At 28.0% G+C, this 68,569-nt stretch overlaps 6 protein-coding genes and 2 long non-coding RNA genes across 10 annotated transcripts; 3 read left to right on the top strand and 5 right to left on the bottom strand.

The window, feature by feature from the left end:
* Positions 1-2,738: 2,738 nt before the first annotated feature.
* Positions 2,739-6,797, top strand: LOC137830281 (uncharacterized). The gene is made up of 3 exons (XM_068637532.1): positions 2,739-3,749; positions 5,005-5,179; positions 6,029-6,797. Exons 1-3 carry the CDS (start codon positions 3,063-3,065, stop codon positions 6,556-6,558), a joined length of 1,392 nt encoding a protein of 463 aa, XP_068493633.1. The 5' UTR covers positions 2,739-3,062; the 3' UTR covers positions 6,559-6,797.
* A 5,805-nt stretch (positions 6,798-12,602) lies between these two features.
* Positions 12,603-13,392, top strand: LOC137830283 (dehydration-responsive element-binding protein 1B-like). The gene has a single exon (XM_068637533.1). It carries the CDS (start codon positions 12,711-12,713, stop codon positions 13,284-13,286), a length of 576 nt encoding a protein of 191 aa, XP_068493634.1. The 5' UTR covers positions 12,603-12,710; the 3' UTR covers positions 13,287-13,392.
* Positions 13,393-16,463: 3,071 nt separating this feature from the next.
* LOC137828429 (uncharacterized) lies at positions 16,464-17,314 on the bottom strand. The gene is made up of 2 exons (XR_011083877.1): positions 17,095-17,314; positions 16,464-16,995 (listed from the first exon to the last, which is right to left on the bottom strand). It is a non-coding gene; the product is annotated as an uncharacterized lncRNA (long non-coding RNA).
* Positions 17,315-19,614: 2,300 nt separating this feature from the next.
* Positions 19,615-21,247, bottom strand: LOC137828329 (ethylene-responsive transcription factor ERF024-like). The gene is made up of 2 exons (XM_068634849.1): positions 20,713-21,247; positions 19,615-20,265 (listed from the first exon to the last, which is right to left on the bottom strand). Exons 1-2 carry the CDS (start codon positions 20,993-20,995, stop codon positions 19,916-19,918), a joined length of 633 nt encoding a protein of 210 aa, XP_068490950.1. The 5' UTR covers positions 20,996-21,247; the 3' UTR covers positions 19,615-19,915.
* Positions 21,248-29,825: 8,578 nt separating this feature from the next.
* Positions 29,826-30,378, bottom strand: LOC137828937 (uncharacterized). The gene is made up of 2 exons (XR_011084001.1): positions 30,246-30,378; positions 29,826-30,092 (listed from the first exon to the last, which is right to left on the bottom strand). It is a non-coding gene; the product is annotated as an uncharacterized lncRNA (long non-coding RNA).
* Positions 30,379-47,457: 17,079 nt separating this feature from the next.
* LOC137830284 (trihelix transcription factor PTL-like) lies at positions 47,458-51,157 on the top strand. The gene is made up of 2 exons (XM_068637534.1): positions 47,458-48,354; positions 49,496-51,157. The coding sequence occupies exons 1-2, from the start codon at positions 47,849-47,851 to the stop codon at positions 50,787-50,789; spliced, it is 1,800 nt and encodes a 599-aa protein (XP_068493635.1). The 5' UTR covers positions 47,458-47,848; the 3' UTR covers positions 50,790-51,157.
* A 7,830-nt stretch (positions 51,158-58,987) lies between these two features.
* LOC137830285 (fructose-bisphosphate aldolase 6, cytosolic-like) lies at positions 58,988-61,046 on the bottom strand. The gene is made up of 3 exons (XM_068637535.1): positions 60,728-61,046; positions 60,115-60,342; positions 58,988-60,026 (listed from the first exon to the last, which is right to left on the bottom strand). The coding sequence occupies exons 1-3, from the start codon at positions 60,753-60,755 to the stop codon at positions 59,209-59,211; spliced, it is 1,074 nt and encodes a 357-aa protein (XP_068493636.1). The 5' UTR covers positions 60,756-61,046; the 3' UTR covers positions 58,988-59,208.
* A 4,091-nt stretch (positions 61,047-65,137) lies between these two features.
* Positions 65,138-68,212, bottom strand: LOC137830286 (peptidyl-prolyl cis-trans isomerase FKBP17-1, chloroplastic). 3 transcript variants are annotated; one of them, XM_068637536.1, is made up of 4 exons: positions 67,761-68,212; positions 67,204-67,326; positions 66,796-66,912; positions 65,138-65,799 (listed from the first exon to the last, which is right to left on the bottom strand). In XM_068637536.1, exons 1-4 carry the CDS (start codon positions 68,130-68,132, stop codon positions 65,677-65,679), a joined length of 735 nt encoding a protein of 244 aa, XP_068493637.1. In that variant the 5' UTR covers positions 68,133-68,212; the 3' UTR covers positions 65,138-65,676. The 3 variants fall into 3 exon arrangements, with proteins under 3 accessions (XP_068493637.1, XP_068493638.1, XP_068493639.1); XM_068637537.1 differs by having other exon boundaries at positions 65,138-65,788; positions 67,761-68,181; XM_068637538.1 differs by having other exon boundaries at positions 65,138-65,844; positions 67,761-68,181.
* Positions 68,213-68,569: the final 357 nt, after the last annotated feature.

Genomic DNA, 68,569 nt, shown 5'->3' on the forward strand with positions numbered 1-68,569 from the left:
AACAACGTTTATAATATTAATTCAGATTTTTCAATTTTTATTTTTATTTGCTATTCTTACAATTTATTTTACAATTTCTAACTTCCCGGGATTTTCATCTCATGGCTTCCTCCTTCAGACTTATGTTGGTGAGGCCAAATTTCAATTAACATTTCAAAAAGTTGGTATTAAAAACAACACTTCAACTTTTATTTTTTAATTTCCATTCAAATAAATTTAAATTTAATTATACAAAACTCGCTAAAAATGGTAAGGAAATACGAATAAAGAAAATAAATAATAAAATATGAAATATGAGAATGACATATTTTTTAATTCATCTCAACATAAAAAAAAATTAATAACAGTTCACTATATCACTTATATATGTATAAGTGATTTATGTATACAAATTAAATTAATTTATATGTAATTATTCACTATAAAAAAATATTTCAACACATGTTTCACTTGGTACCGAGTTTATCTCAATTATTTACAATCAAATTATTTTGATTCTTACTAGAACATTTGATAAGTATTAATAATGAAGTGTAAATTTGGAATTTAATATATGAAATTGATACAATGATTGAGACACAAAAATCCTCTCTCTAACATAATAATTTTTTAAAAATAAAACTCAATAATTATAAAACTAGTTATCTTAATCATTTTACTTTTTTAAAAAAGTTATTTGTGTCGAGCAACTTTAAGCATGATCTTTAAAAGATTTCGATATGATGAACACTTCAATATACAAACATTCTTTAGAAACATAAAATTAACATTTATTAGTTTTTTGACAAAATACTTTTGTCGATTCAACCAAATGAAAGACTTGTGTCTAACAAGATCTAATGCTTATAAAGTCATGTTTACACTTTGTTGTTAAGAACGTAATAAAAATCAAATGTAGGATTTTTTTAATTTTGATCTAATAATAAAAACTCACAAAGGTAAGGTAATACCAATTTAAAATATATATTTTTGTTTACTAATATGATTTTCTCTAAGAACCTATAGTAGGATCTATGTTCTCAGCACCCACATGAGCAGTTGGACTCGAAGGATGAATGTACTTCTCTTTAGCTGAGGTCTCCTTCTCATCTAAAATATCCTCTACCAGCACCAAAGCAATGTCGTACACATCTTTTCCCACATCAAATCTTTTTTTTTATAAGGACTTTATAAAAAAATGTAGTTTGTCTTAATGCTTTATTAAACCCATCTTTATGTTGAGCTAAAATAAATTACTTGAGCTCAGTAAGATTTCTTGCTATCTTTTTTCGAGCACTCTACTTACTATGGTAGATTAGTGTCATATTCGGTAAACTTTGCTCTCAAGATTGCAGGTTTTAACTTTTGTGTCTTTCTCTTCTTCTTCATATTGAAGGCATTGAGTCTTTAGGAATTAAGATGAACAACCAAATTTAACTTCTCCATATTAAACTTCTTTACTTTGTTGCCTAATATAGTGTTACCTTCATGACTTCCTTTAGAGTATCTCGTTGACTATGTATCTAAAATAGTCATCAACTATAACAATACCATACTTTTTTTTTTCCCAAATTCAAAGTCCTCGTTGAACCAAACAAATCTATATTCAAAAATTTTAAAAATCTAATAATGGAAATACGATTTTTTTTTATTGACGTATGTCTTGATTATTTTTTTATTCTTTATATAATGTTATTCTTTTTCAATAATTTGTTAGGATTTTTTTCTAATTGTTGGTTGGAAAAAATGTTAACAAACATTAACTATGATTGTTTTTATGTAATGCTAATTGAAGAAATTTTTTAATTAAGATCAATACAAAAAAGTTAGTAAAGAAAAACTACAGTCAACATCGTTCTTATCGATATCATCCTAAGTAAATGTGATTAACATTAATTGAAATAATATTGACCGATATCAATAAAAAAAATACTTCATGAATATTAATTGAAAAAAAAAATATTAATGAACATAAAAAAATAAGATTGACTACAAAATATCATCAATATTGATATTTTTGAATTATTAATATTTATTTAATATCTTGTATTCTTACATTAGATAATAATTAAAATTTGTAATAAAAAATTTAAAATCAATAAATTAAATGATTTTATTCATATAAATACGAGAAAAAAAAAACAATTCAAGTTCAGTATGATTGAATACTTCATGATTATGAATTTTCATATCCAATCATAAGATAAAAGATATGTAGTGAGTTTCTCTATTTATTTATTTTTATATTATGCATGTAAAATATTAAAATTAATTTATTAAAATAAAAATAATTAAAGTATCATATTTGGTGTGTGTAATATTATTAGAGCAAGTCAAATATATATATTAATAGTATGCCAACTTAAATCATAAATACTTATAAATTTAATTAAAATCATTAAGTAATTAAGTCTTAAAAACATTACAACTAGTAGACCAATCAGTTAACCTGTTTCTTTGGCAGAATAAGCCAGTGTCTCAGTCTGTTCTGACTATGATGAATAAATGTAATTTATTTTGTCACCTCTAAATATATTTTATATAAGATTTTAAGTTTAAATGCTAAACAAAGGAAACATCTCAAATAATAAATATGAATAATCAAACAGATAAAAGAAATTTGTTGAAGTAATTAAAACATGTAAAAAATGTGTTAAAGAATGCATTACATTTATTAATGCAATATATAAATGAGTAAGAAAAATGTATTAAAATATTAGTATATTAATTGTATAAAATTGCAGAGGCATGTGTGTGTTGTTGGTGGGAAAGAGTTGATCCTCCTCCTCCTCCTCCGGCTATTCATTTTACATTTTTCTTCTCTCTCTCACAAAACTTTACTACTTGGAATTACTCTCACAGAAAACCATAGGAAAGTTACCAAAAAAATACAACCACAAAAGAAATGCAATGGTGAACAGTAGTAGCAGTAGCAGTAGCATTATTATTTAATAATATCACCATTTCACTCTCTCCCTACATTTGAATCACCAACTCCCCTCTCTCTCACTCTCTTATTTCTACCAAAACGCACTTCCCACAAACCACAAACCCCAAACCCCAAACCTACCTCCTTAATCACTATGATGGCGGAGAAGCACTTGCGGGACCTGCTGCTGGTGGACCAAGAGCCCTTCCTTCTCAAACACTACATTTCGGACCGTCGTACCCTCCTCAAAAGAACCTCCCCAAACACCACCTTAAGAAAAAACACCTCAAACTCAAACTTCCCACTTAATAAATGCCTCCTCTCCTTCCACAACGCCACCAAATCCCCGCTCTTGGAATTCGCGCCGCCCACCAAGAAGGAGAGTCAACTCAGGCCCTCCAACGCCAAAACCGCCACGCTCCTCCTGGAAGCCGCGCTCAGAATCCACAAACACGCCAAACCCAAGCCAAACAGGGCCTTCGGCATCTTCGGCTCGCTCTTCAAGAAACTCAAGAACCAACGAACCAGGGAACATATAAACAATGATGTTCGGGTGGCGGTGGTGGGATCCTGTGAGGGCAGGCCCAGCAGTAGTGGCGTGTGGTCGGAGAGCAACGAGGACAAGTCGTTGGACTTGGAAACTTGTAGTAGTGGCCACTCCTTCGATGACTCTGTGGAACAAGAGATTCAGTTCGTCAACACACGCAAACTCAACTCTCATGATCTCTTCTTCTGCCAAACCCCTTTCCGTTTCTCACTCCAACGGAGCCCCGACTACTCCCCCCGCCGAACGCCGGAATTCTCTTCCCCGCTCGCCTCTCCCTGTCGCCACACAACTCAGGTTGCTCCTTTTCACATTATTCTTCTGCCAAATACTTTTTTTTTTCCAAGTAATAAAAATTATTTTTTATTACTCACTCAACTTAATTAATGCCCTTTTTATACAGTAAAAGTAAAAAATACCATCAATTTTTCAACTATTTGTACGCAGTCTATGTTCAATGTAAACCATATTGTCTTCATTATTTCTAATTATATGAAAAATAATTTACAAAATTGTAAATTTATTATTTAAAATAAAAAATAAAAAAATCAATTTATAATAAAAGTGTTTCTTATTTAACTCATATTACAAATTTTTGTAACTCCTGATTTTATAAATTTAGATTGATTTTTTTTTAATTTTTAATAAAAATGTTTAAAATACACACGTACACTGTAAAAGCTTTTGCTCCAAATTATTATTTATGACTTATCAGATAGTAGTTTTTTTAATAAAAAATCTACGTATTTACCTTATAAAATATTTATATTTAGACTACAGTCCAAAATATATGTTTGATACTTTCACAACACTATCTCAAATATGATTAGATATCATACTTTACATTTTAATTAAATTTACTACTACTGAGGATAAATTTAGAAGAATTCAGAACATTTTAATTGAACTATAATTCTAATAATAACTTTGAAGGAACTGATTTTTATTCTTCCGGGTTCAACTCGGTGTTTGACTCGGTAGTGTGGTGAGTCGGAGCACCGAGTTGAGCTCGTGAATTAACCGTGATAGTTCGTGGTGTTTATTTTTGTCGGCAAATAGGATCTGCATTAGGGGTCTGGGAATTTTGGCGGAAGTTTTTTGAGAGAGGATTTTACCCCGCCATTTTTGCTGAATTTGTTAAATATTTGGTGAAGCAGAGGTCACGTAGGTTAATTTAATTTGGAGTTTCTGAGTTGTATTTTTCGTCCAGGTGTCTGCCATGCAACCTTCTCGATTTTTCCTTTTACTTTTTGGGGTTATTCGGTGAAAAAAAGCCCTTTAAAAGAAGACGAATATTGTTTTTGTTTGTTCTATTGGGATGAATTATTGGACCCCGACATTCGGTTTTCTAGAAAAATAGTTTCTGGTTTGGATTTTCGATTACATTAATAGTGGAGTGGGTACCAAAACATAAAAAACAGAAGTCAACAACCCAATTATGAAGCAGGTGTTGAGTCTAAATCCATGGGCATTATAAGAATGATTAGGGAATTATGTTAACTACCCAATTACGACAATATTCTAACTGTGGTGGTTGTGAAATTTTCCATAGGACAATGAAACTAACAGTGGTGATGGCGTCGTGAACAAATTCCAATCCGGGAAAGAAGAGGAAGATAAGGAACAATGCAGTCCAGTGTCTGTTTTAGACCCACCCTTCGACGATGATGATAACGATCATGGAGAGGATGGCTTTGATTTGGACTCTAGCTATGCCAATGTTCAAAGTACGTCATTGTTTAATACATATATTTTTGGTTTATTTTCCACCATTTTATGTTGTGTGGTCGTTTTCCACCAACATGCCATCGTACACGCTTCTTCAAAATTCATTGTCTGTTACAAAATACCCTAAGGGGGGCTGTCTTCTGGATATCATTTCTGCCAATGCCACCTATCTTTGTGGGTTCCATCCAACGATAACAATACCTCATCCCCCAACATGCATTCGCATTCAATGTCAAATTGCCCTACTCTTTCTTCACAACTACACATTGCTACTAGTGTCATTATAAATTTCAACATGACCCACAAGTTTTTTCCTGTCAGAATTCCTGATACTTCTATTCAATGTTCTGTGTAAGGTTTGAGCAATTCAGCACCATTCAAGTATAGTAGTTTTTAATTTTCTGAAAAGCAGCAAACCATGTCACACTTTGCATCTTAACAGCATCGATCACCTTTTTCATTTTCTTTTCTTTTTTCAATTATTACACAACACCCCTTTATCCTCGTTAAACCTTTGTTTTTTTGTTCTCTTTGGTATGATTCATCATTTTAGCTGATGTGTAATAGAGTGGCATGAAGAGAACATTTTTGTTTATCTCGGTACCAGTGCTTCAAGACCAATTTAGGCATCCTAAACTTTATATGCTTCAAATAGCTGCTTGTACTTATTGCTGTTTATCCATGCTGAGTTACTAAACACTGAACTTGAAATATATGTAAGAAAGGTTGTCAGTTCTGTACAAAAAGAGATTTCTCTGAAATATGATCTGTCTGCAATGAATGTCTCTAACCAACTTTAAAAAATTAACTGAATGTTGATTTTCTTTTTCTTTGTATTAAATTTTCAGGAACTACGCAGGATCTACTAGACAGGCTTCGTAGATTTGAGAAACTTGCAGGGTTAGATCCGGTGGAGCTTGAGAAGAGAATGTTAGACCAAGAAGACAAGGAGTATGAAACATTTATCGAAGAGGATGATTACGATGATGATGTTGACATCGAAACAGAATGTGGTGAAGAAAAGGTTGTTGGGGAAAGAAGTGTGGTTGAAATCCTGAGTCATTCGAGAGTGGATAAGATGCAGCAGGCACCTGAGGATCTTAAGAGGCTGGTTTATGATCTGATAATGGAGGAAGAGACAGAAATAAATTCCTCAGAAGAGAGGAACACGGTGGTGATAAGAAGGGTTTGTAGGAGACTAGATTTATGGAAAGAAGTGAAGTGCAACACCATTGATATGATGATTGAAGAGGACTTCTCTGGAGAAGAAGGTAGGTGGAAGAAAAATGCTGAGCAGACAGGGGAGCTAGTTCAGGAACTTGAGCTTGCAATCTTTTGCTATCTAGTGGAGGAGCTTTCAGAGGAACTAGTATGTTAGTGTGTGAGAAAATTTTGAAGCAGTTGAAGAATTTAGAATGAATGATTATCTTTATTCTTTTCACTAGAAGATTACAATCTAACTTTGCACCTTATTTGAATAGGCTATAGTTAGATAAGAACTTGGGGGATATGTACATGATTGGTGTATGTAAATCACCTTTAGTAGTTTTTGCAGTTATTCATCCTCACCCATTATTCTATTTAATATATCCACCTTAGTAATTTATCTTTACAAAACAGCCTTAACAAATGATAAAAAGAAAACATCTTCTATTGCATCTACTAGTTACTCCTTCCCTTTTTTTTTATTTAAGGTTATTTTGTTAAAACCTTTTTATCTAAAAATAAGATAAGTATACCCAAATTACTTTTTTTTATCAGCACCCAAATTGCTTTTAATCACAATAAATAATTACTTCTAATCAAAATAAACAATTATATGTAGATAACTTAATTAAACATAACATAAAAGTAATAATTAATTATCAAAATCATAACTAATATGTTGTATTAAGATTTGAGAATAAAAATTATATATATATATATATATATATATTTAAAATCCCAACAATTAAAAGAAACAAATAATACACATGTCTAGGAGGATTACAAATGTGATAATAACACTCTGTAATTTGAAATTTTAAGTATTAATAAAAAAGAGTATAATAGAGATTATATTATTGACATTTATGAATTTTAACTATAATAATACAGGATAGTATATAAATAGTATATAGAGTGTATTAAAGGTGTTATTATTGATATTTTATAACTATAAGTTTTGTAGAGTGGTTTGAAATTCATTGTATGGTCATATTTGTATTACAAATTAACATGAAGAAAAGATAATGGTGGTGAGAGAATTAATTGTAACATGCATGCCAGACAAACACGGATGTAGTTGGACTGAGATATTCAACTGAACATTTTGTTGAAAACAACTAATGACTAATGAGGTTTATCTTCTCTGTTCTTGTGGTATTAATTTTTTTTTTCCAGAGATCGCATCGTGTAGTAGTTGCAGTCTATCATTTAGCTCAGTTCATTTCTTCCTTCTTACTCTTTCTTACTTCTTTTCTATTTGTCAAAAAGATGTGTTATTTTCACAATCACATATTATTTTTTTTAAATTGTTTATAATTTTTGGTAGTATAATTTACTCTGTATATAAATTACTTTAATGTAAATGATTGTAAGTAATATATACATACATATTAATTATTCAACTACCATAATTATTCAGTAATAAATATAATGCATATTAAGAGAACTATACTATTTTAGTAAAACTTGTATAGAAAAAAAATATATTTATTGTTAGTCTTAATCAGAAAAATTATTAAATTACAGATTATCTTCAATTATATTAACAAAATTACTTAATTTTTTATTATTAAAAATAGTAGTTCAGTTTCCTTAAGAGAAATATATTAAAGTTAATTTGATGTTATACAGATGTTTTTTTTATCATAAATTCAACTCTTAAAGTACTTTGAAAACAACTCATTTGCATAATTGGATTTTTCATACTTTTTAAAAACATAGAAGTTTGTTTAGATGGATTTCTCCAATTGGAATGAGCTTATCCATAACTTATAAAAGCACACTCATGACCTTTTATAAATTTGTATTTCTATTACAGACCACTTTGAATTTATTGAAAATTTCAATTCATTTTTTTCTCTTAAAAGTTCTTATCAAGTGTGTGAAATCAAACCAAAACACAAATTAAAGCCTCAAATTATAATAAAATAAAATTCGACTTCGTTTATTGAAATAATATCTAATCATGTGTTCAACATGATTGTTTTAGAAAAAATTACTTAAAAAATTTCAAAGAATGAGAAAGCTTTTCTCATGTCCTTCACAAATGGTTTGTATTCCTAACCTCATAAATAATGTGAGGAATTTATGAAACCTGCAAAGGATTGAGCTTATTTTCATATTTGATATAATTATTATTGCATAGACATTTAGAAGAGATGGTTTTTAAACTGGAGAAAGTTTTCTCTTTGAAATAATCCTTTATATTGCATAATATTGTTGTAAAATATATGTATGGATAGTTTAAGTCTAGAATACATTATTTTTTAATTAGTTTGTGTTTGATAATATCTACTTCTCTAATATTAATAATAAAATATCATATTTATTTTTAGGACTCATATGATAAAATTAATTTTAAGTACAAAATTAAATTTATCTCTTCATGTTAAATAATACTCATTTATTTTTTTATTTGTGAATAAATATACATTTTTTAAAATTTTCAATAAAATAAAAATAATATCTTTTACTTTTTTAAAAAAATACACTCAACTGCTGCATCAAGCATCTAAAAAAATCTACCTAATGAATTTCACGCATACCAATGGGTTAAGAAACCAATCGATATAAGAAATACAAGCATGTGAAACTTTAAATATTACCCATGACCACGTCTTTAACTATGTCATAGTAAAAATCTCAAGGTCAATTCTGAAAATATTTTTGTTCCTATGCCTCCACAACTTCCCTACTATTGCAATCCACATACAACTTCAAATCAAATTAACCATTTTATTAATACCACCTAGTTTAAAGTGCATAAATGCGTTTTAGCATCACAATGATCCACTGAAACTAAACCTATCCACTCATAACACTTACACCATACTAACCAAACAATTTTACACTTAAAAAATAAATGAATTGTAGTTTTCTCTTCCTCTCCACACATACCACAAAAGTTACTTAGCACATAGACCCATCATCTTTCCAAGTTAGCTTTAGACGCAATCTTGTCTTCCACAACCCTCCAAGCTATAATGTGAGAAGATGGTTATGCCTTTTTAAAATTCAAAAATCTTCATATATAAGTATCACTTCCACCTCTGTCTCTCCCTTTATAATACTATAAGCAAATTTAATCGTGTAACTGAATGTTTCGCCTTCTTTCCAGATCCAACAATCCTCTTTATCCAAATTAATATTTTTACCTTCCAAAGCTTGAGCCAACTGCTACAATTGTTCTCATTCCCACACAAACAAATTCTTTCTCCACTTTGCCTTCCAAACCCAGTTATTATTAATCCACTCCCCGCCTTGAAACAATCTTCCCTCTTTGTTTGAACTAAGAGAGAAAAGTCTCCAAAATCTCTCTTTTAAAACATCCTCACCCACCATAAATCTTTTGAGAAACTTTATCTTCCTCCCACTTCCAATGTCTCACTTAAGATTATTCTCAAACTTAACTTTCCAAACCTTTGAATTCCATATTTCTGTCAGGTCTCTCCCCAAAAAAGAGTATGACTTTTTAACCCTTTGAAACTTTAAATTCTTCCAACTTCCATAATTCCACTCTAGGATCTCCTTCCACAAACCACTGTTATCTATTCCCAATTGCCAAATCCATTTATCCAAGAGAGCAACATTGAAGAGTCTAAATCTAAAATTTCAAGACCTCCCTCCCTTCTGACCTTTTTTTCATGACACCCATGCAATTTTCCTACTCATCGAACCCAACCCCACATAAATTTCCTTTTCATTTTCATTATCTCCTTTGCCATCATCAATGGCATTCTAAATAAATAAGAACATGTAAAACAGAGGAGAAGAGAAGAAAACACATTTAATTAAACAGATTCTAGCAGCTGTGAGTATGAACTTCCCTTTCCATTATCCCAATCACTTTCTAACTCTTTCCATCACACCTTCCCAAAATATATTTCCTTTATGACATCTCCCACTAACATATCTAGATATTTGAACGGGTCTTCATTACATACAATTAAAAATTTCTGGAAAGCGCTGAATCATAATATGATTAACTCTCACCCCAGTGGTAACACTCTTCTGAAAATAACCTTAAACCTAATGCTAATTCAAAGAATTATATATTTAATTACCATTAATTTAACTTCCTTTCGTGGTGGACATATGTATAACACTAACACGTTGTAGACTGTTTCTTCGTTCCCTTTTTTTGAAAAAAAAAATCTATTAATCTAATTTTAATCACAACTACAAATTAAGTTCAGTATCTTGTGGAACCATGGGTTATCCAAAGGGCAAATAAAAATGTGCGAATGATTAAAAAAATCTAGAAAGACAGAAGAAATAAATAATAGCACGTGTCAGTGAAAGGGCAAAGAACTGTTGCTATCCCTCAACCCATCAACTTAGATGTGACATCATATTGTAATGAAATATTCCATGTTTGGTAGCACGTTTAAAATTAAATAAAACTTTTTAAATATGCTATATAATATTTTTAATTTGATGAACATGTATTTATTAAAAGTTTAACGAAAGGTAAAGTTAAATATATTTGTAATAAGAATAACTTATGTAGAAATAGACGCACTTTGTTACAACAAAAATATAAGAAAATTAATATATTATTATACAATTTAGTAAAAGTAATAATATTTTTTAAAATATAATCTAATACGGAAATAATATAGTCTTACAATTTTTATACATATAAATTAATTTTAGATACATAAAATGATTTAACCTCTAAACATAGTTACCTTTTATTTTAAATCTCTAAATTTATTTTATATTATTTTTAATTTCTGTAATTTCTTATTTTAATCTATTATTTTGTTTTAATTAAAATACTAATTTTTATATTTTAGTACCCATAATATATTTTATATGAGTATTTTATATAAGGATCTAGAAGATAAACTTAGATTAGAAGTGATATACTTAAATGATATCTAGAGATTTCATTATTAAAGTTAAAATATATAAATATAAAATTCAGTTATTCAGGTTTCATTTTAAAAGAATCATTTACAAGTTTCATTTTTTCTTTCATCTACATTCTCTCTAAAATTCTAACATTCTTAATCATCATATCAACTATCGAAGTTCAATAGTCTATCATTGGACTTCTGGTAGCAAAAATTACAAAATTACTCAATCAAAATCTCAAATAGAATAAGTTCATATTTATTTTTTCTCTTTGAGTCAGATTTTGAACATCTTAGGTTCGTTTTAGTTAGGTTTTACATATGACACTTTTAGTTCCAGGATTAGATTTTGTTAATTTAGAGTCCTAGTGATATAGTTAAATTTTGTTATCAGAACTTTGTGTGTAGGTTAGGCTACCCTTAAGCTTTTGTAGGATTCAAGTTCTTAGTGGGCACCTATTCAAACTAAAGTAAGGAAAGCTAGTTTAAATTTTCAATAAAATAAAATTAAAAATTAAAAAACTATTTATTTAATAAAGAAGAATATCAGTTTAGAATAGAAAAGTAACAAATCTCTTCATTTTCCTATCAGTTAGGTGAGAACAAAATAAAATTAAAGTACCACTCTCTCTACTCTCCTATCAGTTAGGTGAGAACTGTTTTAATATGTTTTAAAAAAAAATTACGCAATGTTCATAATACAGTAATTAAATTAAATATTGATATAAAAATAAAATAGAAAAAATTAAAAAAATATATTAAAATAGTGAAATCTTGTTTATATATAAATATAGATCATTATTATATAGAATTTTTCTTCTCAATTATTATATTTATTTCATCCGTTTTCCTACAACTTGACGAGACTTTATTAAAAAAAAAATAAGTAGACTAAAAAAACTTGTAACAAGAATCAGTAATATCAGTAATATAAAAAAATCATTTTTTAAAGAACAATTGATATTGACATTTTTTTATAATTTAGTTTATTCCACATATTTCTGTGCACGAAAGTTCAGAGTCAGACACGTGCATCATAAAATATATCGGTCTGCATCATAAAATAAAATATACTGGTCCAAACAACAATTTACGCACGCTTCTCACATTGTCTTGATGTCACAATAACACGTCGCTGTAGTTCTGTCATGTTCAGTCGTTGTGCCGCAACATGCCACACAAGTTTCCTCAAGTTCACAACTCTAACTTTTATCCGAAAAATTATATTCACATTTTCTTTTCATCTTCTAACAACTATATAATATAAATTATTAAATTAAATTATTAAATAAAAAGGTAATAAATAAAATATTAAATAAAAGTATAAATTTTGATAATTGTGAAACTATCATGTCCCTTTTTCCCCTTTCAATATAAAACCACCCTCATGGAAGACTTTCCTAGCTACACTAAACCTAATCCCTTACAATTACAGTGAGAAGTTTTGGACTAAGAGAGTGCACAGATGCAGAAACGAAAAGCTGGGAGGAAGAAGTTCCAAGAAACACGTCACCCCGTCTACAGAGGCGTAAGGCAGAGGAAGGGGAAGTGGGTGTGTGAGTTCCGACAACCTAATAAGAAGAACGCACGCCTGTGGCTTGGGACCTTCTCTCGCCCCGACATGGCTGCTGTTGCGTTTGACGTTGCCGCATTGGCTTTCAAGGGTGACAGGGCTTCCTTGAACTTCCCGGAAGCCATTTCCTTCTTGCCGCGTCTCAACTCAGGTACGTCCTCTGTGAGGACTATTCAGTTTGCCGCCACGCAGACCGCAGAGAAGCTTCTTTCTTGCACTGAGTTCCAAAAGCTGAGGGACGATGTTTCTTCTCGTGGAGGTTCTGGAAACTTCTTTTGGAATGAAGATTGTTTGAAGTTGGCATCGGATGAAAGTTCTAGAAGGTTCTTTTGGGATGAGGAGGAGGTGTTTAACATGCCGGAGTTGTTGAACAGCATGGCGGAAGCACTGATCATTGCACCTCCGGCTTTGCAGAAGGGATTCAATTGGGTTGATGGGGAAACCACAGTAGATTTGACTCTATGGTAATTAATTAGGTATTTTCAGAAGTTTATGCAAGGCTCCATCTTCTTCAAATAAACCATGATCTTATAGCATATTTCTGCAATACATATCTTTCAAAATATTACTAGAATACCGAGTTTTTCAGAATTTTGTGTTTTAGTAGTTAGATGGTAACTTCAAGCAATTAATGTTGCTTAATCAATTCAAAACATTTTTCAAAATAGAAAGATTTTGTGTGAAGGGGAAAAATAATTGGATTGGCTAAAAGGAATTTAAGACAGAATCCAAATTTTAAATTTTATTATTAAAGTATAAATTAATTATATGTTAAGTTTTATCACAAGCAACTACCAAAATAAGTTTATAATCCAAATTAATTTCTTCAATTGAAGATTCTTTTGGATTTAAGACATGCTTGCATATATAACAAATTCAAAATAAAATAATAATAGTAAATAAATAAATAAATTATTATTTAAATATGTATAAAATAATATAGAATTATTTTTTATTTGCTTATTTTTAAAAAGTATAACTCAATTTAAACTTTTTTTTAAAAAAATATTGCTTTTTATTATTATTACAAATACTTTTAGAAAAGTTTGTGAAATTACACTCATATCACAAATCTTGATGAAAAATTAGCTACGAAAAGAAAAACACATATGAACATGACATTGATCTTTTTATCCTTAGGTTGACCTATTGACCTAATTAAGTTGGTGATATATAATTGTGTAGAGGAGGATTTGAAATTTTTTTGACTCTTCTGCAATCCATATCCTAACAGTCATGATTATTCTGCTGATAAAAGAAAAAAGAAAAAAGAAGTCATGATTATTCCATGTCTATATTTTTAAAAATAATTACATAAAATATTATTTTTTTCAAATACTTCATTTATATTTATTATTATTATTTAAAAAAGTGAGATGTATTTAAAAAAGTGGATGTGAAAGCATATTTGTCCATATTGCCCTTGGACATGTATAACGGCAAGACTCATCATCGTATATGTCATTTCCTGCCGGATTTTATTTCCAGATCATTCATATTAATATATAGTTTTCAGTTTTAGATGAATTAAATTAAACTGAAATATTATAACATTAAACTGAATTTTAAAAAAATAATAAAATAAAATCATATAATTATTTAGATGAATTATTTTTAACTGTTTGAACTAAATTATTAAACTTTTACTATCATAAGTTATAAATCAATTCGCCTTATTATATGCATCAGGTTGGGCCTAGATGGTGGATCAAACCCATTATCATTATCACTTCATAGAGTATTTTATCCTGCACCTCCATATATTATTCTCTCATCTCCATAAAATTTCATATTTCCAAAATTATCCCTCTGTAATATTTCGGATTATATAATTTGAAAGTCTTTTTTCTTATGCATAGTTAGTTTTCAAATTATGTAATCCGAAAGTCTTTTTAACTTTCAGATTATGTAATATGGAAGTCTTTTTTCAAATGTGTGTCCGAAAACTATTCTATGGGATGGCTGTGAAAGGATAAAAAAGTATTTTTATGTATTGTATGGGGTGACAGAAGAAGCTATGGAGGTGCAGGAAGAAACAGTCCACTTCATATTTCCCCCTCAACAGTCTCACGGTTCACATAAAGGCCAATATGCAGCCCAGCTGTGTCAGTGAATTCTGAATTGTTAGACTAGGCTGTCCCAGTGCCGAAATCGTCAAGTTATTTTTATGGGAGATGATAATTTCATACCATTACTCTTTTATACTTCTATTTAACAACTAAGAATATTATTATTTGTTTTTTAAAAAAATATATTTATTTTTATTAGTTAAATATAATAAAAGGAAGTGTAAGGTAAAACTAAGAGAAAAATGAGTGTCAAATAATATTTTTTTTATTATATATGTATGGTTTTAAAAAATAGGCTCCTCACTCAATGGCTATAAAAGTTGAAGTTATTTTATGTTTTTGGAAAGTTATATTTTAACGTCTTTGAGAAAAATAACTCGCTTAAATATTTAATTCCAGTAATACATATAAACACACTTTGAGTTAAAAGATAAAAAATATAATTAAAATATTAATATAATAGATTATTAAATTATTGTTATGCATTAAGAGTGTAAAAATAACAAATCTCCACTTTTAATATTTTTTTACTTTTTTTAATTGAAGTCGTGTTTTTTCTTTTGAAAATTTTTTGGTTTTTTTATTTTTTTTGGTTTTTCAATTTTATTATATTATTATTAAATATTTTTTAAAATTACAATAATAAGTTAATTAATTATTTAAACTAACTAAATATTTATTATATTAAATTAATAAATTATTTAAATTGGATTTAGTTACAAATAATTAAATACACAATTTAAAAAATAAACTAATTATTTATTTAAACTAACTAAATATTTGTTTAAATTATAATAATAAATTACTAAACTCTTTTTAAGGATATATTGTTTGATGGTTGTGTACAAAGTCTAATACTTCAATCATGTGATAGTCGTAGACTTTGTTCAGTAGGAATGGATCAGTCATCTTGTTCGTACTTTCTCTTGTTTGTACTTTCTTTTGAGCTAGTTTTCTATTATAATTCCAAATAACTTGTAATTGTTTTGTGTTATTGTAAAAAATAATTTACTAACACATTGATGGTTTCACTTTACTCTTTATTTGGTTATTTATTCAACATTGAAATACGATAACACCACAAAATTCGAGTGATCTTTTAAATTTAGAAAGTCTAAAGAATATAATTTTTAAAGAGAAAAAATCTTAAATAAAATACAAAATAAATATCTATACTTTATTATAAACTTTCTCTTCTTTATTTATTTAAATTTATTATTAAATAAAATTCAGATCATACCATTACCTTTTAAATTAATTGAAAGCGACCAAACTTGTAGGTTCAACCTTTTCCAATGAGTAAAATAAATTATCTATTAACTATCGAAGACCTTAATTAATTTTAAATTTGAGAAAGAAGTTCTAAACTGAAATACATAAATTTAATAGTTAATTAGACATGAATAAAAAAACTGAAAGTTGATTATTAACTTCCATTAACTGATGGAGTTAGTGCGTGAACTTAAAAACCTTGAGAATGTATGCCATGTTATGAAATTAACTTTTGGAAGATGAATAGTGGAAGGAAAGTAATGGACAGAGTCAAAAGCTGTAATGATTAGGCAATAAGCAATAGTTTAAGCACAAACATAATCCTTCCATCATTGATTATTGCTAAGACTAATTGTGATTTCCTTTCATGGCCCGAATGACAAGTTACTTTTCTTAGATTTCTACAATCCATCTTACAACTGTATCATAACATAAACCACTTAATTAGTGCTTAATTATTTCCTACAATCATTTTCTACCTAAACTCATTTACTGTGATTCGACATATCGTAGTTTTGGGACGCATCTATTGTAAATTATTTTTTTTCTTGTTAGCTTGTCAATTAATTCAAGCATTAGTCTGAGCTATCGCAGTGGCAGCCACTGTTCTCCAAAACGTCGTTGTTTTGCTCCGCCACCGTTCTTCCTCCTCGAACCTCCACGATGTCGATTTGCGATTCCGAAGCCTTCAATTGGCACTATGGTACGAAGTTCGACGACCAGACCTTTGATATCTGCGGCTGCAAGCTCTTCTTCATCTTCGCGCGTCGGATCTGCCGCCCTCCCACGGCATCACGCGCCGCCATGCTTCCTTCTAAGGGCTCGACCTCCTCCTCCTAGAAGATAATTGAGATAAATTAATTTATATAAATGGTATAAAGAGATAAATCCAGAAAAAATTATGACATAGATGATGAAGAACTCTCTTTCCTTACCAATAAGGTTAAAAAGAAGTTAAGGAAGTATGAAAATTATGGCACAAGATGCAAACCTAAAGATAATAAAGAGTTCAAAAGAAATTCGTCTCTTATGGGTGTAGAAAGACTAAACATTTCATATGAGAATGTCTAGATATGAAGAACAAGGAAAAAGATAAAAGAGGAAGATGGAAGATGGAAAAAAAAAGTCTCAAGAAGAAAAGGGAAACATACCCAGAGAAGATTAGGAAAGAGTTGTTCTTATTAGAGAAAGTCAAAATAAAAAAACTGATTAAAATTTCTCTTCACAAAATAAAAATTATTGTAAGCAAGAAATTATCTCTCAGTATACACGGGTTTAATACTTTATTTTCTTAACCAAATTATCTTATTTATTAATATACATAATTATTTAAATAATGTCGAGAAATTTCTATCTGCTTTTAAATTTTTAAATAACTACTGTTTTATTACATTTATTTAAAAGTAAATTATTTTTTAACTTTTAAAGTAAAAAAACGTTTCGAAACATTTGCACGCATCATGACAAGTATTTTTTTTTATCAGCGCATCATGAGAAGTAAATTTAATGTCTATGTGTCATTGTAATGAACATTAGAGTTCTGGTTTGCAGTGGTCATAAATCATTTTGTTAATATTTTATTTTCAATTGCTATCAGTGTCAGTTTTCCAGAAACAACGATCAATTAATAAGTATAGCTAAGATACATTTGACATGTTTTTACAGAATAACACTAATTTCCTTAAATTAGAACAAAAGTTGGGGGGTGTAAGTGATTTAGATTTAACGTGAAACTTTCAAATTAATCACCATTTCTTTAATTTTGAAAAATATAGTATGTACCAAAAAATAATTATATTATATATAATATAAATATGTAGGAAAAAAAGTATATAAAAATAAAATAAATTGAAGTTTCACATGTTAAATGAGCTTTTATTTATTTATATATATATAATATTAATAAAACTTTTTCGTCTAACTTCTTAAAATATAAAATCTACAAGTTATTTTCAACGTAGAGAAACTCAATTATTATTATTTTTATTCCCTCTCTTCATATACAGAAAGATTTATTGAAACAGAAGATAATCTTTCATATGATACCTATATGTTGTCTTGTAACAAACATTCATTTTCAGGATTAGCTCCAAAAGCATGCGCAGGCCTATAGTCCAATAATAAGAATTGTGTTAAAAATTATTATTTAACTTGACATATTTGATGACACCTTAAGTAACAACAATAATTTGTTATCGTATGAAAAAAATATATTATTAAAAAAAATAGAAAATACAAAAATATAGATGACTAGACCAAAACTCATATATTAACAAAAACGATACATAGGTAAACTATACTTATTCATAAAGAATTTTTAAGTCATGGGAAATTAGGATTCCATTAAAAGAAGTTGAAGTATAGTTAAAAAATATTATTTATGAATTAGTGTTGATATATTCAGAATCATGTATTTTATTACAATTTTTACAATTTTATGATGATATATGAATCTTACTCAAAAAAATCAAACAATTTTGAATTTGCATGGTGTGATTATATTATAATTGTAAAATTATGTTTTTTAATAACATTTTCCTCTCTAAACTTTGTAAAAGCTGAAATTGCAAATCTTTTTCCATAATTCTCACCACAACTCAGAAGTGTAATTAATATTCGTTCAATTTTTACATGTTGTAAGAAGAGAAATTCAACCATATCCCGTGGTTGTGCTTTTAAGATTCACAATCGGTATGCGTTTTTTACTATTAGGAATTGAGTTTAATTTCAATGTTGAGATATAAATATTTCATACATGTGACAGATAATTACGATAAATTTATTTATTTTTAAATATATTGTAATATTATATTAATAATTAAATTTAAGTCTAACTTATATATTCATAAAATAAAATTATAAAATAATATTTGTTCTTATTTATATATTATAATTTAATTTAAAGAATTTATATATTATTGGGATCCTTGTGTAAATACCAAAACTTATTGAGAATGACACTTTAACAAGGGGTAAGGTGGAGCACAAACTTCATCCCTATATATCCCCATATACCACTGAACACAGAAGTTAGTTGACCCTTCATTCTTGTGATATCAAGGGAAAGGTAGGTTGGAACATGATTAGGAAACCAAACACCCCAACATTCAACGTAGTAATAATAAACTTTGCCACTTGCTCAAATGACATAAAATGTTTTTCTTTCTATTATTCCCCTCATTTATAATTAAACCAAGTCTGATCACGGTGAAGAACCTCAGAATGGAATCAAAGTTATTATAGAATACTAGGGCAACACCTGAATCTATTAATTTAAACGAGTTATAAACTAAACAGCATTTGGTTCCAAGATTTCGGGGTTTAAGAGTTTCGATAAACACGCCTACAAAGTTATAAGTTCATAAACCAGCACCAGTATATGGCCAAAAAGATTGTTCTGCACATCACAAGTCACACACATATATATAAAGGAAAAGAAAAACATAAAAACAACCTAGGAGCTAGCAAACCCCTTCTACGTTAACGTAGACAGTGCTAGTTGTACCTATACATATATGAAGATAAAAATAGAACCAAAAGACAAGGAAAACAAGAGCACTGCTCTTACACAAATCACATTAATTTCGTCATGGCCAAGCAAAAGATTTGATGTGAGAGTTCGCCCATATAATTCATAACAGGATACCTTTTCTGCTCTCTTTTTCACTCTTTTTTAGCATTTCAAGCATTAATATAGAGCTTTAACTTGTATATATACTAGTGCTGAATTTAATAAAAGGGTTTAATTAGAATATGTTAAGGGAAATTCCACAGGCTTGTTTCATGTTCGATGTTTTCTGGGCTATTGGGTTCCAAACCAATGTCAAAAGGAGGAGGACTAAGCAGCATTCCTTGAGCCATATTGACAAGAACATTCGGCATGTCAAAGATCAAATCCTCGTCCACGAACTGGTTACTCATCCCTGCTTGGTTCTCTTGTAACCCTGAAGAGTTATAATTCCCTGTTGGCGTCTGCATAGCATCCTTCGCAGCTCCAGCAGCCCCCGCCGCAGCGGCTGCCGCCATCTGAATGTCACGCGCCGAGAGTGAAGCGGGGACAGGAAGGGAAGAAGCGGAGTCAGGGAAATTGAGCTCAGCGTCCTTACCTAGTATCAGATATGATATATACGTGTATTAGATACAATATGTATGTAAATACATTGACATTAAGGAAAACAAAATAAAAATTATAAACTACATTATGATTATTATAAATCTAATTAAGTTTCATTTTTTAGTTGAGATCATGTTTTGTTAGAAGATGTATAATAATATTTCTAAAAGGTGTATCACATGAAAACATTGATATAGTATAGACAATAATGAAATGAACCAAAATATTTGTTGTCAAACTTAGTTTTATTTCTTATACATTCAAATGATTGATTTAGACTTTTTTTTCCACATCAACTTAATATTTAATATTTTTAAAAAATTAAAATATAGGTACGTTTTAAAATTTGAAAAGTATTTAATCTGAATATACAGATACTAAAATTAAATATGAAAAAATGTTAAAGAAAAAAACATTTTTCCTTTGATGATATTCTTACCCTTGAGAGCATAAGCTGCCACGTCATAAGCCACTGCGGCCATTTCAGGTGTAGGGAATGTGCCTAACCAAATCCTGTTAGGCTTTTTGGGCTCACGAATCTCAGACACCCATTTCCCGTTGCTCCTACGGCGGACACCGCGGTAGCGGCCGGTTCCGGAAGAGGCTCTGCTGCTGCCGGTTGCATTATTAGAATACATGGCGGTGGTAGTGGTGGTATTGTCTATGTGGTGTGTGAAGGTGTGTGTTGCGAGTGAAAGTTGATGGCAATTGAGTGAAGCCATTTATGGAGGTGAGTTTAACGAAGGTTGGAGAAGAAGTAGCGGAAAGTGCAAACCAGTTGTTTCTGAATTGCGGCCTGTGAATGGTTGGGGTGTAATCCAGCTTGGCTTTGCCAACGATTGATATCTGGGTCGGAGAGCGTGTTCCGTTACAAATAAAAAATCAAAAAAGAAAGTAAAAAGGGAAAAAAAAAAACTGAATTCAATTCGCGTAACTTATCCAACGTCAAATTTTGTCCACATGATAGTGCACTTTGTGAATATCGTATAACATCACTAAAACCCTGTTTTCCCTTTTCAATTATTTCCAACAAAGATTTTCCAGAACATAAAACATGGATATTTCTTCTTATTTATACAATGGTGAGTGACATGTGTTGGAGATAGCACATAGGATTATTAATGACGTAGGACTCTCTCCCATCGATGCTAGTTTCGTTTCGTCAGCAACATGTAAATCAACAGCAAATTATTAGCTTCTTCACAAATTATCGTGTATAGTTTAAGTTTGTCTAAAATCTTTGATTCTAGGCTTATGTGCGATTTGATTTGGCATCATTACTAGTTTTACACTAAGCAAGTTTTTCTTTTTCTTTTTGTGTTTTCGCAGCAATAGACACGGAATTTTGTGGTTGAAAGCGATAGGAGGAATTTAATTGAGTTGTTAACTATCTTTGAAGAAACGAGTGGATACGTTCAATGGATCGTGCGAGAGTTAGAATAAACCCTCTTTCAAGCTTCAACTAAAAAGTAGTGAGTTCTTCTTTTGTAAATATCTTTTAGTTCCAATTGATGTTCCCAATGAAAGAAATGGGGGAGCAATATAGCCTGCTTAGTATCACGCTTGAAAAATATAGAAATAAGGAAGAGAAAAAAAAAGAAACTGATAGATCAAAAGAGTAATATAATAAAAAAAAGTAAAAAAAATGAATACGTATTTAGAGTATAGTGTGAGAACGTGTTATGAAAAATCAATTAAGTTTTCTTGTTGTTATCAGCTTTTTTTTCTGACCGACGTAAAAAAAGCCCTTAAACCAAACATTATAAGAGAAAAGATAAAATTAAAGTATTTTAAAAGCTATACACGATAGAAAAATGAGTGAATATAAAAATAATAATATAAGTTATTATTTTAATACATATATGTGTGGCGGAAGATTAACTAAGGTGACAAGTCAGTACTAGCTAGTCAGAGAGGGGTCACACAGGATTTTGGGCATTTTTTACTCTGTTTTTCGTTTTTTAACTTTTAGATTTTTTACATAAGTTGGAGGATTTCTAATATTTTAATTTTTTTAACTTAAAATGCTATTACATATTTTATATTATTAAATTAGATTATTGAATGATTTTTTTGAAGTCAAATGATCACTTTTCTAGGTTTAAAGTGAGACTTAATAATTTTTTTTTATGGTGACATCTTGCTCCATTATACAACCTTTTATTAATGATATAAAAAGGAGTATTTTTATCATTTAATGTAAAATTTGAAATTTTAAGTATAGATAAATGGTTGTATAGTGGAGCAAAGTTGTCATTCTATCATTTCTTTTTTTTTTCTACACCGCTTAGTCGTATGCATGACCAACCAACAAAATACTATGTATGGAAACCTTGACGAGAGCTGAGAAGAGATCCATATACACAACATCATAAGTAATACAAGGGTGACAGACAAGAAATTTACCACATCATCAAAATAAATACATTTCATTGTCATACATAATAGAACAGAACAAAAATTTTAAAACCATTTGCAGCACATTTCATAAAAAAACGACCCTAATATATGCCATTCACAAAAGGTGGGGGTGTCTCTCTCTATCACAACATGTCAAAAGCTTATAAAAGGATTGAAAAAAACTATAGAACCATGGTATGAATTAAAACAATATCACAAATCAAAACAACACAATTTGTCAATCACTTTGTCTACCTTTTACGAAACAAGGTTTAAACAATAATATATATATATATATATATATATAATGCATCATTCACAGTATTTTTTAGTTTGATAATATAGAAATAATGTTAGTTTAATTCTAATAGCTAAAATTTTAGTAGTTAATTAAATATATCAATTTAAAAATTAATTTAAAATTGTTTATTAATAATATAAGATACTTTAAATATTAATACTTTTTTAATTTATAAAATAATTTATAATTTAGTTAATAATAATTAATTTTTTTATTTTTAAAATTATTTTTTATTTAATAATATTTTTAGTGATAATTTTAAAATATGTAGTTATCTGAATATGTGATCTGATCATCTACAACAATATAGAAGTTAAGTTGCTCGATTATAATCTTATCTGTATAATATGATAGTTGTATTAGTCTTTAACTTTTTGTTAAAATAGTTTAAATTGAATTTTTTATGACTATTAGACATTATATTCATTAACTGTGATTAAATTTATTGGATATTATGTTAAAAAAAATTTAAATGTTGTGGATGTTATTTGAATTTAAAAAGTATCACTAGTATAAAAAGACTATTTTTGACACTATAAAATATTGTAAAAAGGCAACTTTACCTCATAATTGCTTTTTTAGAGTTTTTTATTATCCTAATTTATAGTGCGTCAGTTACGCTCTCATATTTTCTTGTCTTCTAGCACTTCTTTTTCCTCTTCTTCATCTCGAGTCATTGTGTAAGTTTCTTTCGAATATCTGCTTCCTTTTCACCATTAGTTTTTGTTTTTTTTTCTCTTATTTGTTTATTTTCTCACATTGTTGGATCATCACCATTCCTACTGTTTCATTGTCTTGCATGTTGTTCTTTGGATTTTTGTTGTTCCTCCATTTGGTTCTTCGCCATTGTCGTCTTCGTTGCCGTTGTCGCCGCTCTTCACCACCACCGTTACCTCTTCATAAACTTCTATTCTAACCCAACAACTAACATAATATAAATTAATAATAATGCATATATTATATATACATCTTATAAGGAGGTGTAAAATGACGACTTTTACCATTACCGTCCTCTTTGTTTGAATTCAAAAAGACGATTAAATAGTCGTGTGACTTAAATTCTCAAAAAAATTCTCCAAACTGGTCCATAAAAAACTTCAAAAGAGTCTTATTAGTGAGAAATTTTTCATATATTTTGAAATTTTTTATCGTAAAATTTTTGTAAAAGAAATTGTATTCCAAACAGATTTTAAATATTAATGATTTTTCGATAAAAAAAATATCAATTTTTCTTTTAGTAATACAAAACATTACGAGTTTACAATTGGAGAATGATATATTATATTACTAGAATATTGCATTGATGTAAAAACTTAATATAAGCTACTAATGAAAAACTCTAGACATTTACACTAACAATTTAGTTTCCGTTAAACCAGCATTATATCAATAAAAATAATATCAATGGTACTCTTCATTTTATAATTAAATGATATTTTATATTTTATTTATAATACAAATAAAAAGACTAGTAAATAAAAATATTATGTTTTCCTTCTGTCTTGGCCAGAGGAGTCATACTCAATAGGTCCACATAATGGTGGCTGGGATTAGGGTTAAGTGCATGCACTTAAAAAAATTGCATTGGTATCATTGCTTCTTGACCTATCTTATATGAGGGAGCAAATAGGTATCAACTTGTAAGCAATTAATCCAATTCTATATTCCATGCACAGTAAACTACACAAATAATATGGATGCAATGTTAAAAAACTTTTGCCTACTTTCCAAATTAGGAAAGTTGAGGACTGTAATTGGAATTCACAGGGTTTAGATTACTTTTTCTATTATGAATTCTTGAATCTTAAGATCTGACATAAAGATTGAAAAGGAAAAGTATAACAAAAACTAACTTTTGTATAAATTACTGCTCATAAATTTTCTTTTTTTGTATAAATTCCTTCTTCAAAGTTTTCTTGAGAAAAATAACTTTTTTTAAAATAATATTGAAATTATATTATTTGAACTGACAATCAAACATAAAATAAGTTAAGCATTACCTATATTCTTGTCTAATTAAAGCTTTTTAAGGTTTACGATCGTTTTTGTTCCTATTAAGGAAAAGTACTTGTTTAAAATGTAAGAAAAAAAAATCAATTTCATTACTTTAATAGAAACCCAAAAGGAGCAGTTTTCTGAGAAAAAATCATAAAAAAAATAAAAAATCTATCCTTTTATAAGTGTACCTTAACATGTTGCAAATAAAAAAGAAAAGAAAAGAAAAACTAAGCAAAAAAAGTATGTGGCTTTATAAATCCAGCTATAAGGAGTAAAGATAAGTTGTAAAAATATGTTATTAAGATAATAAAAAGATTATATTATCAATCCTCCAATTAATGCATATTGGTCGCTTTACAAAAAGAATTAATTGGTTTTAAAAATATATATATTTTATAAGTTTAGAAAACTTTGAAATCCTTAACTACAATTAAAAATAATGATCTTTAATAGTTAAAGGTTAGGTTATTTTTTCTTATTTTGTAATAACGTATCTCCTTTAGAAGATCATATAATTTAGAAGATGATATAATTGTATTATGGTGTGATGTCTTTATTAATCTTGTTATTATCATGTTTATATAACTCTGATTGATTTTTTTTAGTACGTTGGATTTTTAATTGATTGAATTGTAAAAACTTTTATCTGAATTTTTTTTACAAAAGATTAGCATATTTTAAAAGTGTATCATTTTATTTTATTTATTTTTTATTGGTAAAATAATTCGCCAAACATATATAACATTTGATGTTATCTTGCATTCTCACCATAACTTCTAATAAAAAATAGCCAGTGCTGTTTATCTGTACATTCAACATTATGATCCAGTAATTTTATGCAAAGGCCCTTGTTTAGTTTTTTTGGGCTTTTACTCTCCAAGATAAAAGAAGAAAAAACTATTACAATTGAAAACATCGTTAAATATAAAGAGTTTATATTTTCTAAAGAACGTAGTAACATATTGTTGTATGAACTCATTTAATTCATTAAAAATACCTAAATTTCACATGAGTTAAAGATAAAATATAAATAAACATATAAATATGGACAACTTTTATCTTACAAGTGAATTTTGTAGTAAATGGTGTTTTTTTCTTTAATGTGAGAAGGAAAATGAATGTTGTAAAACAAGTTTAAGATATAAAAGAGGTTTATGCATAGTTTAGATTTTGATTATTTATGTGGGGTTTGGTTTTGACATGAGTGAGAGTGTTTGGTGTTGATAGAGAAATGGGATAAAGAGAGGAAAAGGTTGGAATAGGAATAGGAATAGGAATTGGAATAGAATTGGTGAGTAGTGTGGTTGTGCAGTGATTAACTTAATCTGGGATGTAGTATTCCGGGTAGATATGTAAAAGGGTTATGCCGCGATCCGCGTTTTGAACAATAACCTCCTTTCTCCTCTGTAAATTAATGGCGTGTGGGGGCTGTAATTTTCTTGACCAATCTACCCTTCTTTCTTCAACATACATTTTAGAGTGTCTTCCACAAATCATGCTGTTACTTTATTCATTATCTTACAAACTTCACTACTTTAATTCTCGTATTTGAAGTATGCTTCATTTTTTTAACACTTTTGCCTCGATGATTTTTTCAATATAAATTAAATTAGAATGATGTTTTAAAGAGTAATTTGTTGTATTTATTGTTCTAGTTACATAAAAGTTTTTATATAACTTGAAAATTAAAAATTGTTAATTGAAAATTCAACTAAGATTATTTGAATTAACTAGAGTTAGACACATCAAACCATTATAAATGCGTCTTTTTTATGTTAATTCTTTTTAAATTACTGTTGTCAACAATAATTTAAGAAACGTTTTTTAAAGATTTAAAAATCATTCATCCTCTTAATTGTGCTTTTAATCCTTTTTTGTTTTACACTTATATTATATTTTACATTATATTATGTTATATTATACTATATTGTGCTATATTATATTATATTACATTTCATATGTTATGTTTTTACATTGAATAATTGTTAGTGGTTAAAAGTTTTATTTGCACAAATGGGACTTGTATTCAACTTTTTCCTAGAACAAAATGTTAATAGTATAATCATGATATGATATGATAAAAAAAAAATTACTTAGATTTAATTTCCTCCTTCAAAAAAATGTTAATAATAATAGGAATAAAAAATATTAGTAATATCTAAATATATAAGGTAATAAATAGTGTTTAATTATTTTATAAGACTTAACTTATAACATTTAATGCGTTAATTATGATTTTTGAAAAAGGACTTTGTTTGGTTATTTTTTTTTTAGTTTAATAAGTAATAAAATAATATAATCATTACAAGAAAACCATCAAATACAAACTATTTTTTATAAACCAAAATAATTAGTTGTAATAGTAACTAAATTATAAACCATTTTAGAAACTAAAAAATAAAATAAAATTTAAATTAGTTTCTATTATTCTTAAATAGTTTTTAAATTGGTATCTAATTAGCTACCAAGGTTTTAACTACCAATTATTGGTTTTATCTAATTAGCAAAAACTTTGGTTACTAATTAGATACCAATTTAGAAAACATCTAACAATAATATAAACTAATTTAGAAACCAAAAATTTATTTAGTCCCTAAAATTGTCTCTAATTTAGTCACTATAGCAACTAATTATTTTTTGTTTCTAAAATTGGTTTTTATTTCATGATTTTCTTGTGAATAATGTTTTAAATTTTTTTTAAAGTCTAATTTCATTTTATATAAATAACATTTAGAAAATCTTACTTTAGAGGTTTATTCCTATAACTGATAAAATTAAAATAATAATATGATAATGATAAGATATTAGAAAAAAAGATATTTAAAAAATAAAAGAATGACTCATCAATTTGGAACCATATGAAAAATATATATTTCAAGATCAATTAAATATCATTAATTACATAATTACTTTTTTTAATATGTATAAGTTAACTAATTAAAACAAAATTATGATCAAACTGATAGTTAGAACTGACAGTAGCCATATATCATATATCATTAATTAATCTTAATGATATTATCTTAATAATCTTAACATCAGAACAACTATTAATGTATACAATAATTGAAGAATAGAAGAACTGATTACTTTTAAATATTAAAACTTCGGAGAGTTAAAAATGTTTACCTATTTTCACTCCATACATTCATTATTTAAGAGCAATTTTAACAAATATTCTAAATTTTAATCTCATTGTTTAAATTAATAAACAATGGGACGATCCTGACTCTATTTTGTTGGTGAGAGTCAAAGGAAGTTCACAATAGAACCATGACTGTGTGGATTCACAGTAAGTAGTATGATAGGTGCAAGTTTCTCGATGCTAATTTCAATACACGAGTCTTCCAAAAGTAGAGTCAAGTGTCTGAGTATGTGAGTTAATAGAAATCTGACAGGAATAATGTGAATGATAAATGTGATTGACACTGACTTTGTGCAATTATGAGATTTTGATGAATTATGTGTATTTTTTTAAATCATTTTTTTATTAGAATTCTAAAAAACAATAAGCTTTCCCTTTGCTTTTTGGCTGTTTTCTTTAATATGTGATGATCATGTAAATACACGGGAGCAGATTAGATAGATTGCAGGTAAATGAGTTCCTTAGTGAGCAAATGGAATATGAGATGAATTTAGTTTTAATGTTTCATTTTGTTTCTTTTAAAACTTTTATGTATATATTAAAATTCCTATGAACATTATATTTTTTTAAATATAATTATGAGATAGTCGTAAGTTTATATGTTAATTAGAATTTTCTTGCTTTCTATTTTATTAATATGGATAAAAATAGAGATGTTACATTACAATGTTATAATTTTACATTGAATGATTTAATTAATAAGGTAATTAATAGTGTTTAATTATTTTTACATGACTTAATTTAAAACATTTAATGCATTAATTATGATTTAAAAAAAATACCATAATGTCTTATATTTTTTGAAAGTCTAATTTCATTTTATATAAACAACATTTTGAAAATCTTAGTTTAGAGGTTTATTTTCTATAACTGATAAAATTAAAATAATAATATGATAATAATAAGATATCGGAAAAAAAAATCATATTCATATTCAGGAAAAAAATAAGAGAATGACTCATCAATTTGGAAACAATATGTCAAAAAATAGTTAAAGATCAATTTTAATCATTAACTACGTAAATACTTTTTAATATATATATATAACTAAATTAATTAAAAATAAAGTTTCAGAAGAAGTGTCAACACCTCAAATATCATAATTACCCTTAATATATTATTATCTCAGCAGATTGATATCAGAAAAACTATAAATATTTTTTTACAATACTTGAAGAATGGAAAAACTTATTCCTTTTAAAAATTAAAACTTTGGAGAGTTAAAAAGAATATTATAAATTTTAATCCCATTATTTAAATTAAAGTAATAATATATTAACAACCTGTTAATTATGCAACTTTTAATTGATGATATATATATATATATATATATAAAATTATTATTTTATATAAAAATTGAAATTTTAGACAAAGAAAAAAATGGAGAAAAAATGTTTGTTATGTATATTTTTTTTAAAATTGATAATTTTTTCTACAAATATAAATTAATTATAAACGTGTTATATTTAAAGTCGGAAACAGTATATATTAAGCTTGTCTTATTTGTGTTTATTTTATTACAATAAAGTATTATTAATAAAAGAAACCAATTTATATATTTTTTGTTATACGTGCTTGTTTAGTCTGTTCACTTGATTATAGTAAACAAAGTGTACCTATTTAAATAAATAATTATTTTGAAATGAGTTTATTTTAAATTTAATTAAAGCAGTGTATTAAATTTGGAAGGAAAAAGAAGAAGAAAGGATTGTGGAGAAAACATACATAAATTTTCATTGATAAATTGATTTATTTAAAAGTGACAATACATTGTTCTGTGATAATTAAAGAGAAGAAGAATGTAATTAGTTAAATTGGTCGATTGTAGGTTTAACAAGCCTCTTAGCACAACAGCAAAAGTCATTGTTTGGAAAAGCGTGAACGCATTGTCCAATTTGATATGAAAGCTTCTTGCAAGTACCGTTGCAGTCTGGATATTGTGCACATGGTCCCAGACAATGTGATGTGCTCATACCTGAAGAAAAACCCATCCAAAATTTGTAGAATCATTCTAATTTTTTAGGTGTCAAAAAATCATTATCTTAACTGTTGTTTAACAATGGAGACAGAAATATTATCAAAAAATATTGAAAACAGATGAGCTTTAATGGAGAATTTTTTTACGTACCTAATGTGAATAGAAGAACAAAAACCATGGCTGCCAAGATAAGCTTAACTGCATGAGTCATTTTTGTGCAGTTTTTTCTTCTACTTTCTCTCTATCGTCTATATCAACAGAGAGATCTGTAAACTGTGTATGAACTTTATTTTTAACAGCAACAAATTTATACACTCTAAAGAATACTATTTATGGGAATATCTAACATTAATTATTTCTTTGATTTGAATATGGATATCATTTAAAACAAATAAATTTTTATGTATATAACATTAATGATTATAAATAACATTTACGATTTGTTTGATTTGAAGATGGGTTTGAGGGAGTAAATTTTGGTAGATTTGAGATGAGATTGTGCTTTGTTTGGAAAAAAGAGTTGATTTGAGTGGAGGTGAAAGAAAAGAAAAAAAATGTCAGATTGTTTGAATTAATGTGAATAGAATAAAAATAAAGAAATTTTTTGTCAATATGATGAGTTTAAATGAAATTTTAATTTTTTTAATTGATAAAAAATACATTTTTAAAAGAATTTAATGTTAAATTAATTTTAAAAAATGCAAACAAAATTCAAATAAATAAATTATTATAAATTTTAATATATAAAAAAGTTAAATTTTAAAATGTTAATAAATTAATTTAAGTTTTAATGTCAGATAAAATAATTTATTTCAATATATTATTAACATATAATATTAATATTATTTATTATTTAATATTTAAATACCAAACTAATTTTATAAAAAAAAAATTAGTTATTATAGTGTGCAAATTAGAGAATATTTTTTGAAGAATAAAAATAATTTTGGTTTCTAAATTAATTTATATTATTATTAAATAGTTTCCAAAATTAAAAACCATTTAACAATAATAAAAACTAATTTAAAAATCAAAATTATGTCTTCAAAAATATTTTTAATTTGGTTATTATAGTAATTTATTATATTTGATCCGTAAAATTAATTTCTAATCAAATGATTTTCTTGTAATAGTCTATAATTATTAATAAAAGTAAATTATATTACAAAAGAACGATCTATTAAAAATATTTTTTTTTCAGACTTTCTTTACAGTTTTGGATGAAAAGTTTAAGCCTTGACCAACATTTTTATTATTTTCAAATTTCACGTTTTCAATCTTATTTCTTACTAATCAGTATATCTGGGTCTTTCTATCCACATAAACAAACTGTAAGATTTGAGAAGATTGTAATAATTTAGTATTACTATTTATATAGAATTATTTTGAATCATTTAGAAATTTTAATTTTTTTCAGTTTTTATTTATTTAAATAGCACATTAAATACTTTAGTATTTGATATAATAATTTTGGAATTTCATTTATTTAAAGTTTTAGAATACCAAATTAAATTCATGTATTTTTTGTATTTATTTAAAATTTAAAAAAATTTAGGAATTTTTTTCATTTCTAATTTTTATTTAAATAGTACATTAAATAATTAATTTTATTTATTTCAAAGTTTTTCTAAAATAGGACATTAAATAATTTAAAATAATATTTATTTATAATTTTTGATAATTTATAAATTTTATTTATTTTAAATTTTTTAAATACGAAATTTAATAATTTAGATTTGTATTTATTTAAGATTTTGAATAAATAAAATTTTTATTTTATTCAAAAGTTTATTTAAATAAGACATTAAATGATTTATGATCTGTATTTATTTTAATAAATTAATGCATTAAATGTTTTAGATTAAGTCATATAAAAAAAATTAAACACTATTAATTACCTTATTAATAAAATCATTCAATGTAAAAATATAACATCTGTAATGTAATATAATCTAATATAATAAATAATATGCTATGTTTTGTTAAATTTTCCTCATTTTAACATACTCAACTATTATGAAATTGCTCTTTTGAATTATATCTGTTATTATTAAATAATTTAGATTTGTATTTATTTAAGATTTAAAATGATTTAAGAATTTTATTTTTTTAAATTTTTTTAATACGAAATTAAATATTTTATATTTGTGTTTATTTAATATTTTAAATAATTTAGAAATTTTATTTATTTCAATTTTTGTATTTAAATAGGACATTAAATAAATTAGTATTTGATTTATTTAGGATTTTTTATTTCAGTTTTCAAAAATATGAAGTTTAAAAATTTATATTTATATTTAATCAAAATGTTGATTAATTTAAGAATTTATTTATTTCAGATTTTTATTTAAATAATATAACAAATACTTTAAAATTTTATTCATTTAAAATTTTAAATAATTTAATAATTTTATTTATTTCTTATTTTTTAAATTCGATATATAATTCAGAGGTATTTTTAGTTCTACAAATAAATTATAAAATAAAATGCATATATACATTATGGTTGTGCAACCAATGTACTCAAGAATGGAGGAAGAAATTTTGAAAGGGCCATAAACAAGGGATGTGATGGTAGATATAAAAAGAGGCGTGGGAATAAATGAAAAGGGAGTACTGTTGGAATTTATGGGGTGCAGAATGCAAAGACTTGGATAATGCACTTGTGGAATGAAAAAATTGGGTTGGTGAATTAAAAGGCATGCAACTTTTTCTTCCTGTACCCATCAATTTATTAGTGCACCCTATAATTTTCAAAATGATATTTTACCTTTATTTAAAAGTGACTTTCTAGAACACAGTTTCTGGAAACAAAAAAATTTCAGAACGAATGAGCGTTCTCCTTCTCTTCTTCTCTTTGCAGTAATGATGTGCAACAATAGCGACAGTGGGGTGCAATAAAAGAGATTCGAATGGAGGAAAATTTAGTTATTTCACCCCACTCTTAAGGTACAGGTTGAAAAATGGGGGTGCAGGAATTAACCATCTCTTTTTGTGACTTGCCTGCTTATTTTCTAATATATTTTTGCATATCAAATGGGGAATAGGCCCTGTTCTGGGCTTGGAATAAATATTGTTTTTTTATTCAATGTCACTATATTATGTTTGTTGATAATGTATGAAAATCTATATCTTAGGTGATTCTACAATTCAAGTTAGGAACACCATATGTATGTTTTTCTTTTTCGCATAAGAAAATTTTAAAATAAATTAAAAATGAAAATACAAGCATGCTTAAAATAAAATTGATATAAGATTGTTTTATAATTTGTAAATATCAAGTAAAATATTAATTAAAGAAAATTAAACATGGATTACAAATTTAAAGATTTCAATAAACAATGGTTAGCGCACAAACAATTGAATTGTACTTTTCTTAAAAGTGTTTTGAAAACCTTTTCTATTTATTTAAAAATTGGTTTTCTTTGAAGGGAAGGAAAAAAGAAAAAGGAAATTTTATATGGGTTTATTTCTTAAAAACCTCCATTTTTCACTGAAAATAAAATTTAAAATATTAAAAAATGACTTTAAGTCTAACTCAGGTTTGCACTCAACTCGTGCATGAGACCATATATTTATGGGTGGTTTAATAACTGTCCGATAGTGAATGACACGATACGTCTAACAAACTCTAACTCTATGCTTTGCTACCATATTAAAAAGTAAACTTTAAACTTAACTTAACCTTATAAAACTGACATATAAGATGAAGTTTGCACCACTTATATATCATGAAATATTCTAATATCTAGTCGACAAGAGATCTTCAACATACTCCCAATATTTTTCATGCTCACTTTTAGAAAAAAAAACAATTATTATTTTTTTATTAATTTCTCCAATACTTTTCGTGCCCACTTTTAGTATGAAAATCCAATTATTCTTTTTTAATTATTTCTCCAAATAATTACTCTTAGTATTTTTTTCTCTCAATAACATCTTCAAACTCAGTAGTATAGAGTTTTTTAGAGACATTTTGCATACAGATAGATAGTTATATTTTATTCTTTATGTTTGTAAGTGCTTTTATATATATAAAAGTATAAAAAGAGAAGTCATTGTGTTAATTAGTTCTTTATTTTCTTAATGAGGTCATAAAAAGCTATCATTACACATTAAATGATATTTAATACATTTCACCAATTTGTTTACTTAATAAGATAACCTAATCTACATACTTATTTTTAAAAGGTAGGTTATATTTAACTTCATGGAGAATTGACATGTTTAACTGAAGATATGTTTTTCTCCCCACCTTTCTGCTATTAGAACATTATTTTTTATAACATTTTTTTATTATAAATCACTAGAAAAAAATTATTAAATAAGAATTATTTTTTAAAAAAATACATAGTTATTATATTAACGAACTAAAAAATTATTTTATATTTAAATATTAATATTTTTTAATTTATAAAATAATATTTAATTTAATTAATATATTAATTAAATATTTATGTCTATAAAATTAGTTGGTTAGTGATTTTAATGTTAAAAAAAATACTAAATAACAGGTATGATAAGAAAAACACTTACTTCTATTTAGACTGCGTATTATATTATAAATGATACTTATGCCTTAAAATATGCTTATTTCTGTTATTAGTAAGTAAGATTTTTAATTATTTTTAGTTTAACAATAATTAATTACTAAAATATTATTTTGTTGATGATGATTTACATATTTCACACAACGATAAATTATATTCCTCCCCTTAATATATTTTTAAATTACACATGTCATTCCCCTCTATTAAACAAGTCTTTAAATGAATTTTCTCTTCCTCTGATTCTCAACGTCATAGGAAGTTAGCTTTAAATTTTATTGTTGAAACTCTAAAATAAGACGAAGAATTTGTAAAGTTTGAAATTCAGTACTATAAAGTTTAAAGCTTCATTTTTTTAAAGTCTAAAACTAATGATAAAGTGGTCACATTGTTTAATCACTTCCAAAAAGTGTTCAACATTACTAACTAATGATGGTAAAAATAATATGGAAACATATATTTATAAGAAACTCGTCCATGACTTTAAGGGTGTGTTTGGATTGGGAGGGGATTTGAGAGAGTGAATTTGAAATGATTTGAGAAGAAAGTGAAGTTGTTTGGATTGGAGTATGTTAGAGTAGATTTGTGAGGAAAGTTTATTGAAGTTTGTAATTGATGTGATATTGTAAAAAAAATTTAAATGTATAAAATATAAGTTTACAAATTTGATAAATAATAATTTTTTTAAAAATTATAAAATAATTTAATATAAAAGAATTTAGAAATATATATTAGAGTTAAAATAAATTAAAAAAATACGTATTAATAATTAAAATTAATCTTTTATTTATTTATTATAATATACAAATTAATTTTAATAATTAATATAAAAATTATAAATGTAATATATATATTAAAATATAATTTATAGATATATAATTAGTATGTAGTTTATTAATTTTTTAAAACAAAATTAATATAAATCCAACTTTCCCCGCAAATCTCTTCACAAAGGAAGAGAAAGTTTCAAAGAGAAAAACTGTCTCGTTTTTTGTGTTTTCATATATCTATTTTTTCGTTTTTCCAACTTTCCATGCACTTTAATTTTCTTCGCCATTCTCCGTCTAGAAACGAACAGAGCTTAAAAGTAATGAAAAGTATAAGTTTTAAAATGGAAAATGCACATAATTTAAACTTTTTTTTTTAAAAGAGATAAGTAATAAGTGATAGTATTGCCATTCAAAAAAAGTAATAAATTATGATTTTGAAGTATTACAGAATATGCAATGTGGTAAGGATCCCTAAAAAAATGTATTGATAAAGACGAAAATTAAGACTAAGCTATCACTTTGACTGCAGTACATTTTACAGTCGAGTACATTAATAATTGAGAGATAAACAATAGGGGTTAAATCTATAAATCTATATTACAAACATGATTTTTATCTTAGTCGAAATTTTAAATTTTGTAGATATTTATAATAAAAAAATATTGAAATAAATTTTTGTCAATTTTTTTTTGGTGACAAAACATATTTTTAGTTTGAAGATATTTTATACTGATTTATTATTAATATTAATATTATTATAAAATAAGTTATGCTAAAAAATTGTTTAGTACGCAAAAAAAAAAAAATCTGATGTAATTTATATTAATAGTTAGTTTAAAATTTGGACTAATTATGTTTTAAATATTTTCTTATTAATTTATTTTCTTAGGAATAAATGAACCAATTTTCATATATTCAGAGACAATAAATAATAATTTGAATCCAAAATTGAATAGAATATTGACATTGACATTTTGTTGGCTAGAAACTAGAAAGCTACTTCCTTTAATTATTTCTGCTTAAAATCAATGCCCCGCACTTTCTTATTTATCATCACTAATTTTTTCTATTACCCAATTAATGACTGACAAACCATTCCAACAAACCTAAGTAGATACTAGTTTATCCACTTAATCTCAAAACAATGATGGCTTACATATAAAAGTAAATCACTAAATACTTTTAATTTTATGCACTAGAGTTTACTTCATTTATATAAATTTGTATTTAATTAACACTTTGTTTTACTTAATAAACATAAAAATCAAAATTATAATTTATAATTTTTCGTATTCTAGATGAAGAAATAATTTAAAACAACGAAGATTACTTTTAGAAGTTCTTACCTTGCCACTGATTTCCAGCTACCAATCAAATCCCCCTTCGATTCTTCTGACTCCCATAGAAGATTCCTCTTTGCGTCACACATCGAGAAACTCAAAAGAAAAATGACATATTTGATTTTGGAAATTTTTCTTAAAAATAATTGTTTTTGTGTAAAATAATTGTTTCCTAGTCATAATAATTTTGTGTTAAGTTTGAATGTGATTATGAGAAGAGTAATAATAATGGAAAGAAGGGATTGTAAGTTGTGATTGAATTGTGTGGAATGGCATGATGGGAGAAAGGCCCCCACATTGGATCTTCTTGATGAAGCACTATCTCTTTAGAGTGACCCCTACCCACCACCACCAATTTTGAATTTGAGCCTTCCTCATTCCACAACCCAACCTTTTTGCTTTCAAATTATTCTATCTCACCTCACCCCCATTACAATCATCACCCTCCATTGCATCCCCTTCAACTTCCCTCTTCCCTTATAGAAATTATCAAAACACAAAAGAAAGAACTTCAATTCTAAAACCAAATCAAATATTTAGTTGTTTGATATTATTCGTAATATTCTTTTAAAAATTCAACAAATATCACTAAATTAATTATTTGTATTCATCTATTTCATTACTTTAAAAATGCCTTATATATCAGAAAAATAACTTGTAAACTGAAATTTCCACCAACTTATATATTATAATTTTATTATATTAATATATGATTGAGGAAGAGTACGTAGAAATCAAAATATTGAAAAGTGCTAACAGAAAACTTGATTTTCACAAATGGTAATTTGTAATGGTTAAACATGTTGTAAAGGTATCTAAAGAGAAAAATATTATTGTTTTTACCTTGAAATTCCCGGTTTAAAACAATTCAAACACGTTTAATAACAAAATACAATCTTTATAACACTCCACGGTAACATTAATCAGTTATAATATTTGGTGATCGATTAAAATGATCTTATATTTCAATTAAATAAGTGTAGAGATAAATAATCAGTTATTTTTTATGATAATTGATTAAGAAAGAAACTGAAAAGAAAACACTCCTAAATAATCGTTTAAAGACAATGCAAAAACAACAACACACAAAATAAATTATTAATACTATAAAATAATAGATTATATTGCATTAGAAGTATTTTCAAATCTACATATTTAGGTATATTAACACAACAACAAACATGTTTTGTCCGGATATTTTGCAATGAACATCTAGATTTCAAACTATTCTTTTACTTCATATCCTTGAAAAAAAAAATATCCTTGCAAAAAAAATAAATCAAAAGTCTAACCTTACAAGAAAAACATAAAATAGAAACTAATTTTATTGACAAAAAATAATTAGTTATTATAGTAACTAAATTAGAGACTATTTTAGAAATTAAAAAGAAATTAGTTTCTAAATTAGTTTATATTATTGTTAAATGATTTCTAAATTGATATCTAATTAACTTAATTCATTTTAAAACAAAACATAAATTCAAAATAAAAAGTCGTACTTCCAAAACATTAAAATAGTAATAGACCACTTTTATTTTTATTTTTTGTTTATATATTTTTTTAAAAGTCGAGCATTATAAGCATGACTTTTTTTTTCTTATTTATTTGATGTGTATGTGTTTCATATGGAAAATGCTTGAAAGAAAGAAAAGTGATATCAAAGACTCTAATTTGTTGGAATCTAGGTTTGTTTTCTATTATGAGAACAAAAATCGAGTTAGGGTGAAAGTGAAAGATTGTCTCGATACTAAAAAACTTGGATATGTTTACCAAGACGATGATGTTCTGTGGTTAGAAGCTAAGCCTACATTGCTTTTGTGAAGAACAGTTGCAATGAGTTTTGGTGCTGTGCAACAATCGCCCAAACTACAAAGTTTTTTTTATTGGAGGAAGAGATTGAGTTTGAGAGGGATTTGAGTGTGAAGTTTGATATGCATATTAGTGACGAAGACATGTGGCAGAAGGTTATAAGAAGGTTGAATTTGTAGGAGCTTTGTGAGTGTGCATTATAACTACAAACACAAACGAACTTGAGACTTGAGATAATGATTATTGGAGGATTTGAGTGCTCAAAGTTATGAGCATGTATTGATGACTTTGGTGTTCAAGTCTAGAAAGAAACATATCATGGTTTGATAAAAGAATAAAAAAATAAAATTTATATTTTCAAAACACAATTTCTATAATAAAAAATTGTGTTTTAAAAGCATAATTTTTTTATTTTAAAGTCATATTTTTTAAACACGACTTACTTTTTTTTTTATATTTTTTTGAAAATCTACTTATTTTGATAAATTCGATTAAAATATTTACACACATTAATGAAAAAACCTTCTGCCCTCTAGATTCTAAGAGTTTAAAAATTAATTTTCGAAAAGAAAAGAAGAATGGAGCAGAGAAGAGGAGCATAATGGAGTGGTATTTAATGCAGGGTAAGTATTATTACGTACTTGTGCATATAGATATAGCCACAGGCTGGTGGTCACATGGTGTTTTGGCACATATTTATGATGAATAGAAGCTCCTTAGCTACGGGTCCTACTACAATGACCACATCGCAGACCAGAGAGACACCATTATAAAAATATATGCTCATGCATATATTCTCCTAATAACACCTTTCTCTTGGCTATGTTTTTTACACTCTCCACGTTACTTTATAAACTTCAATTCATGCTAAGGAATATTGATTTCATATCATCAAATTCACACATTCTCTCTTTCTCACAGCCGATGGTTTAGTAGAAACCAAAGATAAAGAGTTTCGAGTCTCGCAACCAGATGATGACGGGACCGTAAAAATGATTCCAAAAACAACTAATAAGTCATATCATACTTTATTAATGAATAATATGGAAAAAAATCTTTAAAAAAATTGTTGTATAGCTAAATTTGGATTTGATAGTTGATTACACGTAAGGAAATTGCTATCACCAAATAACATCTATCACAAAACTATTACTTTTAACTAAATGCGTAAAAATAATTTAATGTTTGAAATATTTATTTATTTTATATAAAATATATGAAATATGAAACTATGTAGCACAACACATTGATATGACACAGACACGGATACGAAGATACGTATAATCTCTAAAATATAGGACATAAAGATACAAATCTATATATTATATAATTATAAATTATATAAATAAATTGACAATAAAAATTTATGTGTACAAGTATGTTTTAATTTTTTTAGCATAAAGATATTTTTATGATTAGTTCAAAAGGATTTGTTCCTTATTTATAATCATACTAAAAATTTATACAATAAAATTGAGTTTTTAAAAAATTAATGTATTTCTCGTTTTTAAAATTGTTTTAGAACTATGTTAGCATTGTCAGAAATTCAACAAATATTTTTTTAATTAGACATTTCACTGATATGTGTCATATACGAATGTCATACGAGTGTTATGTGTCAATAATTGGTAGTTAAAATCTTGGTAGCTAATTAGATACCAATTTAGAAACTATTTATCAATAATAAAAATTAATTAAGAAACCAAAAAAATTTTAGTCTCTAAAATAATATCTAATTGAGTCAATATAGTGACTAATTATTTTTAGTCTCTAAAATTGATTTTTATTTAATGATTTTTTAGTAATATATATATATATATATATTAACTTCTCAAGGAATAGAATTTGATATGATCATAAACTTATAAAACTTGTATGAGTTTTCCGAAAGCAACTGGTGTGAGTTTTACAATTGATAATAACATATAGAAATTCCAATTATTTGTTATGGATTGAAGTATATTTGTTCAAACTTTTATATAATATGGCACAATTTAGATTTTCGAACAAGTTAGGTTTGAATCCATTCACTACTTTTCCCTTTTGGTTGAAATTTTTGTATCACCTAACATACAGATGTCCGTTATAATTGGATAAAACTAATGTAATTTTGTAGGTGGATATCATTGACAGTTTCAATATGTATAAGTTTTGTCAAAAATTTGGCTCTACTCCTTTTCAATGAAAAAATGTAGATTTTGTGTTTTATCCTAAAATATTTACATGTAGAATCCTGATTAAAACAATACTCAACTTGCAATTTACATATAAATAAAACTCAAGCAACTTATTATTATTTAGCTTAAAAAACATCGTTATTGTATTTAATTATGTTTTTGCAGTTGTTCTTAAAATAGTGTATAAACTCCAAATGAAAAAAAAAACAAATATACTACCAATTTTCATTTTTAATAATAGTAAAATTCTACAAATATTTAGTAATTTAACTGAAAATTTCAATTTTTTCTTATATTTTTAACAATGTTATTAATTGACGAAATATTTAGAGTGCACTCACTATAAACAAATTGGTTATTAGAGTAGGTAAAAACTCACTAAATAATACATAGCATCAACTTTTTATTCTTTAAAATATGACATTAAAAACATGTTATAAGGTTGACCTTGCCACACTATTAAAATCAATTAATTCAACAATATTACACTCGGTTAAGCCAATAATTTTAAATTTGAGTAAATTGATACTATTAAAGCTAAAATTAACTAATATTGATTTAACACACCACGTTGCACCTCAGGAGTTAAGGAACAATTTTTTTCGATCAGTTCTTCAAACAAAGTAAGTTCATTTTTGTTCTAAATGTCCTTTATTCTCTGTATTTCCTTACAATTTAGTCATCAACTTGGTGGGATCAATAACTTATTTTACTATATATTGAATTTCTGTTATATTTGGATAACTTGCATTAAGCCCTTATATATTGAAACTTGTCTAGACTTAGGAGATAAAATTCTAGAGGTGGCTTGGAAAGTAAACAATTAAGGTAAGGAAGTTAACTTTAACTTTCAATAGTATTCCAGGTTAGAAGATCTGGATATAGATGGAACGTGGTCCCAAGTTTCAATTTCTCTTACAGTGATGTTATTTGATAAAATTGTTTGATTTTATGTTGTGTGAACGTGTATAAATATTAGATTTTAATAGTTTGGAAGTTAAATATTGTTTTTGATGTTAGAAAAGTTATTGTTATGAATTTTTAAATGTTACGTGATTGAATGATACGTATTATATATGAATGATGAAAATTGTATGAAATTGATGTCATACATTTGGGATAATGTATGAGTTGTTGTTTGATAGTACATTAAGTATGAAAAACCTATGTTTAACAAAGATCATTAGTGATGATCTAAGTCATATAGACTAAGATATAGGTGGATATTTGAACTTACCCTGATCCTTGATGTATGAATTAAATGTTAGTCTCTAGTAGGGTCGTACTTAATGAGTCTTCCGGAAGACGATGAATTCATGTATAGTCAGTGTGATTGAAATAAAATCAAAGTGTTATAAAGTGAAATTCAATGATTGTGATTGAAAATAGATTCGTGTGTGGTCTATATGAATGATGAAATTCATATGATTTAGGTGTGTAGATGGAAATGTACTTTTGTTCATTCTTACTCTGTATGAGGGTTGGACCACCCCTTAAGTGGACCGTTTTAATTTAGTTGTTTCTTGCTGATAAAAAAAATAAAAAAAAATAAAAAAATATGAATTGGTATTGAAATTTTATATGACAACATTTAAAGAAATGTTTATAAATTATTAGTCTGATTGGTTTTTTTTGCATTAATTAAGTATGTTATGAAATTTCTTTTCATTAGCTTACCCTTACTTTTCTTGTTGTGTTGTGAACTGCGATGACGGTACTACATACATGAGCAGATGATCATATAGGTATCGAAGGGTCTTGAGGGTTTTAGAATGTTGTTTTGAACCTTATATGATAAATATTTGTATTTATATAAGCTCTAATCATGTATTAGGAATGTTTTGAAAAACTTTAAGCTTGTATAGAAACATGTAAAACTTATATTGTAATAATTAAATGTAGTTTTGGGGTGTTCCAATATCTATGTTTTTTTATAGTTTGTTACTTCACATTTACATTTGTATTTAAAAAATATGAAAAATGTACTTTTTCATATTATGATATATAGTTGTGAATTCAATTATTTTAATAATATATTATTAAGAAAATTATTAGACTAAGAAAAAAATTAGTAATTATATTAATTAAATTAGATATTATTTTAACTACTAACTATTTTAAATTATAAATTAGTTACTAACTTAATTAAATAATAATTTAAAATTTAAAGTAGTTTAGATAATATTAGATATTAATTTAGAAATTATTTTATAATTTTTTATTAATAATATAAATTATTTTAAATATTTTAATGATTAATTATTTTTAGTCTTTAAATTTATTATTATTTACTAGTTTTTTATATAATTGAAATAAAAGAAAAATAGAGAAAGAAAGTGAGAATAAAAAAAAACAATAATTATATTTATATTAAGATTCAGCGTATATGCATATAGAAATCAATAGCTTGGAGGAAAAGTGCACATGTATCTTGGGCGTAAGAGATGGGGTGCTTCAGTAATTCCCAAAAGTTACATTCAATTGGAAAAAAAAATAGAATGAAAAGTTGCTTTTTTCCACCATTATTCAAAGCATTATATTGGCCCTTTGGACCATTGAAGATGTCACAATGCAAGAGATTTACTGGGAGACTCAACTAAAGTAAAGCTTTATTATGATCGTACCCTTTTTTCTCTGTGAAAGATATGGCATAACTTAGTTTATAAATTTTAACACGTAACCTTCGTTTTTCTTTTAAATAACGTAATTATAATGATAATTCACTCTAAATTATGTATAATAGATCTTTAACAATGACGGATAAATTATCTAATAGAAATGTGTAGAAGGTTTTAGTTATTAATTATTTTAAATTTTAAATTAGTTATTAAAAAAATAATTTAAAATATAAAATAAAATAGTGAAATATTAATAATATTAGATACCAATTTAAAAATTAATTTATAATTTTTTATTAACTAATAATAAAATTTATTTTAAATATTAATAATTTTTTAGTTTGTAAGATTAATTAATTATTTTTAATTTTAAAAAATTAGTTGTTATTTAATTATTTTTTAATGTTATATTATATATATATGTATATATATTAAATGTTGAGTTAAGTATTATTAATATACAAGGAATGTGGCTAACAAAATAATTGGAGTTGAATTATACAATTTTATATTTAAATATCAATTCCAATGCATAAACATTAGTTTCTACTAACAAACATATTCACTATGCACTGTGTTTCCACATATTTTTTTTTCTTATGATATTTTATTTTAATAAGTTAAAAATTAATATTTATATTAATTTATCAATTTAATAGATTTATTTAAACATATGTATTATTATTTCTTATATTTGATATATGTAATCTATAATTTAAATAAAAATAATATAAATTACAAATACATATTATGGAGTAATGGATAAGTACTCTAATATTTTTCAAGAATATGGGATATTGATATTGACAACACTTATATCTACTTGACACTAAAAATATTTTTATTTTATAATATCACATTTTATTCTAAAATAATTTTTGAATGATTATTTTTTACAATATTAGAATGTGAAATAAACTTTTGATTAAATTCTAAACTCTTATTAGAATACAAAGAGTCACACATGTCATATATAATGGTTATAACTCTAAAAATAAGATCAACAGTGAAAACGAAGGCTAGAGCAGAAAAGAAAGTGAAAGTGTGAAACTGGAGTGGCGCGCTTCAAATTTTAAGGATAAAAAGCATTTACAACTGCGATTGTAACGTAAAACTGTATTTATAAATCATTGGACATTGATTTACAAATGCGGTTATGTGAAAAACCGCACTTGTAAATCAAATTAATTTCAAAAAGGCCACCGCGTTTTTTACAAATGCATTTAAGCGCAAACGCGCCCTTAATAAGGAGTAATCTTTTTGCACTAGTAACAACTCTTTGTAAATTCAATTTGCATTTCAGCCTCAAAATTCTAGTTCATAACTACTCTGGTAGAATTGAATTATTGAGTGAACAGAACATAGGCACCGGTTGTATGATGGATTGTGTTGTCTAACTCTTTAGTCTCAAGCGAGCAATTCAAAGGCATGAATGATGATATTTTATGTTCTTTAATTTAAATAAACACCCAATTAATAGTTAGAGGTTCAGACACTTCTCTTAAATGGGCGTATCTGTGTCGGACACATGTATTGGTGTCGACATTCATACTATACTCGTAGGACACTTATTGGTGAAGTGTTCAAATCAAAAAATATTTGTTAGATTTTTAAAAATTCTAACATGATTCTAACACAATTTTAAAAGGTATAAATACAATAATTTTTTAAAAACTCAAATTTATTGTATAAATTTTTATTATGATTATAAAAATAAGGAACAAATTCCTGCTCCCAAAAGAATCAGAAACATATTTTTGCACATAAATATTTATTTTCAATTTATATAATTTAAAATTATATAATATATAGATCCGTGTTCTCGTATTCTATATTTTATAAATTATATGTATTTCTGTATCCGTATCGTGTCAGTGATAGTATCTGTATATGTGCTATATAGTTCATACCACACAATTTTCATTAATAAAGCATTGGAAGAAGATATTTCTTGAGAGTTTGTTTCTGGCCTTTGAGCAGCTTCAACTTTTACACATGTTCTCTAAACTTGATTATGAATGTTGCACTTAATATTCATAGAGCTTTTAATGTATTAAGTCCAAATTTCAACATACCATTGCACTCACACAGGCACTCATATATATATATATATATATATATATATATATATATAATATAATATAATATAATATAAAGACCAAGTTAAAACTTATATGAGTTATCAAATTGTTAAAACTAAATTCTCATTGATCATACTCTATCAAGAATACTATCTTTTTTATCATATTTAACTATAACGAATTTAAAAGTGAGTGCATTCAACACAGACTTTATAGTCATATAAGGACTTGTTGTTTTTCTCAAAAGACCCATAATAGTTTATAACTTAATCTGTTATAATTAACCCATTAACAAAACAACATAAAACAAGAATAAACTTTGTTTTTCTTTTTTGCTTGTAGTTGCTTGCCCGTGATGCTCCCCTGAACATTTGCTATAATATTTATATATAGAGACACACCATTATAATATTTTCTTTTGCCAAAAAATTATTTCTAATAATTAAATTTCAACATAAAAAATAAAATTTGAATATAAATTTAATTTTTGCTAATATTTTTTTATTTTTATAAGGTAGTATTAAGAGAGAGAAAATTAAAGTGTATTTAAATTTTAGTTAAAATTCCCAAAAATATTCAATATATATATATATATTAAATATTGTAATAACGTATTTGACACTTTTTTTATACAACTAGAAGTAAGATTTATCTTAAATTCATAGATTTTAAAATTATAATAATTTTGTAACTACTTAAAATATTAAGACTTTGAATGTTTAGTATAAATTATCTGTAAACAATCCTATTAACTTGAAGTTAAAGAACTTTAAAAAGATTCCACAAAATATTTTTTAAACTAAAAGTAAGGGGAAAGTTAAACAAATTGTTTAAAAGTATTTATTTAAAAATAAATTGAAAGAATTTTTTTTGTAGTGAATGATTACCAAAATAAATGAAAAAGGTAGAATCCGAGACACTATACACGCGTCAGCAATGCAAACTTGCTGTCTTCCATTCGTCATCCCACTTTTAGGACCCTCATTTCAAGCTTTCATTCATTTCCACCCCTCAATATACACACACACACATTTATATATATATATATATATATATATGTTAAAATCAAGAGAATAATAAATTAATAAAATATCAATAAAGTGGTATTTTCATTATTTAATTTATTATTTTAAAAAATGAAGAGCGGATATGTTTAATAATTATAGATCTTAAAACATTTCATCTATTAAAGAAGAAGTTTATTGAAATATCATTTTTTTTTAAATTCTATTGTGATTTACAGTTTCATAAAATAGATTAAATAATCTTTACTCTATTATTTTTATTGAAACCAGGTTTTTAAAAATCCTGATTACGAAATAGTTATAGAAAATTTTGCAAAAACAAATATTATTAAAAGGATTTATTTTTATCACTTTCCTTAGATACTAAATACATACATTATATATATATATATATATATATCAAAGTAAATAAAAAGATTTCCTTTAAATAGTTTTTAAAAATAAACTAAATTGTTAGATATTAGATCTTTTAAAAATATATCGTATGCATAGTGTTTATAAATTTAAAAATATATTTATATTTCATTTTATTTTGATGTGTTATATATTATCTTTGAAATTTAAGTAAACAATATATATATATATATGTATGTATAATATTGCATAATTTAATAGTTCAAATGTAAAATTGATTTACTTTAAAAAAAAGTAATAGATATTTTATTTTACGCGAAACTTTATTGCTTAAAAAATAATTTAACTTATGGTTAAGGGGAATTATTTGCTGAAACAACCAGTTTCATATAAAACAAATAGAAGTAAATAAGAGATTAGTGAGAAATTAAGATTTGAATGTTGAATAGAAAATTGTCCGTACACATGTTTAGTTGGAGGATCAGATGGTCGGCGAAAAGAAGTGGAATTTAGATTATGATTTGAATAATCTTAATAAATTATTGAATTAAAGAGTTGATTAAGATTTAATAATATTTTGTGGCCCTCCAAAGTGATAGGCCACACACATATATTCTTGTTGTGTTGGTGGCTTAGGGCTTAGACCCTTTTGCTGGCTCCTCCCAAGCACTTGAACCCCACTCTCCATACTGTTCTGAACAAAGACACAGAAGGAAGCAGCATTGTTCTTCGAAAGGCCAAATAGACAGATAACATACCCAAACACTCCAACACTAATACTATATACTATAGTTTAAACACACACAGTGTCACACTCTTTCTCTCTCTCTCTTAGTCTCACTCTCATACATATACACACACAACATCACAAGCATACACTTGGACATGGGATGGGACCATAGTCCTCAGCTGAAATTTTGAGCTTTTTCGTGCACGACAGGATCCGACTCTGCCGCTTCTACCACTCTCCCCTCTCTCTCTCCCCCCTTATTTCCAATTCATCACACCCTCTTTCTCTCTCAAGTCCCATTCATGGAAATGGAAGATCACCATCACCACCACCACCATCAGCATCAACATCAGCATCAGCATCAGCATCAACACCACTTTGGCGTGAACGATCTCAGGCAAGTCGTCAATGGGCCGAGGACCTCCAACAACAACAACTACCCCTCCATGCCGCCGCACCCAACGGTCGAGCTTTTCCCCGGCCACCGGAATCTCACACCCTTGCCCATTCCCCAACACCATCAACAACACTACGAGGTCATGATGTTCGGTCGTGACATAATGCCACCTAGCCTTCACGACTTCGCTTCCACACCCCATGATTCTGTTGCTGCAGCAGCAGCAGCCACCATGACTCTACCCACTCCACCTACCTTTGATGCCGAGGGTGCAGGTTGCATCGGTGGAGACCCCTCCACTGGAAGATGGCCCAGACAAGAGACCCTCACTCTCCTTGAGATCAGATCTCGCTTGGACCCTAAATTCAAAGAGGCTAATCACAAAGGACCCCTGTGGGATGAAGTCTCCAGGTACACTATTTAACTTTATTATCATCTCCTTCCTTTAACTTCTCCATAATAAGTTAATCACAAACTCTATTGCTTAACTTCTTCAACTTCACTGCATAAGTTGATTTTAGGTTATTATAGAAATTTAATTAAATTTACGTTTTTCTTTCTAGAAGTGTTGATAGAGTGCATAAGTTAATTACAGGTTTCAAGAGAAGTTTTTTATTATATTTTTTGCTAGTAAAATCTATATAAATTACAGAGTTATATAGTAGATTTAATAATTCTTTCTGCTTTGATAGTACCTACTTTTCTCTTCAATTTCTATAGATTCGAGTTGAGAATTTTAAAATGATAAGTTTGGTGTAGTCTGTTTTGGATTTTTGGAAAGAAAAAAGAAAAGATAAGGGCAACCTACTAAATTGGATGCACATGTGGTGCTTCCGCGATTTAGTTAATTGTGAGATGACATGGATGGACTTGACGTTAATTTTGTCGTTGGGAGTTTTGGAAACTATGACATGTAGCGGAATGCATTAATTTTGTTAACCTTCTCTTTCGTGGGAAATGACTATACTGTGTGCAGAAGCTGTTTATACATATATATATATATATATATATATATATATATATATATATATAGTTGTATATTCAATTTGCGACTATTGATCATGTACTCAAAAGCATTAAGTTTATGTAAGTATACCGATTCTAGTACGGTTTCCATCACAGTCTGGTTATGCATTTTGAAATTTTGTACCCATCTTTTAGGTGCAAGATTTGGTTCCCTTTGTTTCATTATTTGTTTTTGGTTGTTGAAAATTCATTGACCATTCCAATGCATTTGCACCTGTCTTCTGATACTATCGTATGAAATGACACCAAGCCGAGGCTCTTCCTTCGAAGCCTCACTTATGTGGCAATTGCAGTGTCGCATGCTTTGTTATGCTTGCTATAACTAGGTACCAAGAACCTAAAAACGTCACTGCATGGCATTGCATAGAATTATTAATTAAATGCCAAAGTTCGTGGTCACATGGGAGGATCGAGGGAGGGCTGTTTCTTTGAGAACTAGGGTTCTATTCAACAATAGTTCTTGTAGCCTTTTCCTGTTTAATGTCTTCCACACCCATTTCACTTTTGATTGTGCTGGTGATCTCAGGATCATGTCTGAAGAACATGGATATCAAAGGAGTGGGAAAAAGTGCAGGGAGAAGTTTGAGAATTTGTACAAATATTACAAGAAGACAAAAGATGGTAAGGCGGGAAGGCATGATGGGAAGCATTACAGATTCTTTCGTCAACTTGAAGCCTTATATGGAGAAAATAGTAGCACAGTTTCAGTCCCAGAAACCAATGTTGTTGGCAGCATTCATTTTCAAGCAAGCAGCCATGCCCCCTCCCAGACCAATCAAGATAAGTTTCAGTCTCACAATAGCAAGAATTGTGATAGCCTCAGCCTCACCAACTCCACTAACTTTGATACAACATCATCTGATGATGACAATGACCACCATAGCATGGAGAATGAGTCCATAGAGAAGAGGAGAAAGAGCAACAGTGGGAGGAGTTGGAAGGTGAAGATAAAAGATTTCATTGACTCGCAGATGAGGAAGCTTGTGGAGAAGCAGAAGGAGTGGTTGGATAAACTGGTGAAGACACTGGAAGAGAAGGAGAAGGAGAGGATGTTAAGAGAGGAAGAATGGAGGAAACAAGAGGCAAACAGGTTAGAGAGGGAGCAAGAGTTTTGGGCCAAAGAGAGAGCATGGATTGAAGCCAGGGATGCTGCTCTAATGGAGGCTTTACAAAAGCTGACTGGAAGAGAAATAATGAAGGCCGAAACTCCCAATGATGGTATAAATATAACGGCTGCTGAAGTTCAAAACCATAGTGAAAACCAGAATAATGAAGATGAGAGTATAATGTTAAACAGCAGCAATGTTATCAGAGGTGCTGATAGGTGGCCAGAATCTGAAATCACAAGGCTTCAACAGCTGAGAGCTGAGATAGAGACAAGGTTTCCATATAGTGAAATTTCAGAAGAGGTTTCATGGGATGTAGTAGCAACCAAAATGGCTTGTTTTGGCTACGAAAGGAGTGCTTTGATGTGCAAAGAGAAATGGGAAAGTATCAGTAACTATCCAAGGGAGGGTGACAATAAGGAAGATAGCAAGAAGTGCAAGGAAAACTCTAGAAGCTGCTTTTACTTCAAGAACAACGATGATCATAGACAATCTTCCTTATACGACCAAGGAAATGCCTATTGTGATGATATCAGTGATCAAGGGAAAGAGATTGAGAGGCTACAAACAAATAATAGTTCTTTACCTTCAAAATCCAATGCTGGAAATGTTGATCCCTCTGATAGTTGCTTCCCCTTCTTGATGAGTACCGAGAGTGGAAACTTGTGGGAGAACTACGGCCTAAAGCTCAATAAAGAAAACCAAAACCATTGAGTGAAATATATGGGTAGTGTGATGACTCGTGTAAGAAAGCACAGATATTTGACAGCCTAGTATCCGTGACGATCTAGCGTGCATCGTTTAAGCAAGAGATAACTGAGGGTTTATGTATAGAGATTGATGATGTTTAGATGGTCAATCTTAATCTATATATATATATATATATGTGGGGAATTTAGGAGAAAAATAATGGCTTCAATTTATATTTTAGCGAGGGAGGCTGTGTCGGAATATGACACCAATTTCAGGTTAGTTTCTTTTTCTTCAACGCATCAAAATTGTATTACCTGCTATGTTGCACCTTCGACGACATTTGTATATCAGTGTTGCTTACTATTTTCCCTCGTGCTTCTTTCTGAGTAGCTTTGTCTCAAATAGTGCAGGTTTTTTATGTGTACTGAAAGTGGGTAATTGATGTAGTAACTTTTTTCCTTTATTCTTCAGTAAATATTTGTACGAACAAGGAGATTAATGTGCTTGTTCAGGAATCAAACCAGGTCCCAAGTTTTACTATTACGAAAGAGCTTTTGGATTGAAAATTAGAGCAAAATCAAATGCTCATATTCGGGAGTAAATGGTCGTATATGATTTCTTCTTCTCTTTTTAACTTTATTCACTTTGCAAATCAACAAGGAATATATCTCAACAATTTAATTTACCATGCTCATGTAAAACAGTTATCAAACTTTTAAGTTGTTATTTTTATGGTCTGATATATAAAACCTTTTTCGCGCGCCCACATATACATAATATGTATATATAAATACATAAATATGTATATATATACATATATATATATACATATATATATACATATATATATGTATGTATGTATATATATATACTGGATTATCTTCAATACTCTTTTACAGAACTTCAGATTTTTTTTCATGAGAGATAGTTTTGATCATGTTAAATACGAAACATTTTAAAAAGTAAAATTTATCTTTAAATATTTAATACAGTATTATAGATTCAAGATTACTAATTACTAATGAAGTTATGCTAGTTTATCTATACTTTCGGCATTCTATAAATCTGTAATAAACTAAGAGTGTTGGCAATGAAATTCATGTAATTATACAGGTTGCAGAAATAAATATATATAATTATGCGCAAAACAACATTGCATTACCACAGAGTTAATTCACGTTTGGTTTTGGATTTGAAAGCCTGAACATATGTTAAAAAGGTAAAATTGAAAAAAACATTTGTTTACACTTGAGTTGAATTAGATTGGAAACCAAGCTTTGTTAGAATTTTGTCTTGAAACTTGGTCTGAAATATAAGAAAAAAGTCTTATCCGTTTGGTGTTTTACTAGAAAAAACCTAGCTAATGGTGCATTTTTACAACTGGATCTGCACCCAAATGATGGTGAGTGATTGAAGTGTTATTATGAATATTATACGTTGTGCATTGATTAATTATGGATAGTTAGGAAAATTGTGAGGAAGAAGTTGTGTGGTGTAATACTTGTCTTAAGTACACTGCAACTGAGATTTTAGACACACACACAGATAAACATGTATGTGTAGGAAGAGCGATCTTTCTTCAGGAATATGATGTACTGATCTTGATGAGTGTGCAAATTAATGAGCATACAGTTAGCAGGTTTGTGCACAAGGATCCATCAATATCATACAGCAACACGTTGCAGCACATACCCAAAAAAGCCATACATCACAGCATAGTAATTCTCCAGCGATACACTCGACAGTTATATATATTTTGTGGTCCTTCCTATTTGACTGTCAAACAAAGCCCCACAACACGGCGCAATTCATTCATTTTACCTTCCTGCCCTTCACTCTCTTCTCTGCCCATACGTTTAGGGTTACTATTTATATATCAATCATCAAACACATTCATATAGTAAAACTATGCACACATCACTTCTAAGCTTCCCTTTGGGGATTCCCATTTAAATATAAATTAAATTTTAAAATTGCATTATCTTTTCTCCACCTCTAATCCATTTTAAGATATATAATTATCATATCAGTTAACTATTTATTTAGAAATTAAAAGAAAATGGCATCTGTATATTATTTTCTTGTTTTATGACGTGGCTGACATGTTAGATTACAGACCTAAAAAAATATGACATGCAACCCAGAGAATCATTGTATAAATATCTAAATCGCAAATGATCCAATCACGATTATTGTCAGTGTCAGGTCTCCATACATGTCTACCATGTGAATTTTCTTATAAAGGGATCGAAATCTGTGTCTGAAAAAGATAAAAAAAAAAAAAAAATTCCCACCATAGAGCCATCATAATTCGATACATTTTTCTCTTTTACTTCTTTAACCATGCACTATCCTGGAACAAATGATAAACAGGTTTTAGAACGTGAAGATGTTTTAGGGTAATACGATAATTAATAAAGATATGTTTTGAAATAAAAATGGCATAAAGATGTGAATGGAGCATTGATCCATTACAGAGTGGTGAAAGCGATCTAGTCCCCACCAAAGATGAAGATTGAAAATAAAAAACAAGAATTTTATTTAAGTTTTGCAGTGCATAGAAAGATAAATAAGAGGGTAGGACAAAGTGAAATTGTGCAGTGGAAAGTTTTGTTGTATGATAAGGGTGAGAGGGTACTGGCAGGAGGAGCAGCAGGGGTTTACTATCACTATAGCTATACCACAAAAACAAGAACAAAATACACATGCATTAGATATATATAGGTGTAATTATTATTATTATCGTTATAATGTTACCCTCCTTCTCCTCTGGACAGGCAGTGTCCGGACCTGGGAAAGAGTAAAGAAGCTTCCTGCAAAAGTGAAGCGCCCCACAGGGCTGGGGAGACAAACTGCCAGCACCATCCATCGTCACACCCTTTTCCTTTGACTTCTCTCTCACCTTTTCCCTATCTCTCCAACAACCCTTTCTTCCTTCTTTCTCTCAACGTTAATTACCTCCAAAACACACATTTTCTACTTTTATTTCACCTCTCTCTGCATTTAACTTAACTGCACATTCACTGTTTATATCTAAATTCGAAACTATTCTCAAACTTTTCTATTTTTCATATCCAAAATCTCCCTGTAAGAAACATCAAACCAACCCCATATGGAACAAATTTCGTGTTTGTTTTGGGGTTTAAATCTGAACTCTTTTTACACGGACCGCACGGACCAGGAAGGGGTAATCTCTTAATCTCCTGTCACATATACGTAACATGAACAAATCAGATTTATTAAAAGACATTTTTTTATTTAAATGTGAACCCAGAATATGAGTATTATACAGGTTACTATTTTACACTGATACGTTTTGAGCATTTTTATATAAAATGGATTCACTTTTTTATTCTTTCACCAATTATAAGTACTATTATGAGATTTTATTTATTTATTTATTTTGCTTTTGATTTTCATCTATTTTAAATCGTTCTCTGTTTTTTAAACCAAAGTTTTAGTTAAGAAAGTCAATACGGTTTTTGAAACAATAAATGTATTTCATTATTCTCTCTCTATGTCCCTTTCTATAATTTTCTTACGAATATATCACATGATTTCTTCAATCCAATTATTGGTGGATGAATCGAAGATACCAAAGAGAAAGAAAATATAGCAAAAAGCATCATCTTTACTTGGTTTCGTTACTAATACGAGGAGAAAAAATATTAAAAAAAATTAGTAAACAAGTCACGTGTTTAGTTTTTTTTTTTTTCAAAACAAAGAGAGAGGGTTTCTTATATATATTAAATGACTAAAATTATTCTAAAAATAACATTTTAAATTAAAAAACTATCAAATTATAATATTATGGTTAAAAATAATGGAAAAAATATTTTAAAAATATAAAAACCGATTTACAAATTATTAAATAATTTAAAAACCTATTGTCTTAAAAAAATGTAACTTGTATATTTAATGTCCTAAGAGATGACTAACTGAAAACCTTATATGAAGGAGTGTTGCAGGAGGTTTAAGTATTGTTGGGCGTAGAAGGCAATAAATTTTGATGAGAATTGAGAGGCAATAATGAAAAACTGGCATCAGGTTCTGAGTAGAGAGGGACTTATCCTTCTCATAGTATCTACTACTGTCAACCAAAACCTCATCCATATCTTCGCGAAAACAACTACCCTTACACTCATTAGTCCCTACCACTTTCAAACCTATTCATTCGCACAATACAAACAAGAACCCTAGTGGAATGTTTTCTTCCTGCACCTCAATACTTTCTTCATGCACTTCTATAATTCTTCTCATTTCAAAACTACCCTTATGTAAATACTTTTAGGTTTCTTCAAGGTGAATGATGTTAGTGGTTAAGTGGTGTTTTGTGCTACTGTTTTACTGTAAATGTTGTAGTATTTGGTAGTTTATATTAAAACTCCAACGAAATCTTATAAAATTAATTCGTTAATTCGTGAGGTTTGTCACTACTAATATTTTATTTATCTATACTTATATATAGGGATTCACTCTTTAACTGATCTCAAATTTTTTCCTATTTTATCCTTAGATTAATATTTGGTTTTATTTTATTATTTTGGTTATTGCGTCATTTTCTACTTTTTAAAAATATTTGAAATAAATTATCGATTTTGAATTGTAAGATATGATTTATTTTAAAATTATGAGAGAGAAATAAATATTAGGAAACATGAGTAGTGACCAAAGTAGTGGCAACAATTTTGAAATGTAACATCTTCTTTTTAACTTCTTTCATAAATATTTTAACTCCCCACTTCTTGGGTTAACCTCCACGATTCTCATTTAACTCTTAACTCTTTATTTTAAGTCCTTTAATATTGTTCCCCCTTTAATTCCTTATTTTAAGTCACTAACACTCAACTTTCTCAGAAGAAATTATTACTTTTACTTTTGGATAATAAGAAGAAGGCGAAAGAAAGAGAAATGTTCTTCTATATGTTCCTTCTTTTTGTTAGTATGTTTCCTCTTAACGGAGAGTGACGAAGACGAAGAATGGTTCTCATGGAGTTATTGGAAAGAAGGCTTAACATATGCAATTCAGAGGTAGACACCTAATTGAAAGGGAGACAGGCGCAACTCCGTGACTCGATCATTGGTGCACGCTACTCCTCTTCAATCGGTGCACGCTATTGCCGCTTACTAATGCCATAACAACTCCCCTTTCTAATTTTTTTTGTTTCAGTTCGTTATTTTATAATAATTTATTATTTACATCTTTGTCTCTTCTTCCCTTTCTATCTTTTTTTTTTCATTCGTTCTTCTATAATAATGTTCTTCTATAATAATTTATTATTTACATCTCTCTCTTATTTTCCTTTTCTATCTTTTATTCTTTCTGTTGGTTCTTCTATAATAATTTATTATTTAGTCTCTCTCTCCTCTTCCCTTTTTATCTTTTTTTTCGTTCTTTTATAATAATTTATTATTTACGTCTCTCTCTCATTTTCCTTAACTATATACCAACCTTTTTAAAAAATATTATCTTTGAGTTGATTTGAGTTCTAATGGGATCATTCATTTTTTAAATTATTTTTGTTCAATATTTCTGTAATATAAAAATGTGTATATTTAATTGTTGTGTAATGGTTAGTAGATTTTATTTTTTTAAAACAAAAAGAATTTAACAAAATAAAATAAAATCAATAGATACAAATTTATAATTTTTTTTTTTAATTTTTTTTTATTCGCAGTTAGTTTGGGATTTTATAGAAAAAGGGTGTTAAAAAGGGTGTTGATTATTAAGGTTTTAAAATAAATAATTAATATATTTTGATGTCATAAATGAAAATCTTTTATTGTTAAAGATCCATTTTTTGTGAGTATCATTTGGAAGTAAAATATTTTATTTGTTCTCACCTACTACGTTAATTTTTGTTATCACCTAACTGGCAGGAGAGTAGAGAGATTGGTTACTTTTTTTGTTTTAAACTGATATTCTTTTTATTAAATAAGCATATTTTTAATTTTAAAATTTTATTTTATTTGTTCTCACTTAATTGACAGGAAAATGAAGAGATTGATGCCTTTTATATTAGGAAAGAGTGGAGAGAGAGGGGTGAAATATGGATTTATGGACGGTTACTAGTTTTTAGGCAAAAGAGTGATATATAAAAAAATTGTGAAAGAGAAATAATATAAAAACATATGTCTCCAAAATCTTAATTTTGAGATTCTGAAAAATTGATATATAAGAGAACTCTGAGAGAAATAATATAAAAACATGTTAATGTCTCCAAAATCCTAATTTTGAGATTCTAAAACTGTATTGTTGTTCTTCCGTCTCCTCAATATTTCATCACCGCCACTTCACTAGGTCTTCCGTCTCCTCAATGCTTCAAAAACCCTAATGTTGAGATTCTGAAATTGTGTATTGCTAATTTTCTTCATATTTCATCTTTTTTATTTATCTTATTTTAAACATATTTAATTAAAAATAAATATAAATATAAGTAATAAAAAATTAACACAAATAATAATATATTATTTAATTTGATTAAATTTTATATTTAATTATATAAAAAAAATGCGGATTGTGTGCCCACTAGTTTTTTATAAAAAATTTAACATGTTAGGTAGTTTGTAACTACTTATATACTATGAAATGTTTTAATTTTAATTTTTAGTGAGATGTGAAATTTTCAATAATTTCATTAAGATTTACTGTGATAGTTTGTGGTGGATTCTAATGGTTCATGGTAGTTGGAAGTATTTTTTTGTGATTAATGGTGGCGTGTGGTGGAGAAGTAAGTTATTTTAATTCTATAATTCAAAAGTCATTTTCGGATTCGAAAATAACTTTTGAAATTATAGAAGTCAAAATAGAAAGTTAGCTTCCAAATTCTACAATTTGAAATTAATTTTTAGATTTATACATGACTTCCAAACTATAGAATTTGAAATGAGGGAGGGTGCATGGATTTATATTTAATTTTTAATTTCATTAAGGGTAAATTTGACTTTTTATAAAAAAAAATATGGAGGTGTAAGAAGATTGTATGAAAGTGTAGAAAGAAGGTATGGAGGTGAGGAAGAAAACTCGCTAAATGGATAACCTCTTGTGGCCTTTGTTTCTGACTTTTGAACTATCTACACACAAAAATGGGGCAATTGGACTATACCTTTCTTTTTGTTAAACATAAAACCGGAAAAGGATTTTTTCATGTTTGGAACCCCAATTTTCAGAAACCATCCCATGCTCTTCACAATGGTCACTGTGCTCAAATACTAGAGACACTGAATATTCATTTTAATGCTACCAAAAATTTTGTTTTAACCATCTCTAAACATCAACTTAGGTTTTTCATATAATTAAATTGAGGTGTACTCACAAAATATATCCTTTAACACACTTTTATTATGGATTAAAATTCATTACAAACTACAACATTGTGAATAGGAGTTCATTACATAAGAAGTGATATCCAGATAATTTTATAATTTCTAATAAATTTTAGTTGATGATAAAGAACGTTTAATATATAAAATGTTAGCAACACGTTATTTCAAGAGTCTAGTTGGTTTAATGTGTTATAATGTGAGCTTCTTAAACTAATTATTTGAATAAAAAATTAAAACAATAAGACTCCAAGAATTTTTTTTAATCTTAGGTTAGAGTATTTCACAGTTTTCAAAAATAATAATTTTGATTTCGTGTCATTTGATTTTAAGATACGAGATGTAAAGATTTTGGCACCTCGCGATTTTAATTGATTAAAATGGAACAACAAAAACTAGACTTGAAATTTAAGTGATTTTTGCATTATTTTTTTATTGTAACTAACTCTTAAGAAAAAAAAAATATTAAATTAAGTATGTGAAAAGCTTTCATCACTTCTTAGTGTTTTTCTTGTTTTTCAAAAAGTTTTTACTATATTTACATTAGTTACTTACAATCACGTAAATTTCTAGGCTAAATTTCCTAAACTATTCATTGTGATGTTGTGCTATAAGTATCCTTAATTAATTTTATATAATATTTTTATTCACTTAAACTGAAAATTATTAAAATCATTAGTCTAAATTAATATTAAAAGAATTATATTTATTTTTTATTAAGTTACCCAATTAAGTTTTCATCGAAATTCAGGCACAAAACCAAGATGCAAGTAATCGATCACATAAAGACATCGATATTCAATGACAAAACATATTTATAAAAAAAAAAAACAGAGACGATGAAGCTGTCTTGTATTCGTGGAGAAGAAACAGAAACAGAAACAGAGACAACAGAGTGAAAAGGCGAGAGAAATAGTTATATATTCTCTTGGTCTTTTAATACAAAAAAGTAAACGGCGAGGAGGCCAATATCATTATTCTCAGTACGTCCTATAACAACTGAGCATGGAAAAAGCTCCATACAAAAACCCTACAAAACGGCACCGTCCAACAGTGCATGGAAGGAAGGAAAGCAAACAAACGAAGCCTTATAACATCCTGCAACTCTCTGTCTCTCTCAGTACTTATAATCTTTAACATGAAGAGACTCAGAGGCGCCATCGCTCTTGGCATCACCCTTGTAAGTCCCAAGCGTGGCCTGGGAATTGGCCTTGCACCTCACCAGCAACGCTGCCTGTGCCTTCGGAATGTTCTCGTCCTTCCCACCCCACGCTTTCAGCGTGCTCTGCTGCAGGGCTCTTCCGTACGAGAATGTCAACGCCCACGGCTTCTTACCCTTCAGCGCGTTCATTGCGTTCAGGTTCACCGTCGCCTCCTCCTCGCTCTGACCCCCTGAGAGGAACACGATCGCCGGAACCGCCGGCGGAACGGTTCGCAACAGTGTCCTCACCGTGTGCTCCGCGATCACCTCCGCCCCCACGCGCTTACTCTCCGACCCAGGCGTCACCATGTTCGGCTTCAGCAGCGTCCCCTCCAACATCACGTGGTGGTCGTTCAGCGCCTTGTAGCACGCCGCCAGCACGCGCTCGGTCACGTCCGCGCACTTCTGGATGTCGTGCGGCCCGTCCGACAGGATCTCGGGCTCCACGATCGGGACCAGGCCGTTCTCCTGGCAGATGGCAGCGTAACGGGCCAGCCCGTTCGCGTTCTCGTGGATGGACAGTGGTGAGGGCTCGTTTGGGCCTATCTTGAGAACTGCCCGCCACTTGGCGAACCTTGCGCCCGCTTCGTAGTACTTCTTGCAGCGCTGGGCGAGGTCGTCTAAGCCTTGGGTGGTGGTTTCGCCGTTTGTTCCGGCTAGCTCCACCGTGCCCTTGTCCACCTTAATGCCCGGAAGAACTCCTCCTTTCTTCATTACGTCCACGAAGGGTACTCCTGTGACACACAGAAAAAAAAATCATGAATTTGCATCATCACTTGACGTGTTTGCATTTGATATGGATCCTGGTATGAGTATGAGTACCTGCAGCTGTCTTTTGGTAGAGGGTTTCCTCAAACAAGATGATACCACTGAGGCATTCAATACAACCAGGAGCAGTGAATAGAAGCTCACGAAGAATGCGTCTGTTTGTTTCCACATTCTCCACATTGATGCTCGCTAGACGCTTTCCGATGGTGCCGGTTGACTCATCAGCTGCAAGGATACCCTTTCCAGGGCTCCCAATGTGTGCAGCATTTGCAATCAGCTCATCTGCATTTCATGCAAAATTCTTCATAACTTACCATCATATACACAAACATACATACAACACTTCGATTCTAATAAAAAATGATCTTGTTCATTCATATATACATGCTATTCAATAACATGAATTTAACATCATTGAACTTGGATCATATCTTCTTCCATTCGGTGATATCATCAAATTAAAATCAATATTTTTACGTAAAAATTCATACCCAGATGATCCACCTCAACCTAATTAACTACAAAATTGAAGCACCAAGAAAAAGTGTCCTGGGAAATGCAAATAGGAACGATAAAAAAAAAACATGATCCCAAATCATATAAGGAGTAATTAACGAGATAACAGTACAGGATCCAACGAAGAAGAAGAGTAGTGAAGGGTACTAACCTTGGTATTTGCTCTTGAAGCAAGACATGGTGGGTTTGTGAGAAGGGTTTGGTGTGTGTATTGATTGAAAAGCAGAGTAGACAAGTGGAAAGGGAGAAGTGTGAAGGTTTAGAAAGCAGTTGTCTGGAGATTTATAAGTAAAGAAATGAAAAAGTCAAAAGCAATGTATGGACCATAGATGTGGAAGGAATTAAAAAGGGCAAAGAATCGCTACAAACTCATGTTTGAAAACGTTTATGTCCGTAAAACAAGTTGGACTTTTTCATCTTTCTTCACTTCACGCCCCACTCGTGCCTTTCCCTACCTTCATCACCTTCTCAATTGCCACTTTTTCTTATTTCTTTTTCTAATAAAGGAATAACATTTCTACTCCTTTTTTATTTCCCAAAATAAACCATTGCTTAATAATTGAACCAATCATAACAAGAACAATAAGATAAACGTCAATTTTTTATTATTAATTAAACTGATTATAAAATTGTGTGATTAGCTTATTGGAAGAACACTGATATTGCTCTCACACATGAGAAATAGAAGGAACTCAAGTGTCCTTAGACTGTTTCTGGTTTTTCCTAATTGCGTCCGAAACAACCGTTTCCTAAGACCTATATAATATAAAGTGTGGTTAACATTTGCTTTCACATAAATTGGAAAAAAAAAACTGAATTATAAAGAAAATATTCATAAATATTTGGAAAAATAAAAAATACATACAATAACGGCCGTCTGTTAAATCGAAAATAGGATCGATTCTATAAGATATGAATATGAATAATATTAAAAAGTTAGTTAAAGTGAAGCTTTAATGATGTCTATGGTTCAAGTCTTCTAGAACAGCTGAGAAACAAATAATGTCTGAATATTCCAAATATAAATATTTTCTTAAAAGAATTTGTCAACTGGTTTAAATTAAATTTGAATTTATGTAGTCTTTTTTGTTAAATCTAATAGTGTTTATATATCTTTGGCATATTTATCCTTAAAACTAAAAAAAAAATCAATAAATTTTAAAAGCTTAAAGACTTTGTTTAAATTATTTTTTTCCTTTTAATTCCTAGATATGTTATTGTTGTCACAGCTAGGAACCAAAATAAAAATTTTAATCACTTAAATATTTTGAAGGACTCATAAAATAATTTTACTGTTAACCATTAAAAATATATGAATGGCGTAAAGAAATACCAACTAATATACTTATACTTTACAATATTATTAGAAAATATTAATTGATATTTTCATCCTCTAAATTGAGGTAGATTTTAGCCTATTAACTTTTTTAACTCACTTCACTCCTTTAACTTTATTTTATTGTATCACTTATACTCTCTTTTTTAATTTCCATCTTAATATTTGAATTTTCAGCATGCAACCAAAACGTCATCATTTTAATTAAGGCTCTTGTTCCTTTGTTTTCTTCTTCATCTCGCATCAGCAACCACTCCTTTTATAATAAATTGTTCTTCTTTGCTGCACAAACATGCTAAGTTGCATCATACTTGAGAAAGAGACAAAGGACGATGACAAGTTTCTCAAATGACGGCATGCTCCAATAAGTGATCTAGGTTTCTACATTTTTCCTCATTTTTAGTCACTTCTTCCTTTTTAACCACCCTCTAATTCAGAGCTACTAACTAGGTTTGGTAATTTTGGCTTCTTATATTTTATAATTTCATGTACATTACCTTCAACTGATAAAAAAATGATATGTCTTTTTTTTTCTTATGATCTGAACTTGATTTTCGAGTTTAATTTAAATTTTATACTTTCTCATACTTGTAATAAAAAAATTATTAAAATATTTTTACATTCTAATTCACATTTAAAATATGTTTGCCACTTAGAAGAAAAATTTATAATGATTTATTTTAATATTTTTCCTATTACAAGAGGTCTAAAATTTAGATTAAAAATAAATGAACCAAAAACATATTTAGTTCTAAAAAAAAATGTAAATTAACTTTGTTAGAGTTTATTGCTAGAAACTTTTCACGTGATTTGAGTGTTCCAAGAATAAAAGGCTTCGTTGTATTTTTTTCATACTAGCAATGGTGTAGCAAGTCTGGACCCATACTGGTATTCCGGAGGCCAAATGTGTTTTTCTTTGGCTATGGAATGTTTTTAATTTGCAGAGAGAAATTTTAGAAGAAAAAAAACTTATTTTTATAAAGAAATTAAAATAATTTATGATAAAATATATTATTTATAAAAAATATTGGAGTTATAGGAAGTTTTGAAAGAAATTTGACTATTCAAAATTAGAAAAGTTGTTTTCATTTAAAAAATAAAAAATTGAAAATATTCATACTTTCTCCTTTCTCAAATTTGTATTTCATTTCTTCATATTTTCTCATCGGTTTCCTCTTGATTTAGAACTTAAAATAATGATAGATAAAAGTTGAGGAACTAAGATTAGACGCAAGAAAATATATAAAACATGCAAGGTAACTCATTTACTTAAATATTAAATTTTTAATATTTATTAAATTATGTAATATGTTAAAAATAAGTAAAATTAAAAAAATCATATTATATATATAAAAGTTGAATTCTCTTTAGTCATATTTCTACTATAAAAGTTTTTAAAATTTAAATAATTTTTTAATAAAATATACACTAGTACAAAATAAAAAAAAATTATGTCACAATTGGTAAAAAGAAATCAACGTGAAAAATATAGAAGTTGTATAACGATAGGCAATTTTATTACATCAATTATGGGAGAAACTCGCGTAAAATATTAATTTTATTTGGACTTATATTTTGAGTACTCTTTATTTAAAATAAAATAAAAACTACTTATTTAAACTTATATTTTAGAGTATAATTTTATTTAAATTTATACTTCAAAAAATAATTTATTTTTAGTTTATATATAATTTTTAAACAATTTAATTTTAAAAACATATAAAATAATTATATATATATATATATAATTTTACTATATTATTTTAGCATTGAAGGAAGAGGAGATTGAATGAAAAATGAAAGATTATGGTATTATTACAACAGTAAAATGATAATTAATAAGTAAAACATTGCAAATTAAATGATGAGTAGATAATAATTACCAAATGAAACTTTTAGAAAGCATAACCATTGACTTAAAATATATGTAATTTATTGGTTGCTGATAACGGTCTAAAACACGCCTAACATTGAAGGCATGCTTAGCTTTGTACTCGTTAGTTTTTCTATAGCTTTCACTGATGACAACAATGCTCATATGCATATGCATATTACAAAACAATTATTATTTCCTTTTTATAAAGAAGTATACAACTCTGACCTTTATTCTTCCTTTCTAGCATAAATACGTAGGAGATACATTAAATTATGTAATTTAATTTCATAATTAATTAAATAAATATATTTTAAACTATTATTTAATTATGTTGGAAATATAAATAAGAAGATTTTATAATATATGATCTCAAAGTTATTGTAACAAGAGTTTATTAAATTATCAGACCATCAATTAAGTTGATATTGGATTATCTATTTAAAGTTTACTTTCTAATACATTAAAAATAAAATATTATTTTAAATTTTGAAAATGTAATTTATTGTCTATTTTGAAAAAACATTTAAAAAAGAGTTTATCACTTTAGTCACACTGTTAGAAAATCTTTGTTCAAATTAATGTTACATGAGTTTTACTACTTAATCTGATTTTAGTTTGTAAACTTAACCAGTTAATAGTCTTCAAAATATTTTTGTAAAGGTTAAGTTTAAGGAATAGTAGTAAATAATTAAGTTTACGAGATTGAAATAGCAGTTAATGATTAAGTTCAAAAATTAAAATTAGTAAATAGTGTTTGAGTACAAGAGTCAAAATAACGATAAATATATAATCGACACATATTTTTACTTTAACGAAGACTTTTCTGATGATGGAATTAAAGTGACACAAAATTTTACTCTAACAAATTTATAAACTTTAATATTTTAAATACTTAAGCGGCAATGAACTATATTTTCAAATGCTAGAATGATTGTTTATTCTTAGATTTATACAATATAGATCATATCTTTAAATTTTAATTAGATTGTTTAATATATGTATATATATATATATTAAAATTAATGTAATATATAATTTTAAACTTATATTAAAATATAGATAATTTAATTACTTTATTTAGTAATCAAATTTAAAACACGTACCTATTTAGAGGTATTTTTCTTGTTCTCCAATTTGCTTACTCCACATGTTGCTACATTCTTATTCTAATACAGGGGTATAAGTAGAAGATCCTCCAATATTCAAGTCACTAATTGAGGGTGATAATTGCAAGTAGGGTAACTAATTGCTGATAATAAGAAGAAAAAAAAACTGCTGCAGTACACCACCGTAGCAACCTTTTCCAGCATGAGGGAAGAGCTCCTAATTACCAACTTAGAAATCAAATCAGACCAAGAAGAAGACCTCCCTTAGATGAAATACACAACATTGTTTCTAAAAAATATCAACACACTGCTTATGTTTAACTATACAAAGTTTACCAATAGGAACTACAAGCAATCATTCAATAATTGAAGTCAAATGCAACTTTCACAGATCAAGTTCAAGTTATCAAATGCAAAGGATTTGTTCCACCTTTCTTCAAAAGCCACATGTCATTCATATGAAGGAGAAAATCTTCCAAAACAGCCAGCCATATTGCTGTGAATTTGACGTTATTGGTCACCATGATCATAAGTCTAAATAACATCTCATTTTCACCCTTCAGTTTTCCACCTTTCCATTTTCACTCTTAGGAAGTATGAGGAATTTGAGGGAATATTATGAGTCCACTTCAAAACTAATAATTACATAGCAGACATCATGATATAACTGCATAAACTATAATAGACCAAAACCAATATGTTATGGAATGCCAAGATAAGTTTTTATCTTTGCCAATAATGATAAGAGTATATAGCTGATTGCCATGCTGTATTTGTTGACTTCACAGATGCCTCACGCTAACCAGCTCAATATCAAATATAACTGTTCCTAAAGTGGAGCCTTCTCCATTTGCACGGCGAGTTGGATTAAAAATGGTAGTGAACAACCTCTGCCTGTCAAAGAACTTTTGTTTTGGAGGAGGAAGGTTGAAGGAATACGACACAAATTACTATAAGAACAATATAAGAACAAACTAAAGAGATTAACAATACAACAATCAATTAAGTTGTTCACCATACAAAAAGGGACAAAAGAAAAGTGGATCATTATTTTTTCAACATCAATTGGGATGATATTTATATTTCATACAGCAACTAGTAATCACTTCATTTAACATGTATAACTTCGCAATGTCAGAAAAAATAAACACAAGATATAACATGGCATGTTACATATTAGGACTTAAGCACAAGAGGAGAGTCTAACTCAAAAAAACTAGTCTATTAGGTGGGAGAGCCTCACTTCAAGTAATTCAAATGAGACTCTAACAGTAAATTCCATACTCTGTGTTAGATAAAACTCCTTTTAACATCAGTGTAGTGTCCCCTTTTTTTTTTGTTTCGGTTTTCCTTTTATAACCCAAAGGAATATTAGATGGATATTTTATCTTTTATCAGTAATAAGAAGTATGAGCCAGGTAGGTTGTAAAAGGAAATTGTTAAAAATCTGTTATTGGTACTGTTTGGTGCATAACAACAAAATTATTGGATAACAAGTGCGCATCATTATGTTATATATTAATTGTAATGATCCAACATATAAGGATGAGAATTTAAGCCTATCTCTAGTTCTTTCTTTTGTTTTAGGAGGCTGCTGCTTTGGCCTCGAATCAGAGTCCAACATTATAAGACATTGTAACACAGCCATAGGGTGCATGGTGTGTCCTGCATATGTTTCAGGGAGGTGTTTTTAGTGCTTATATTCTTCAAGGGGGTAAAGAAAACATAGCATCATCAGCAATTAATTAAAAGGTAATATTGGAGATAGATGTTTACTAGTTTTCTCTGCAATCCTTGGTCCAACAGCAGAAGAGAGTATTGCAAGAAGATTACTTTGAAGATATGGTGTACAAGTACAAGCATAAACATGCAATAAGTTTGGAGCAGAAAAAGTTTCTTACATTAGGTGGGATTGGCTCTTGTGATGTGTTTTGGTAACCAAGTGATGGGGGTATGATGACTCTACGAATACCTCCTACTTTCATCGATCTCACTGCCACATCAATTCCAGCAATAACCTACACATAACATTTGATTCAGATATGACATGCATAGGATATAAATATATAATTTAATTACAAACTTTGAAGAACATTCATATAGAAGTTAGTTTTACAATCCATCCACAAAAAACTTGAGCGGCAGTTTCACAAAATGTAAAGATCACAATTATAAATTTAGGTAGTGAAGATATTTTTCTTTTACTCAACAAAAACATGAGAACATGAACATTAAAATAGTAATAAAACACATTTTGACATTTGTAGTGTTACTATATTCTGTCAGGCTATCTCCCTTCCCTTCTATACCTTGCCAGAGCCAAGGACAAAGACAAATGGACTGGGATCGCCATTGTCATCTTTGTGGTCATAGGTTGAGTCAAAGCGCCATCCCTGCTTTGCTCCCAGCCTCCCATAGTAGTGAATTGCAACCTTCAAAATAAGAACAACATATTTACAATGTTAACCGAGCCATAATAAATAAAATAAATTCAAGAACTTAACATGTTTATGCGTTGATTATTCTACACATATAATGCTACGAATTATCTTACACTGGCAACAAAGTAAATGCATCATGGCATAAAGCCAGCCATAGAAAATAACAAATATTATCACCACTAGAGGGTTTTTATACTATTAACCAATGTAAAACTATTTTAAATATACTTTTTTGAAGTTAACAACTTAACATGTATGAAAATAACTTCAATCATGAGTTGATAGCAATGTAAAAACTTTATATTATCAATGCTTTCTAATTCAAATTAAATTCATATATCATGTAAAATTAAATGAGAATAAGAATTGCAAATATGAAAGATTGGGAAGTGTTAATATTATAGATGTGAAAAGGGGAGAAATACCTGGTCCCCATCTGAGGGAACTTCACCTGAACCATCAAGGAGGTCCAAAGCCTTAACTCCACCTGAATCGGGGATCTCAAAGAACTTTGACAGGGGGAGTTTTGAAGAAGAAGAAGAAGGAGTGGGAGAGGAAGAGGAAGAAGGAGGAGAAAGTGAGAAGATGAATGCAGAGAAAGTGGTGGAGATGAGAGAAAGAGAAAAAGGTCTTCTTGTTGTTGAGGATGATGGTGAAGAAGTTGCAAGGATGATATTACATGGATATTTTGTGAATGGCAAAGGGCCACAGACACGTGTGGCACTTGCAGAGACACAGCAATGTATTATCGGCTTCATTTTCTTAGTTGTCAAAACAACGAACAAGTTCTTGAACATCTTGTTCCATAGCAAATCGCATTTCTATAGTACTTTTTTCTTTTTAATTTTGTTGGAAACAAATCTTTATCCTCAACACTAAAAAACTTTCATTTGTCCGTTATAATAATAATATGATAATATTTTTAATTAAAAAATAAAATTAATATAATTAAAATATTAATTTATTAAGTTATTAAATGGGTGTATTTACTATTTGGAGTGTGAAAGTATCATCACTGAATTTTCTTGACTTGGAAAAGAGACATGCCATTAAAGTAAGAAATTTTCACTTATATAAGGTTGTTATGATTTGTAGAGATAATATGATTTTTATTTTTTTTTTAGGTCAGAATTTAATTTTTGGAGAGCTGAGTTCTGACATTTGATCAGCTGCCAAAACTAAATTATGACCTCTATTTTGTTTTTTTTTTTTCTTTAAAAAATAGTGGAATTGA

This window comes from Phaseolus vulgaris, chromosome 7 (genome assembly GCF_000499845.2).
Source record: "Phaseolus vulgaris cultivar G19833 chromosome 7, P. vulgaris v2.0, whole genome shotgun sequence".
NCBI lineage: Eukaryota > Viridiplantae > Streptophyta > Magnoliopsida > Fabales > Fabaceae > Phaseolus > Phaseolus vulgaris.

What these genes read in the sequence shown, in the direction of transcription:
- LOC137830281 (XM_068637532.1), top strand. Translation starts at nt 3,063, where the DNA reads ATGATGGCGGAGAAGCACTTGCGGGACCTGCTGCTGGTGGACCAAGAG. An exon ending in CCTGTCGCCACACAACTCAG is followed by an intron (nt 3,750 to 5,004) that starts GTTGCTCCTTTT and finishes AATTTTCCATAG; the next exon opens with GACAATGAAACTAACAGTGG. An exon ending in TAGCTATGCCAATGTTCAAA is followed by an intron (nt 5,180 to 6,028) that starts GTACGTCATTGT and finishes TTAAATTTTCAG; the next exon opens with GAACTACGCAGGATCTACTA.
- LOC137830283 (XM_068637533.1), top strand. Translation starts at nt 12,711, where the DNA reads ATGCAGAAACGAAAAGCTGGGAGGAAGAAGTTCCAAGAAACACGTCAC.
- LOC137828329 (XM_068634849.1), bottom strand. Translation starts at nt 20,995, where the DNA reads ATGGCTTCACTCAATTGCCATCAACTTTCACTCGCAACACACACCTTC. An exon ending in GGCAGCTTATGCTCTCAAGG is followed by an intron (nt 20,266 to 20,712) that starts GTAAGAATATCA and finishes ATCTGATACTAG; the next exon opens with GTAAGGACGCTGAGCTCAAT.
- LOC137830284 (XM_068637534.1), top strand. Translation starts at nt 47,849, where the DNA reads ATGGAAATGGAAGATCACCATCACCACCACCACCATCAGCATCAACAT. An exon ending in CTGTGGGATGAAGTCTCCAG is followed by an intron (nt 48,355 to 49,495) that starts GTACACTATTTA and finishes TGGTGATCTCAG; the next exon opens with GATCATGTCTGAAGAACATG.
- LOC137830285 (XM_068637535.1), bottom strand. Translation starts at nt 60,755, where the DNA reads ATGTCTTGCTTCAAGAGCAAATACCAAG. An exon ending in CTTCAAGAGCAAATACCAAG is followed by an intron (nt 60,343 to 60,727) that starts GTTAGTACCCTT and finishes CATGAAATGCAG; the next exon opens with ATGAGCTGATTGCAAATGCT. An exon ending in CTACCAAAAGACAGCTGCAG is followed by an intron (nt 60,027 to 60,114) that starts GTACTCATACTC and finishes TGTGTGTCACAG; the next exon opens with GAGTACCCTTCGTGGACGTA.
- LOC137830286 (XM_068637536.1), bottom strand. Translation starts at nt 68,132, where the DNA reads ATGTTCAAGAACTTGTTCGTTGTTTTGACAACTAAGAAAATGAAGCCG. An exon ending in TTCCCTCAGATGGGGACCAG is followed by an intron (nt 67,327 to 67,760) that starts GTATTTCTCCCC and finishes CTTATTTTGAAG; the next exon opens with GTTGCAATTCACTACTATGG. An exon ending in TTGTCCTTGGCTCTGGCAAG is followed by an intron (nt 66,913 to 67,203) that starts GTATAGAAGGGA and finishes TGTTATGTGTAG; the next exon opens with GTTATTGCTGGAATTGATGT.